Below are 70557 nucleotides of genomic sequence, written 5' to 3'. Positions count from 1 at the left end.
CTGTTGCATCAAAGTAATATCCCATATGACAAAGACACACAAGGCTGGTGTCTGCTTCCTGCCTGGAAAACCTAAAAGGTGAGGAATGGTCTGGATCACTGACTTAAAGGCAAGACTGAAGACACTGCTGCTATTATGTTGGACTTGGTGGGTTCTCCCAAAATTTGTCAGGCAAAGGATGTGGGAGGGACCTGGGATTGTGTTGACCCGGCAGCCTGGCAGGTACAGGGACATCAGCAGAAAAGGCTGAAGGTAAAATGTGGATGACCAGAAACAGAAGAATGATCTGTGAGCAATCCAAGAACAGTAGAGATGCTTCTGGTCTATCAAGGGAGCTGTTCGTGATACACTCCATATAAATTGAGAGAATTTCCAAAGGACCCACAAAAGTTGGGTTCAGAGAGCACCAACTCAAGATTATGAAGGGCGAAAGGTAAGAAGTTTTCTGGTTCTCTTTCCCTCCCCTCCCATGTCTGGAGGAGTCTGAAACCACAGTAAGCCAGCTCTAGGAGGTGGAGGGAAAACCTGGGCTAGTGGCCAAGAAGAGGGAACCATTTAGTCATAGATACCTCCTGCCCATAGCAAGCCTCACCTAGGGAAGGGAAAAGCCTTAATTTTCAATCAAGATCAGGAGTTTTACCATTACTTAAGAATGGACATTTTTCTTATTAGATAGTCTGGCCTATGAGAGACCAGAGAAGTCATGTGACTTGCCCAAATTTTCATTTAGCACCCCCCCCCCCGAACAAAATGTAAAGGAGTAGTGGAGACAAAAATAAAATCATTATCAGAACCCATAGTTCTAGCTTACTCAATATGATATTTACGTATGCAAAGTGCTTAGAACAGTATCTGGCATGTAATAAGCACTAAGTAAATAATTAGCTATTAGCTATTATTACTATCTATTATTATTACCTTGCTATTATCATCATTGCTTAGCATGAAGACTTATAAGAGCTTAATAAATGTTTTATCAAGTTAAACTGAATTCATACTACAGGCGATTGAACAATTTAGTAAATCTTTAAGATCTACAGCAAAAAGTAGTGTCCAGAATTTTGGGGGAGGATCTCTCTGGAAATCTATAGCTCATTAAAAAGGATAGAAAAGAGAATACGGTCTTTTTTTTTCTTCCTGCCTTAGAGCATAAAACCAGACAAGCTCTGAAATAGGCCTCACATCGTGCGGAGGATCGAAGAAAACCATTTCCATCATGACGAGTCTTAAATTTCAAAAGCAATTTCTTTATCCCGAAAGCTGAAATACTGCTTGAGAGAGAACTAAAGAAAACAAATTGCCCATAGAGCATGTGCCAGGGCACATTTGGCGGGCACTATACGGACAGATATTCCAGGATTTCTCCGGCCTTTGTGGAACACAGGCATAACCCCGGGTCTCTGCAGTTCATCTCCACTCTGTTTTAGAAGGCAGCTTAAATCTTGCATTTTACTGTATACATATTGAAAAGAACTTATTTTCAGGGTCGACTCCCTGCATGCTATTTCCAGAGAGTGCCTTCAAGTTAGGAAGCAAAAATCATTGAGTTGGATTCTAATTTATTCCCCCGAAAGTAAGAAAGTTGCTGCAGTGTATTTTTTGTAGCATCTAAATTCTATTAAAGGAAAGGATGTTAGATCAAACACCCATACAACCTTTTGAGTTTTTGTTCTTTTGTTTTTGAGGATTTAATTTCTTGCTTCAAAGTTACTTGCCTTCATATCAAATTCCATAAATTTTCTTGATTCACGGTTTATTTCTTTTCATCATGGTCAAAACACTGGTAAGATGATTTTACTGTCAACAATCAGCTACCCCAAAGAAGGGCTAAAGATCTGTTAAGGTCCATAGCCCTATTTTAATGCTTCAAACAATTTTTTTTAATTGAATTGTATGACAGGACTCTGAAAAGTCATGTTTAAAATGAATGTTTTTGTTCGGTAACGTTGCCAATGGATCATTCACAAAATATGAACATGTGAGTCTGCATTTTGATCAGCTTTTGGGATTATTCTGAGCTGACTAGCAAGGAATTTTAAACTATGTTTACTTGATTCTTACCAGATTCTATTCCTACTTAGGGAAAACCAAAAAACATTGACTAACTCGTGAGGCCTGTTGAAGGCAGGAAGTGTCTATGACTAGGTGGTTCCCTCTTCTTGCCTCCAGCCCAACTTTCTCCTTCACCTTCTGGAGCTGGCTTACTGTGGTTTCAGACTCCTCCAGGGATGGGACGGGATGCAAAGAGGACCAGGAAACTTTTTATCTATGGTCCCCTGTAATCGCAGTTGGTGCTCTCTGAACCCAGCTCTTATGGGCCCTTTGAAAATTCTTTGGTTCTTTGTGGTCCTTTGGAAATTAATTGCTGGGGATCTATTGCATGTGTATACTTTCATATGTATCATGTGTTATTATACAATAACTTTGTGTATTAGAGCAAGTGGGCACAGCAAACATAACTTTATTAGGTACAATGGCCTTTAAGTTGTATCCAAATGTTAACAACTACCTGTGCAAATCCTTTAGTTTTTAATTTTCTATCACTTCTGCTAGAAAGAAATATTTTGGGGCAATTTTTTAACAATTGCTCAAACCATTACATGAAACTAAAGATGAACCCTCAGTTTCTAACAAATGTAACTTTTAAAAATTATAGATATCTTGACTGATTTTTATTGCTATTTGATATTACTTATATTTCTAATAACAAAAGGAACACAAATTTATCATAGAAAATTCAAGAACTATAGAAAAGCAAAAAGGAAAAATTATAGCTCTCATAATCCACGTTTAGTGTATTTCCATATACATGCATCTTTTTTTTGCACTGATATACTATACATACTGCTTTGTTTTTTTCCACTTATGGTTTCCCATTCAAGTATAATATGCTATTATATTCTAAAATTTAGCCAGTTATATGGTGACCATTTTCTTCATTCCAAATAACACGGGGTAAATATCCTTGCACATAAATTCGTTCGAACTCTCATTGTTTCTTTAGGAATTCTAGAAATGGAAACACTGGGTCAGGGATATGAACATTTTCAAAGCTTATGATGGGAAGGGTAATTTAGCATGCTTCCTTTGGAATTTTACATTTCTAAAAATAGTGACTCCAATGAAATGACTAGAGTCCTCTGGGTGGTTTTCTTCAGCAGCAACAGTCCCAAGGTTGAACTCACCTGTACCTGCTCAGCCTACTAAGTCCCTGTGTGATGTGTTGATGCTGCCCTCTCTGCTGCAGCGGTAAGCCTGAGCACCAGCCCTTCTGTCTCGTGTGCCAGCCCCGTTGGCAGCCTCTACATCTGCTCCGTCCTCATGCCAGCCAGCACAGGAACCGGAGAGATCAAACAGGTCAGCAACCCAAGGTGACTCCATCCATTTCCACTTGCTTCTCCACTTTTCTGGGCATATGGTCTCCAACGCACTTGTGAAATGTCTCAGTCTGAACGTGAAAGACTGGGTGCCACTAAGGAGTAGCTAAATGCGTTCAAGATGAAACGAGAAAATAATATCAAGCAACACTTCTTCAGTTGCCAGATTCCATTTTCAGAGTCTCTGTTTCATACTTCCCATCAAAAACAAGTTAGGGTTTCAAAGCAAAAGAGAGGAATGACTGATAATTGTGAAAGATGATTTCGTGAAGTTAAGAACCATATTTGACTTTGGGTGATGTTAACCAAGCTGCCGTGTTATACAATTAGTAAGGAAAAATGAAGTGATTGGGGAGGCATCAGCAATAGCCTGTTTAGCCAGCGAGTTGAGGTGACAGTGATCTCCTTCATGGTATCCTTTTGAACCTGGTTAGCAGTCTTTTAAAGGAACACCCATCACTGGGTCATAAAGAACTTGCCCCTAAGAGACTATAAACCCATTTTCAACGAACCCATCATTGAAGGAACCAAGAATGTCAAGCCCAAGTAAGGTTTTATTCATCTCTTTGGTAGTAGAAAGATTAAAAGCAGAATGTTTATTGGCAAAATAATTTTTTAATCACCCACACATTTTAATTTGCTGCGTAAAATGATTCTTTCTGCTCACAAGTAATAATGTGTTTTGACTTTATTAGGAAAGCAGCTGTAGAAAATTTATTTATACATACATAACAGAATTTTTAAATTCAAAGGCAGAGACTTAACAGTAACTCCTCACTCTGATTTTGTTAAATAAATGCATCAACTTCCACTTCTGCTACGGAGGATTAAGTAGTTTGTACTAACTTTCCTTCAGAGGACAACTAAAAAGAATTTGACCAAAACAATGAGAAATAATTTTTTTCAAAATATCAGAGAGCTAACGAGTGAGAAATTGCTTGATAAAGATCCAAGAGAAGATAGAACTTAAAGAGAGGTGAGTCTGTCATGAAGGTTACTATTGCCCAAGAGGAATTTGCCAAGCAGTGCTTACGACAGCCTCACGAAGTTAGAGGATCAAAATTTAGCATCTTGAGTTATGGGGGAAGAAAGGAGACTTATTCTTCATGGCATATCCATATGTATCTTTCGATTTCTTATATTATGCTCAGGTATCACATTAAAACAAAAATATATCTAAAGACTATTAAATGCTCTGCTCTGAACCATTTAGTGAATAAGAATAATAAATCATGGGGTGATGGGTGGCTCAGTCAGTTGAGCGTCAGACTCTTGATTTCGGCTCAGGTCACAATCTCACAATTTGTGAGTTTGAGCCCCACGTTGGGCTCTACACTGACAGTGCAGAGCCTGCTTGGGATTCTCTCTCTTCCTTTCTCTCTGCCCCTTCCTCTTCACTTGCACGCATGCATGCTTTCTTTCTCTCTCTCAAAATAAACTTTAAAAAAATAATAAATCATATGTTCCTTAAAATCAGTGGGTACATATCTATACTTTTAATTTTTCCAAATATAAAAATCGGCGTTAAGACTTATAAACATAGTAATAGAATGTACATTTCTATTTCTTCACTCCATTTTCAGGGATCTAGAGATAAGGCTTGGAAAGCAATAATCTTTTTGTACCAAAGAATACAAGTCTAAAAATATTAAAAATCTGCTTTTAATGATGAGTCAAAAAAATGAGATAATTAAAGGGCTAAGATCTCTGAGCCCGAATGCAATAAAGAATACAAGGCAGTAACTGTAAGAACAAACACAGAAAAGGTTAATAAAGAATATAAATGCCAAGTGTTTTCCACATTCCCTAAAGGCAGAATTGAGGGCATGTTATTGTTTTGATGTAACCCATATCCCTTCACTATCTTGTGGTAAACACTACCCCTCTTCAGCTCTCAAACCATGAGGTTTAGGTGAGATTGACTCCAGCTCGAGGTAGCTGTCTTTCAGAATAGCCCATCCCTCTGGCCAAGGGATTGATGTAGAGATGGGAAGGTAATTAACTTGGCTGCTTAGGGGAATTTAATGCACAGGATGTCTAGAAAAGAAAAAACTGGGGGAAGCTATTTTGCAACTGAGAAAACTGAGATACAATCTTCACAAACCACTTCCCATTCTCTGCTGAGGACTACTGTTTTAATAACTGTTATTGTGTGGAGAGGCAGTATAGTACAGGAGTCAAAAGCACAAACTATAGAGCCAGACTTGGTCTTAATCTCTGCTCTGCTTCATAACTAGCTGTGTGACTGTGGGCAAGTCATTTGAGCTATTTATGACTCAGTTTCCCCATCTATAAATGGGAATAGTAGAACCCACTTAGTAAGGTTGAAGTTTAAATGAACTAATACATGAAAAGCACTTAGGATATTGCATGGCACAGGGTGAGTGCTATATAAATGTTAGCTATTATTCTTTTTGTTGTAAGGATTAAATAAACTAAGAAATAGAAAGTGTTTAGAACAGTGCCTGACATATAGTAAACTCTGTGTAGTTTACTATATGTCACTATTCACTATTGTGCTGATGTTGGCAGCACATATACTAAAATATTAGTCATTATTAAGACCATTCATTCATTCATCCATTCAACAAATATTTACTCAGTGCCTTTTCTGTGCCAGGCCAATGTCTTCATTCTGGACCAGCAGTATCCAACAGAAATGTAACATGAACTATAAATATAAGCCAAGTATATAATATAAAATTTTCTGGCAGTCACATTAAAAAAGTAAAAAGAAATTGTTAAACGTATTTTTAATAAAATATTTTATGTAGTCCAATATTCAAAATATTATAATTTCAATGTGTAATCAATATAAAAAATTGAGATACTTCACATCCTTTTGTTTTTTTATTTTAAGTCCTTGTAACCCAGTGTGTATTTTGTATGCAGAGCACGTATCAATTCAAACTAACCACATTTCAACTGCTCAACAGTCACATGTGGCTACTAGTTAACATGCAGTTCTAGACATTGAAGGTTAGGGAAACAAAGGGAATGTTTTCTTTGCCCCCCAACCACCATGCTACTAATTACACTCTTTTTTCCAATTTGCAAAGTCCTTTCACATTCATTATTTCACTTGATAGCAACATACCTGGCTTTGAAGGATAGATTAGATTTTAAGAGGTGGGAAACATTTCCATTCAGAGGAAACAGATGAGTAGAAGCAACAGGACAAAACAAGGGGTCTATCAGGGAATTATAAGTCAGGGAGATAAATGTGAGATATATCAGGGAATCCCTCAGTGCCAGACCAGGGAGGCTGGGTATTATTTGTTAGGTGGTAGGGAGGGGAGAAAGTGAAAGTAGTGAGCAGGAAAGAGGCTAGGTTGGATTAAACTGGCAGCTATGTATACCATGAAATGGAGTCACAGGCTAGACATAGTTCATTAGGAAATCACTGCATTATATCTCATTTAGAAATGATCAAGACAGAAAAAGAGAAAGGAAGAGATAACTCAGCAGAGTCCGGTCCTCAGGGGATCCCCATGTTAGTTCCCTTCCTCCTTTGGTGACTGGGTAAGTTTTCAGAAAGATATCCCCCCCAGCCAACTAACAAATATCTGTGTACCTACTATCCAGTAAGGACTAGGACAGACCTTGAAGATATAAAAGGGAACAAGGCAGGTAGGGCTCGTGACCTCTTAGAGCTTATGTTTTCTTGAGAAAGACAAAGATAAATTTTCAGGTAATAAAATAATTTTGCATTGTGTTAAGCACTATGAATAATCATGGAGAGGAGTGGCCAGGGAAAGGCACTCAGAAGTGGTGATACAAACTGAGATCTAAGGGATAAAGGCAGCTGATGTGCAAGGCGCCAGAAGACCGCTCCAGGTAGAAGGGAAAGCATGTGCAGAGCCTTGGAGGCATAAGAGAACTTGGGGTGCTCAAGAAACTAAAAGTACAATGTTGGTAGCGATAACATCGGTGGGGATTGTAGAAGATAACAGTTTGAAAGACAGAATCAAGTGAACAGGTCCTGATGGGCCTGAGGACCATGAAAAGGAACTGGATTTCATTTTAAGAGCAATAGGAAATCACTAGGAATGAGGATTTTCATTCTAAAATCATTCTTGCTGCAGTGTGGAAAAACTGCTTAAGGCTGACAAAGGTGAAAGCTGGGATTTCAGGTAAGGCGCAAGGAGAGTAGAGCGCGTGAGATGATAATAGCGGGTTAAAAAAGTCCTTGGTACAATTAATGACCCTTTCCAGTATTTTTTGCAAAAATAATCCATGATTGTGCTGCAAAAATCACAAAAGAAGTAAAGGATGTTGTCTTGTTCTGTTATGCGCTTTGGGGGGGGGGGGGATGCTCCCAAAAAATTCAACATTAAATATTTGTTCTAGATATTAGAACATACTTAAAATCTTAACCCAAACTATTAAATGCAAGATACAATTTTCTCCAAAATGTAATTTTCTGCTTCGTGTTAAATGAGATGATAACCTTTTTCCAGATGACACATGGCTTCAGCACTGCGGGCTCGGGGCGGGGGGGGGGGGGGGGGGGGGGGGGGGGGGGGGGGGGGGGGGGGGGGGCCGGGGCAGACGCGAGGGGGAGGGGGGGAGGAGGTCAGGGCAGCCATCAGGACTCCATCTAGAAAGCCAGGGAAGTACCAAAGTCCTTGAGACAGGAATGCGATTGCCACGTTCAAGGAACAGAAAGTCGCCCACTGGCTGGCGCAGAGTAAAACCACCATCAAGGCACATAGTACATGGTCCATATTTAATCAGTGACCACCTAATAACTTCTTACACATCTGTCGCGTTCACAATGCTTGCGTGCAGTCGCCATCAATAAGAAACAAGAACAGAAAGGTCTCGCGCTACACTATTTCTTTTTTCACGGTTGCCTCAAAAGAGCTAACAATTCCATTCACTTCTGGCGAACCAAAAGCAGAAACACTGGTTTTAAAAAGAATGAATACATCTAGAGGGTGCCTGTCTGTGCATTCCGAAAACACGACAATGGAGCTCCCTACGGTTTGATCACCGCCTCAGCCCGAAGGCACTTCCCTCCACACCCTCAAATACCAACACTTCTGGAATATTCTGAGGAACCCCTTCCTGCCAGCAGTTTCTTCAAGCCATCGCACATAGAGCAGCTTCGCATTCCCGAACCTGGACCCACGGGCCCATCAAGCAACTAGAATATAGCTTTTCTTCACCGTGCGGGGCAAACGGGCTCCTCGAGCTCAAACCCAAAAGGAGACAGGGAAGCGCGCGTTTACGGGTTAAAATCCCAAACATCATTTCCGCTTACCTGCCCGGCAGCCCTCGCTCTACCGGAAGTTGCCGGCGTGACGAAGCAAAAAAAAAAAAAAAAAAAAGCCGCCAGTCATGGGCGTCCCCCTTCCAGCAGCCAATGGGCTCCGTCCACCTCCCTCCTCCGTCGCCGTCGTGTGCACCCGTGGGCTGTGACGTCCAAGGGCGGGTCGCGGAGGGAGATACCGGGGCCGAGAGGGGCCAAGCCCCTCAGTCGCTACGGAGGCGGGGAACAAGGGGCAAAGATGGTTTACATCTCGAATGGTGAGTCGCAGGGTACGCGAGGGCGACCGCTGGCCTGCGAGGGCCGACCCGGGTTTCTTCCATCCTCGCCCGCCGGCCCGGCTTTCCCGGAGTCGCCCGGGCCTGCGCCGCGTCAGCCGAGCGTCCCTGAGCCCGCGGGCGGGGGCCGAGGTCTCCCGGTGGTGACAACGACGGTGCCGGCTGCCCGGCGCCCTCGCCCAACTTCTGACTGTGGGTCTCGCGAACGTGGTCTTTCCCCTCAGGCGCCCGCGTGTTTAACGAGGCATGACAACAGGGTTGACACCGTCTGCGCAGTGCCTGTGTTTGGGGCGCAGTGATAGCGCTCTTCCCGATCAACCCATTCAGCCTCTGTGGCAGCCCTATTCACGTAGTAGTTTATTGTCCCGTTTAGGGGTGAGGACTGACGCGCAGCAAGGTCCACTAGGTTGCTCAGCATCACAGACGAAGGGAGGCGACTGTCGTCAGGGTCCTTGCTGGTATCTACTAGCCGGTCTTTCTCTAAAACCTGTAAAGAGAACTGGATATATAGGATAAGGGGGCACCTGGGTGGCACAGTCGTTTAAGGTCCGATTCTTGATTTCCATCTCACTGCTCACGAACTGAGAGATCGAGCCCATCTCGAGCTCTAGGCTGACAGCGCAGAGCCAGCTTAGGATTCTCTCTCTCTGCACCTCCCCTGCTTGCTCTCTCTTTCTCAAAATAAATAAATAAACTTAAAAATTGGATAGGCTCCCCCCCCCCACCCCCACCCGCCAGGAGTAGGTAGCTAGTCACACACGCAGTTGTTTTGCCCTAATTCCAAGGGGCACAGGGAGAAGCCCCGCCCCCTGTAGGAACAAAGGTAACTGTTCCTGGAGTAGAGAATCAGAGAAGAGGCTTAATTCAGAGACTCTACAAAGAAAGTGTCTGGAAAGGAAGGACACAAGATCACTGGGTCAGACCGCTGCCAAAAGTGCCCGCCCACCTGTTTGACTCAGGTGGAATCAATGCCTTAGTGCAATCTTAACCAGTAGGATCTAGGGAGGTCCTTGTTCTATTTGAATTATCCGTCTTCAGAGATGATTAAGGTGTGATGGGGAGAAGTCTGGCTGGGTGCACTTTGCATTTCTTTGCTCTTCAAAATCTCTGCCTCCTCTTCTCCCAATTAAAAATCTTTGAGGGGCACCTGGATGGCTCAGTCTGTTGAGCATCCCACTCTTGATTTGGGTTCTGGGCATGATCTCACAGTTCCTGAGTTAAAACCCCCCCCCCCCCAGCCCCCCCCCCCCCCCCCCCCCCCAAGCACAGCACCTGCTTGGGATCCTCTCTCTCTTTCTCTCTAAAAATAAATAAGCTTTAGTGTTTATTTACTTTTGAAGGAGAGAGAGACAGAGTGAGAGCAGGAGAGGAGCAGAGAGAGAGGGAGACACAGAATCTGAAGCAGGCTCCAGGCTCCCAGCTGTCAGACAGTGCCCGATGCGGGGCTCAAACTCACAAGTCAGGAGACCATGACCTGAGCCCAAGTCGGATGCCGAACATTTAACCGACTGAGCCACCCAGGCACCCCTCTAAAATAAATAAACTTAATTTTTTTTCTTTTTTAATCTTTGAAACAAGTAGGTGTATGGACACTAAACAAAAGCATTAAAGTTTCATCTTATTTTGGGCACTTGCAGACTTTGTGTTATATCCTTTGTGGGTAAGGCTGGCAGTTTCTATTTATGCATTATTGAGTAATTCTTTGTAGTGGGTCTTTCTGTGTATGCATTGTCCTATTGGATCCACATAAATAACACAAAGTTCCCTTTAAGTTCTTTTATCTCACTTTTATAGTTGAGAAATGCCAGCTTCATCCAAGCAAGTTATTTCCTTCTGCATATGTTGGGAGGGGAGGTTTCTGCCTTCAGAAACTAGGAGAGAAAGTACCAAACGTGAGGTAGAACATTGCAAAGCGTTCCTTAGAATCGCAAAGAGAATTGGTGTGTTCTAGTTAGATCTCTTTTAGAAGGACTGAATTTATCAGCACTTGACAGTCAGCAAAACATTTTTCTTACTGTCAAATGACTTGTTTTTCAATAATCCTATATTACTAGCCTGGGAATACTTCTCAGAGAAGGAAAATGTCCCACCAGCCAACGAAGCAGAGCTAGTAAGAGGCAGCCACGCTCTGTCTTGAAGTGTATCCCTTTTTTCTCAATAGCTCCCTTGAGAGCTCAGGTCCAAGTGAATCCCTGAAGGACTGTCAAAGAAAGAGGAATTGTAGACCCTGATTGAGGGGGTGAAAATGAGTATGGGGAAGCCCTTGAGCAAATGGGAGAGGAGAGGTTGGCAAGTAGTTCTTCTCCCAAAATATTCTGACCTCTTGATTTGCAAGGCTAAAAACCTTAGAGAACTAACTTTTCATGTTGTAGCTTCCATTATTTAAAGTGGTTTGAAAAATAGGTTTGTTTGTGCTTAAGGTAAGACTGGAGTCTATAATTAGAATCAACAGCGTCCCGTTACAGAAAAATGTGGTTATTTTAATGAACAAGGCAAATTCTCTTTCATACTTAGAGCACACAAATTCTTTGATGTCTGAAAATTTTAACATAACTGATTCTAAACAATTGTAAGAGTGTGTATAATTTTTTTTTTTTTTTTATCCAGGACAGAGACTTTGCAGGTGAAAAGAAATATTTTGAACACATTTAGGAAGATGGGAGTAGTGTAAACATTTTTTATATTCACTCATTCCATTTGTTTCCTCAAAATACTTGAATAAAGAGATTCATGCACCAGTATTCATTCATGCTAGCATTGTCACAACAGCCAGTAGGTGGAAGCAACCCAAGGATGTACACACGCATGAGCGAAATGTGGTACATACATATGATGCGATATGAATCAGCCTTAAAAAAGAAGGAGATTTTGACACACTTACAACATGGATGAAACTTGAAGACCAAAGCCTACCACCAAAGTCAGAATACTGTATGATTCCTCATAATGAGGTTCCTAGAGCAGTCAAATTCATAGAGACAAAGTAGAATGGTGGTTGCCAGGGACTAAGAGAAGGGAGAAAAGGGGAGTTAGTGTTGAATGGGTACAGAGTTTCAGTTGGGGAAGGTAAAAAAAGGTCTGGAGATGGATGATGGTGAACGTTGTACAACAGTGTGAATGTACTTAATGCCATAGAGCTGTACACTTAAAAATGGTTAAAATGGAAAATTTTAAAGCCTATTTTACCGCAATTGAAAAAGAGAAAAAATACTTGAAGTGTCACTCACCAAAATTAAGAACATAGGAAGGCATTTGACATATTAAAAGTATGACCCCTAGATCATTGAGCTTTACTTCCCTGAACCCTTCCTTAGAAGGATGCACATAGAACAGACCTTTCCTTGTGCTGACCATCTGAACAGTGAACAAGTCGAAAACTGAGTCTCATGTTTCCTAAGTGATTAATTGTAATATATCTTGTGTCAGGGATTTGTAGCACTAACTGAAGTTTCTTTTTTCTTGTCTGTAGGACAAGTGTTGGACAGCCGGAGTCAGTCCCCATGGAGGTTATCTTTGATAACAGATTTCTTTTGGGGAATAGCTGAGTTCGTGGTTTTGTTGTAAGTGTAATAATTAATAATGTACTTAAAAGCCCTGATATTTCAGTTAACAGAAATACATTGGATACATTATGTGGAGTGTCTTAAACAAGCTGAGCTTTCCTGAAGCAGTTTTTAATTGTAAGTTTTTTATTATTATCATTAGCTCTTCTAAGGGAAATGAAGACTTCTTTGGTGATGAAGCTGCCCCCAAACATCTTACGAGTATGAATCTGATAGTGGAGTTAGTAAAGCTTGACTGTGTCTTAGCCTTAGTGGTAACGATTTCAGTCTGCAGCTCTGGAGCCAGGCCTCCGTATTCTAATGCCAAATGAGAGTGCCTCACTTTCTCTCTACTATTCCAGCTGTAATGGATGTATGCAGCTTTTATTCCATATTGTACAATAAACAAACAAGGGGAATTAGATCTTGATAAAAAAATATCCCAAGGAGTAAAGTTGTTTTTTCAATTGTTAAAATCAATACAGGAGACAAAAACTTAAACTTTATTGTAAGTCCAAGCAATTCTTAGTTAAATGCATTTTTCTGGTCTTTCCCATGCTGTTTTGTAAAAATTATTCATCAATTACCAACAAGTCTTACTCATGCTAAGTTTGAATATACGTTTGAATGTCACATAGCAGAGAACTGCAGGGATGCAGAGATATGAGAGATCGCCCCTTCCTTTATTGACTCTAATTCATATTACAATGGGTATTGGGTTGGATGTGATTGTGGAAGGTGGAAAAAACACAGGAAAGACGGCAAAGAAGTTTGAATAGCAGACTGCGATCTTTACACTTAATTGGATTGTAGCTGTGGTGTAGAAAAATAATCTGATGGCTGCATGTAGCATAAGTTTGAAGGGGTTAAAGAAAAAATGGAAGAGATGGTTCCATAGAAAAATACAATGGGACAGAAGGTCCTTAATTTGCCTACTGCAAAACTTCACTAAAGTCTTTTACAAGCTTCACCTACTCTCTGTTGTTTATTTAAAGTATTGGTTTAGGGGCCTCTGGGTGGCTCTGCCCCTTAAGTGGCTGTCTCTTGGTTTCGGCTCAGGTCATGACCTCATGGTTCGCGATTTCCAGCCCTGCACTGGGCTCCGTGCTAACAGCACAGAGGTTGCTTGAGATTCTCTCGCCTTCCTCTCTGCCCTTCCCCTCCTCATGGTCTCTCTAAATGAATGAATGAATGAATCAATCAATCAATCAACAAGGAAGCAAATAAATAAACCAACTTAAAAAAAAAAAAACATTGTTTTAACTTAAATTCGTCTCCCTCTACCAATAAAATTCCATCCAAATGGATTCCCAGAAGCCCTGTGTCTCTAGCATACTACCTTGGGCTCCTCCCTCAGCAAGGTACCATCAAGTAGGCTGTTGGCTGGGGAAGTGCAGGGGAAATGAATGTGCAATGCTGTGAAAACAGACTCTGGGACTTGACAGCTGACGTAGAGTGGAGGGAGGAAGTTGGGCATGGCTCTCGTTTCAGAGTCACTCCTAGACTCTGTCAAGGAGAGTTATTAGCACATATGAAGGACAGGAATGGTAGCTTTTGCCCGGAACATGGCACAAATGCAGACATGTGCTCGTGCTAGATGGTGCTGTCCAGCTGGCTTTGAAAAATGTGGGGTTGGAACTAAGTTGGTTTTAGTTATCTTCTCACAGATATAATTGAAACCATGGAAATACATTTTATGTTGAAAGCGGTATTTCTCTTGTTTTCTGCCCCTTGTTTCAGTTTCAAGACTCTGCTTCAGCAAGATGTGAAAAAGAGAAGAGGCTACGGAAACTCCTCTGATTCCAGATATGATGATGGAAGAGGGTAGAGCTTTCTAAGTTGATAATAGATATTTTTACCAGTCTGTAATTTTAATTAAATTAGATATTATGGATAGATAGATATAGTTTGGCTCATGGAAATAAAAGGTTTAAATTCTATTTCACAAGATTAATGCATTACCGTAAATTAAATCAAGTTGCTTCTGATTTCATAACCAGAGTCAATTTGATAAAGCTAAAATGTATATCAAATATCCTCTGGGCAAAGTCTAAATTAGAGGCTGAAACTGATGACCAACATTAAATCTAGAGATTTTCACTGTAGAATCTGGATTTCCACTGCTAAGAAAAACCAGAGAAGATCAAGCAGCACTTCCTTGGAGCGGAGTTTCAGTTGGGCATTTATTTATAGGAGACACTGTTCGGGCCATCACAGTCCTTGCTTGACCCACTTCCTCATGTGCATTAAGTGTCTGGTCCCTGTAGGGGTTTGAATTTTCTCAACTCCTGACCTAGTTGGTAATTCCTATTTTAAATAGAGAAGAGGGTCTGTTTGAGTGTTTGAAAGGAACCACTTGATGTATACTAAACAGTAGAAATTTTTCTTTTAGGCCACCAGGAAACCCTCCCAGAAGAATGGGTCGAATTAATCATCTGCGTGGCCCTAGTCCTCCTCCAATGGCTGGTGGATGAGGAAGGTAACGTGAAATCTGAAATTACTGTGCAGAGATTTCGTTTTGAAAATACCTTCCTAGGGAAGTTTTCTTTAGGAAAACAGAAGTTGCCCAACATTTTGTAATTATTCAGACATCTTGTATGGAAAAATATCTCAACCCTTGAAAAATTTGTTGAATTTTATTATCAAAGTGTCTTTTGAAAACAGGTTAAAAAAAAAAAAGATAGTTGGACTTTTTTGTGCAGATCCAAATTAATAACTATTAACTTATTATAATGCTTTCTTTTAGGTAAATGTCTGCTCTAAGAAGCAGACAACTGGACATGCACATTCATAGAAGAAGGAAACCATCAAGAGGTAGAGGACTGACCGTGCTGGACAAGCAAATGAATGTGTATGTCTAAACGAGAATTGCTCTGTGTCCTCACAGACGGATGAGGTCGTGCTGGGAATTCCCTCCCCAGGGATCTGGCATGACTGACATGCAGTTCTATAAATGCACATGTTTGTCTCATTCTTTTTTGTATAGTTTATGAAAGTATTAATATAGTTTTAATAAGTAAATATTTTTAGGTTACAAAACTTGACTTGTCATCTTTGTATAATTAAAAAACTCCAAATTTGAAGAAAAATAAAAGGTTGTGTATTCAGTACAACTAGTGTCACCTTTTTAACTTCTGAAATACTATTCACTGTTAATTTGTTCTCATTTATAAATCACATTGTATTTATTTCAATAGTATGCATACAATTTTATCTCAAAACATATTTGTCCTGTGAATCTTTAATACAAAATATCTGATTTGCTACCGAATATAATTAGGGTATTTATAAAGTCATAACCAACAAACCTGAGCTACATACAAAATGAAGATTGGCTAGGTGGGTTTAATATCATAGGCTTCTGTGCTGTCTTCACAAATTTGAATTCTAAACCATTGCTTAAGATACTGCCTGTTGGCTTTCACCCCCATGAATGCTAGTAACTCTCATATTCTTTCACTAGAATGGAAGCTCTATGAGGTTAGGGATTTTTGTCTTTTTTACCCCAGTGCTTTGAATAGTGATTAAATGTGATAGGCCCTGCAATATTTGTTGGAAAAACGAATAATACAGATAATTCTGCTTTGTGTTCAGCAGTCTTTGAATTTTTTTTTTTTAACGTTTATTTATTTTTGAGACAGGGAGGGACAGAGCATCAACAGGGGAGGGTCAGAGAGAGGGAGACACAGAATCTGAAGCAGACTCCAGGCTCTGAGCTGTCAGCACAGAGCCCGACGTGGGGCTAGAACTCACAGACCGCAAGATCATGACCTAAGCTGAAGTCGGCTGCTTAACCGACTGAGCTGAGCCACCCAGGTGCCCCCAGCAGTCTTTGAAACAAAATTTCAGGTAAAAGCATTTTTATATTTTATTTAGAAGCATTTATTTAACCCTGTTTGTCAGGAAATGAGGATGTAGTGGCATGAGACACTGGTCTTCAAACATAAGGAAAGGGACAGTTATGACACAATTTTAAGGAGAAGAATAATAAAGACAGTTTATTGACCACTCAAGCCTGTGAGACATTTTATCTTTTACATATTGTTAATTCTGACACACTGGGTTAGGTAGATGACATTGCATTATACAGATAACATGCAAAGGGTCAGCAAAGTTTTATGATGTCCAGATTGTATGGCTGGTGAACGGCAGGGTCATTCTGTCAAATCTCCACCTAAGGCTGTAGTGGGGAGGAGACCAGGGCAGAGTCTCAGGAAGTGACAGGCTTCTCTGTGCATGTGATTGGTGATCCCTGCCGCCCTGCCCCTGCCCAGCACTGCTCTGCAGTACTCTTCTTTAGGGTTATCCTATAGTCCTGACTTCATCAGATATCAAGCAAGCTAAGTACAGATTTAATTCCTGCTTCGAAGGAAATAAGATGACAAGGTAACTGGGGGAGTCTTCTCTGAGGTGACATTTGAGTTGAGACAGGATGAGAATGAGCCAGCTGAGGAAGAGCACCCAAGGCAAAGGGAACAACAAGAGATCAATGGTCCAATGAAGGGAAGGACTTGGCACGTGTGAGAAGCTGAAAGAAAGCAAGGGTAACCGGAAATGCCAACAGAAGGAAAGAGATGAGATGAACTTAGAGGTAGCAGAAACTGGGTTAAGAATGGCCTTCTAGGCTATGGTGAGTTTGTTTAGATTCTGTTCCATGAACAAGGGGAAACCATGAGAGTAAAGCGTGGGTTTAATTTTTGTCCAAGATAACTCACAGGTGGTATTAAGTGGAATGCTGCGTACATGGTATTGATTACTTCATAATTTAGTAGAAGTTGACATTTGGGCAAGTGCATTAAGAACACATTGCAGGAGGACAAGATGGAAGCAGGGAGTTGGGTTAAGAAGCTGTTGCAGTCCAGATGAGAGGATAGTAGTTTTGGGCTAGGTAACCGTAGGGATGGAGAAGTGGATTCATTCAAGATGTATTTTAGAGACTGCAGGATTTACTGATAGATTGGACAACTGCAGAATCAAAGTGGTATTTACTGAGATGGTGAAAATGGGAGTAGGCTGGGGGCAGAGGGGATGGCGCGGGTATCAAGAGTTCCAGTTTGGGCGCATGTAAGTTTGCTATGCCTTGTGGACATACACGTGGAGATACCAAATAGGCTGTTGGTTATCAGTCTGGATCTCAGGGTCACTTCCAGACTGGAATCATGAACCTGGGAGTTATATTCATATGCAAAGCCATGAAACCGGATAAAGTCATCCCAGGGGTGTGGAGAGAGGCGTCCTAACTCAAGAAAACCTTAACATCAGAAGCTGTTCTGAACCTAACCAGCGCAGTATGAGGAGAACTAGGAGCAGTTAGGGTCTAGGAAGCCAAGAATAGAGGCTTCCTATTGTGAGAGCAAAACGCAATGCCGGGTGTAGCGCTCGAAAGGAAAAACAAGGAGGCTTCGGACATCCCACCGCCAGGACAAATCACAGCAACACCCACCCATCCACGCCCCACTCCCGCCCCGTCCTCCTCTGGACAGCGCCGCCCCTCCGCTTTCCCGGAAGCCTCTGGGGCTGCTGTCCGTCGCCATCTTGGTTGCCGGGCACCAGGCTGGGAGGCTGCGCGTGCGCGGGGGCCCAGCCGGCTCCGGCGGGCGCGGTGCGTCCCTGAGGCTGGAGGTCGGGGTTTGTCAGCGGCCGCGATGACCCAGGCGGAGAAGGGGGACGCTGAGAACGGGAAGGAGAAGGGCGGAGAGAAGGAGAAGGAGCAGCGCGGCGTGAAACGACCCATCGTGCCCGCGCTGGTGCCGGAGTCGCTGCAGGAGGTGCGGCGCGGCGCTGGGGGCGGGTCTCGAAGAAGGCCTTCCGGTTGGGCGGGGGTGAAAAGGCAGGCGGCGAGGCAAGGCTTCCGGCCCCCACCCTCGTGGCTGGCGCGGGTGGTGGTTGTCTCTCCGGTCGGCCGAGGTATGGGCCCCGGGCCGTTGCCTGCCTTCCAAGCAGCTGTGGAGTGTCAGTGAGCGCAGGTGGAGTTTAGCGCCGGTCAAGGACACTTGGCGGTGCAGGCGTTTTCCTGTGTGAAGGCTATCTTTGGGAGTGGAGGCCGATTCCAGCATAAAGCAAGGAAAAGGCAGACGATCGTCTGAATGGTCAAGAAGAGTTTGTGTGTCAAAATCAGAACAAGATGAAGTCATACCAACCAGAAAAAAATTATTTGTCGTAGCATGGCCGGCAAAGGACCTGTGTGTGTGTATTCCTACTGATGAATGAAAAAATACCAACATTCCCGTAGGAAAATGGGTAAATTCACAGCAAAAATAAGGCATTTACGTGGTCAGAATTTCATGTTGGACATCTGTGAGGCAGCTTCCTAACTGGTGGCTGGGTTAAGGATAACACCCAACTGTTCAGGCAGCTGTAGGATGTATAGCACCGTGCTGGCTCATGGGAATCCCCCAGGGTGATAGTTACTGTTGCCCTGGCCTGTTTCTCCGCCCTTCTAGTTGAGGGGGCAGGCTGGATGGTCTGTATGGGCCTTGCACATTCCCACCATGTATGATTCTTTAGCATTCTGTGACTGGGAGGCAGGAGGGTAGAGCTCACAGTTGGGCAGCAGGTATCAGGGTATATGGTGTCAGATGGGCTAGTACAGAAGGCCATAGGGAAGTGTTGGGCACACACGGTGCCTCCTCTGGCCCTGATGGTCTGAGAAGGTTTTAAAGGAAATGACGTTTGGACTAAGACCCAAAGAGTGATTAGGAGTTAGGGGAAATCTCGGAAGGAGAACAGTGTGGAAGAGACCTGGGTCAGGAGAGGAGATCAAGTGTTGGTGATCAGGGTGTCTGGAAGTGAGGAAGAAGAGGGAGCGAGAGGTGGGACAGGAGATTGTAGCGGAGCCTATCATGAGAAGCATAAAGAAAGAGTCTGGTCTCTTCTGAAGGCAGTGCAGAACTTTGGAAGGTTAGACAGACCCTGGGCTGCAAGATTAATTCGCTTAAGCCTCACAATAGCTCTGTGAGGTAGGAACCTCATCCAGAGCAAGGAAGTGGTGCAGTATGAATTTGAAGACAAATCTGTGAATCCAGATCCTGGGCCCTTAACCACTATAACAACATTTCCTTAATCCAGTCAGTTGTAGAACACCCTTTAGTTTTTCCATGTTCTCTATGGTTTTTTCATATCCATTATTTGCTTAATAACTTCTTTTACTTGGTCTTATTTAAGTAATAATATTCAGGAAGTGATGTGTGGGATGTACTGGCTAGTTTTTTCCTGAAATGTTAAAATAAATATGTAGTTGTTAAAAAATATTTGTCCATGCTTTGGAAGACTGCCATTACTACCCCAGAGCTTTCTGATCAATATGCTGCAGCCTGTGTGCCATTAATGAGGTACAGGTATCTCCAATGGCAAGCAGTTTCATCTTTTCACTCCGGTCTGCTGGACAAATGTCTGCCATAGCACAAAAAAGCTTGGGAAGTACTGTTTAACATCACGCCAGCCATGTGTAAGTGCTGCTTTCAATATCTCCTAGGATCCTGTGCGCTGTGCACTGGGCATAGATAGTGAACAAGACAGAAGTGATCCCTTTTTACATGAAGGTTTTTGTCTGTTGGGAGGGCAGACAGTAAAAAATTACAAGAATGACAAGTGTCAAGAAAAAGGGTACCATAAGGTTATATTGTAAGGGGACAAGCAAACCTAATCTGATGATATTTAACTTCAGAACTGAAGGGGAAAGTAGGATTTACCAGGGAGAAAGGACGTGGCAGGCAAAGGGAGCTGCCTGTGTGAAGATCTGGAAGTCAGAGTGGTGAGTTAAATCAAGAGATAGCTAAAATTAAAAAAAATGTTTTTTAAATGTTTATTTACTTTTGACAGAGAGAGATGGTATGAGTGGAGGGAGGGGTAGAGAGAGAGGGAGACACAGAATCTGAAGCAGGCTCCAGGCTCTATGCTGTCAGCACAAAGCCCGACGAGGGACCTGAACTCATGAGCTGTGACATCATGACCTGAGCCGAAGTCCGATGCTTAACCAGATGAACCACCCAGGTGCCCCAAGAAATCAAGAGAGATCTAGATTAGGAAGATTAAAGAGAAAGGAAGTGGTCCTCAAGTAAGGTTAGAGAAGTAGACAGGGTCTTGATCTCAGAGGTTCCTGACTGTATCTTACGGGCAAACTATGGAAATATTTTAAATGGATACATGCAAGAAGACACATCTATAGCTCAAGGGCAGCTCCTTACTACCTAAGGAGTCGTGCAGGAATGGTGGCTCTCCCTGGAAATTCTGAATCAGAAAATGTGTAGTGGAGGCTTAGAATCTAAGCATCTTTAAGTGACTCAGCTTTAGCTAGTAGTACTTCACTAGTCATGGTATTTCCCACGTGTATTCCTTGCCTGTGACCCCTAGTAATCTGAAAGTTCTCTGGTGGTCAGGATTTTGTCTTGGTCACCATTGTACCCCCAGTACCTAGCACAGAAATGCCCAGTAATTATAGGTTAACTTGCATTAGATAATTATGGTTTTGTTCATTTAAACAAATACTGACCTGTGTACTGTGGTCAGATCCTGGGAGCACAGAAATACTAAAAGAGTTTGCATTCAGGCAGAGAGCAATAATTGGATGCCCCTCAAAGAGCTACCTTCAGTGAATTATTTTGATACCTTTGAGTCTGATAGTCATAGGAAACTTAACTTCTTAGTCTTGCCTGTTACCTACATGTTATTTAACTTGTTACCTGCATATTATTTACCAAGGTCGCACTCCTGTGTTTTGCATTTGCAGCAAATCCAGAGCAACTTCATTGTTGTCATACACCCAGGTTCAACAACCTTAAGGATTGGGCGAGCTACAGACACACTTCCTGCTAGCATTCCTCATGTAATTGCACGAAGGCACAAACAACAAGGGCAGCCACTATACAAGGACAACTGGCTCCTAAGGGAAGGACTAAATGTAAGTCAGAAATGGAGGACCTGGAGAGAAAGCCCAAGGTGGTTTCTTTGGGAGAGCTTACACATTCAAGTATACACAGTATACTTGAATAAACATCTCCATCTTCATAGCTTTAATGCGTTTTAAAATAATAACATCATTCAGGGTTACAAGTAGTATTTTTAATCTGAGCTAGTGGTGTTAGATTGTATAGAAATAATTATAACAAAAGTAAATTAAAAATTTTTTCACCCATCAATATGAATTGGGTATTGATAAAGGTGATGTCGCTCACTTAAAATAATGCCTTAAGGTCTCTATTAACTGACTGCCAAATTTTTCTCTTCCAGATACTTACAGTGTATATTGAGCTTGTATTTTCAATCTATAAGTAAATTGAATTGTTATAATCAGTTACTACAATCTTAGGTCAAATTGTAATCTGAAGGCAAAACTACATATATCCTTGTAGGTAGCATTTACTTTATCTTATCTTGCAGATAGTAATTATGAGAAAGTATTTCATGGTAGATGTTAAAATATATATTTTGCATCGTAATCCATGTTTAAGTTTTAGATCGAAGGTAGTTTTAGGAATTTGCAGTTTCTATACTTCAAATAGTAAACTTTAGGATTTTTTTTTTTTTTTAGCATGACTGGAAGACTGTGTAAGTCCCATTTCTAAGCCTAAATGTAACTTGAGAGTATAAGAGTCTAAATTCACTTATATTTTTGGATCTTACAATTCTTTTTTAGGGCATAAATGTCAGGGGTAAAAGTTGATAGAAAACAATAACTTTTTCACAGAGATGTTTACAGATCTATTCCTTATAATGTCACAGCAACTTGAATACCTGCTGATTAAACAAAATAACACATGAGTGAATGTAGCATTGTTACAAAATCGAGAATAATGAGAATTATGTACATGTACGGAAAAGTCTCTGAAATACTTTATAAATACAAAGTAGCTAGCTATCCTGATCAGTGCTATGAAAAATTTTGTCATTCAGACTTCCTTGAGGTTATAGATTTTTGCAAATAGTTGGGTTTATGGGTGAGGGTTCCTTTCTGACTTTTTAATTTATAAATAGTAAAATGATTACTTTGAGTTCTTAAGATTGATACGTATGACAAAGATTAAGGAAATACTGCTACTTGTTGATGAGGGAGCATTTCTTCTTGGTGGATTAAATTAGTAGTTTGCCAAATTGCTTTCTCTTTTCACTGAATCCTTTGTACTGCTCATCTCTCACTTTTCCCCCCAGAAACCAGAAAGTAATGAACAAAGACAAAATGGCCTTAAAATGGTGGATCAAGCAATATGGTCTAAAAAGATGTCAAACGGTACAAGACGGATTCCTGTGTCCCCTGAACAGGTTCACCCTTAACTCTTTCTTCAGATTTATTCTTTAACTGCTATTGTGTCATAATGCCAATCGTGTACTCTCTCAGTTTCATTATGCAAATTAAAGATAGGATTTCCTTAAAAGAGGAAGAAAAAACCATTCATAACCACCTACAGAATATCCAAATCAGTGTCACAAATGCTTGGGCATGCTGAATAATTGAAAAGATGGTTTTCTTATGGCAAGTTCATAAACATTTATAGTTTACCTGATGGTCTTAAGTGTATAATTCCAGGATCTGTAAGAACATGGGAAGCTATGTTCTTCCTACATTTGTCATTTTAATATGATAAAAAATACTGTTAGTGGATGTGAGTTGGTATGATACATAAATGTGTATTCAGTTTTAAGCAGAGTATAGTAGTGATTTTGGACTGGTTATGAATCACAGTCTAGGTTTTAAAACCATGGGTAAAAAATCACAATTGTAGAAAAGGCCAAGAGAATCTTCCTGTGACCAGTCAGTATTTTGCCAGATATTTAGGGCTTGTGATTACATTTTGTAATCTACTATATCTGGTATGTGAGAGAGGAGAAAAGAGGACTCATACTACATTTTCCTTCCCCCTCTCCTTTTTTCTTGCAAAAATTCAGAGAGTTTTCTGATGTTCTTTTATTTCAGGCACGCTCCTACAACAAGCAGATGCGACCTGCAATTTTAGATCACTGTTCTGGAAATAAGTGGACAAACACATCTCATCACCCTGAGTTTTTGGTGGGAGAAGAGGTAGGGAACTTTGCAGCACCATCCAGTTCTAGTTGTTTCCTAGAATTCACCATCTTCCATCTTCCTTGCAGGCCCAGATACTCACACAGGCTCCTGTGATGTTAGGTACTCCACTCTCAACATTTAGAATAGTGAGCAAATGGGGGCGCCTGGGTAGTAGCTCAGTCGGTTAAGCGTCTGACTTCAGCTCAGGTTCGTGAGTTCAAACCCTGCGTTGGCCTCTGTGCTGATAGCTCGGAGCCCAGAGCCTGCTTCGGATTCCATGTCTCCTTCTCTCTCTTTCCCTCCCCTGCTCATTCTTGTCTCTCTCTCAACAACAACAACAAAAATAAACATTAAAAAAAGTTAATTAGAATAGTGAGCAAATGTTAATCATAACTCTGGTCTTAGATTTTTTTTTTTTTATGAAATTTATTGTCAAATTGGTTTCCATACAACACCCAGTGCTCATCCCAAAAGATGCCCTCTTCAATGCCCATGATCTTAGATGTTTAAACGTGAATTCAGAAAATGCCCAAGAAAAGTTTAACAATGTATTCATCTCCCTGTCTTTTCTAGGCCTTGTATGTTAATCCATTGGACTGTTATAATATTCACTGGCCTATCAGAAGAGGTCAGTTAAATATTCACCCAGGACCTGGGGGCTCCCTTACGGCTGTTCTGGCAGATATTGAAGTAATATGGTCTCACGCAATACAAAAATACTTGGAAATTCCACTCAAAGATTTAAAGGTGAGCTAAAATTCCCAGTTACTTGGATTGCCTTTGAGAGTCTTGTCTTACTTGTGTTTAAGTACGTATACCTGAGTTGTTTGTAATCTATTGTCCTTGGAGCATTCTCAGCCTTAAGGTGTGGAGGGTATCTTCCTTCTTGGCTGACTTCAGTTCTGGTGCCTTCTCTTTTTCTTACTGTTTCTTTGGTGTCTGTCTCTATTGCTCTGCAACCAGCAAACTTGCTCATGTTTATGCCTTCTCTCTGGGCCTTTTTTGTGACATACGTTTGTCTTATTTTTAATTTCACAAAATTTGTTTTTGTTTTTGGTTTTCTTTTTTAATCGAAGTATAGTTGACATACAATGACACATTAATTTCAGGTACAGCACAGTGATTTGGCAACACTATACATAATGCTGTGCTTACCCCAAGTGTAGCTACTGTCTGTCCCCATACTGTGCTGTTACAATACCGAGGACTGTATTCCCTATGCTGGATTTTTCATCCCCATGATTTATTCATTCTATAACTGGAAACCTCTATCTCCCACTTTCTTTCACGCATTTTTCCCATCCCCCACCTTCCTTGCATCTGGCAACTACTAATTTGTTCTCTGTATTTATGGGTCTGTTTCTGCTTTTTTTGGTTTTTCATTTGTTTTGTATGTTAGATTCCACATGTAAGTGAAATCGTATTGTATTTATCTTTCTTTGACTTCCTGTACTTAGCATAATACCCTCTAGGTCCATCCATGTTATTGCAGATAGCAAGATCTCATTCTTTTATATAGCTGAGTAATATCCTATTATATGTATATACCAATCTTCTTTATCCATTTATCTATTAGTGGACACTTAGGTTGCTTCCATATCTTGGCTGTAGTAAATAATGCTTCACTGAAAGGAATGCATATATTTTTTAAAATTACTGTTTTCATTTTCTTTGGGTAATAGTAGTGGAGTTACTACTACTGTGGATTGTGCATTATTTCTATTTCTAATTTTTTTGGAATCTCCATTCTGTTTTCCGTAGCAGCTGTACCAATTTACATTCCTACCAACAGTGTTCCTTTTTCTTCACATCCTTGCCAACACCCGTTATTTCTTGTCTGTTTGATACTAGCCATTCTGACAGTTGTGAGGTGATATCTCACTGTGGTTTTGATTTGCATTTGCCTAATGATTAGTGATGTTGAGCATCCTTTCGTGTGTCTGTTGGCCATCTCTATGTCTTTGGAAAAATGTGTCTATTGAGGTCCAAGGCCCATTTTCTAATTGGATTATTTGTTCTTCTGGTGTTGGGTTGTAGAAGTTCTTTATATATTTTGGCTGTTAATCACTTACCAGATATATCATTTGCAAATACCTTCTCCAATCAGGTAAGGTTGCCTTTTCGTTTTGTTGATGGCTTTCTTCATTGTCCAAACTTATTTTACTATAGCTCCAATAGTTTAGTTTTACTTTTGCTTCCCTTGCCTCAGGAAACCAGAAAAATGTTGCTAAGGCTGATGTCAAAGAATTTGCTGCCTGTGTTTTCTTCTAGGAGTTTTATCATTTCAGGTCTCACATCTCCATTTTTAATTCATTTCTAATGTATTTTCGTGAATGGTTTAAGAAAGTGGTCCAGTTTCATTATTTTGCATGTAACTGTCCAGTTTTTCCAGCACCATTTGTTGAAGAGATATTTTCCCATTGTATATCCTTGCCTCCTGTGTCAAATTGACCATATATGTGTGGGTTTATTTCTGGGTTCTATTCTGTTCATTGATCTATATGTGTATTTTTGTGCTGGTATCATACAGTCCTGATTATTATAGCTTTGTAGTATATTTTGAAATCTGGGGTTGTGATACCATTTGACAAGTTTTTAATAATTTAAAGGGAAAAAAAAAATCCTCACACAACTTCAAAATTAGTGTTTTCATTAAACCCCAAAGATAGCAGGGGGGGTTGAGGTTTTGTTTCGTGCCCCTAATCATTGTTGCCATCCTTTAGAGAGAATCCTCTCTGAAGACAAATGTAGTGACATTTATTTTGACCGGACTTTAGCATTAACTGTTTTATCTTTTTTTTTTCCCCTTTGCTTTTCTTTTTAGTATTATAGATGTATCTTGCTGATTCCTGATATCTATAATAAACAGCATGTGAAAGAACTAGTGAATATGATCTTAATGAAGATGGGTTTTTCAGGTATGTCCTATATTCCAGAGAAATCTACCTGAAATGAGATTGGTTTTCTGTTTTTATTGACAAAGTTAATCTAATTCACTGCTTTCTTGAAATGTTTATTCTGAGAGGATCTGCTGTGCTTGGACGATTGCTCAGGGGTTTCCAGACTTTAACTGAATGTCTGTCTTACGATCTTTACTGCTGCCTAGCTGATGGCTCCTCTGCCTTTGTGTCTCAGGGATTGTGGTCCATCAGGAGTCTGTGTGTGCCACCTTTGGAAGTGGTTTAAGCAGCACTTGTATCGTAGATGTTGGAGATCAGAAGACAAGTGTGTGTTGTGTGGAGGATGGGGTCTCTCATCGGAATACTCGGTAAGGACCTTGGAAGGTGGCTTTCTCTGCTCCTTCTCCCCTCAGAGCCTGTTCAGCTATAAAGCGTCACAAGTTAGAAATGAAATTTTTTTTTTTAATTTTTTTTTTTTTTTTTTTACATTTATTCATTTTTGATAGAGACAGAGCACAAGTGGGGGAGGGACAGAGAGAGAGGGAGACACAGAATGGGAAGCAGGCTCCAGGCTCTGAGCTGTCAGCACAGAGCCAGATGCGGGGCTCGAACTCACAAACCGCGAGATCACGATCTGAGCGGAAGTCGGACACTTAACAGACTGAGCCACCCAGGGGCCCCTTAGAAATGAAATTTTTATAAGGAATTATATTCACAGTTGTGGAAATACAAATTCTAGCAAGGCTACAAAGCACTGATTTTACCTTTCCTGTTGGAATTCTCTGCTGTGAGTTCACATCAGCAGCTCCTGAAGATCCCTGCTTGGCGTAGTGTTAGCTCTGTGTCTTGCTATGGTCTGGAGTGAAAATACCAATTATGCTCATAGCAAAGTTTTATTTAGACAAGACGTGTAGGGGAAAATAGGTTTTCAGGTCTGAATTCTCTAGCTAGCATTTGAGTATTTGCTTTTGTCGTAATTGTTCAGTGAGTGATGAGTAGCTTTCTTGTCCGTTCCCTTTGTGATGTCATCACTGATATGAGAGATATCAGGCACAAGTTTGCTGCTTGTCCTTCCCTAGACAAGCCCAACACAGGCAGTGCACATACAGGTTCTCTGCAACATCTTGTGCTCCCAGGATGGCTTCTTCAGGATGCTGTAGTTCTTATCCCTCACATAGATAGTTTGAGTCACAGAGTAGAGAAACATTGGAAAGTGGGCCTAACCAGTCCATGAGGAAGGTTAATCTCTATTGCTTCCCACCCCAAGTCATGGTGCATTCGAAAACCCAGTGTGAGTTATTGTGGCTCATCTACTGTTTGTATTGGCTGATGCCGTTGGTTCTTAAAGTGTGGAGAAAATACTGGACCTAGGTCTCCTACTGCTAAAATAACATAGCAGTGTTCTTTCCGAATTGTAGAACCATTCAGTTAGTGGGTAGTACACTCTAAACTTTCTTCCCATGAGTTTGTCCTATGATGTCACTGCCTGTGAACTTGATATGCTGGTGAATACAAGACAGGCAAACAGCTAGTGTATGGTAAACATAGTGACTTAGGAATGAGCTGCATTTAGTCATGTGTATTCTGTTTCTTGGACTTTTTGCAAATAGCATGACTGCTCCTAGGTGCCCACCCCTGGTTGTGTGCTGGAGTCCATTTCTCCATCCCATTCGTCCATCCTGTCCTTTCAGTCTGTTCATGCATTAGACATCTTTTGAGACTTGTCATGTTTCTCTGCATGATGGATTTTTTGAAACGCCCTTTGCACCTTCTTGACTGACAGATTACCCACCTGCCTTTTCTTTTAACTCTAGGCTCTGTCTGGCGTATGGGGGCTCTGACGTGTCAAGGTGTTTCTACTGGCTGATGCAGCGAGCTGGGTTCCCTTACCGAGAATGCCAGCTAACAAATAAAATGGATTGTCTTCTTCTACAGCACCTTAAAGAAACTTTTTGTCATTTAGATCAGGTGGGAGCAAAATCAAAATTGCTGATTATTTTTATTTCCAGGAAAAATTGTAAGATATTTAAAAGGCAGTTAAAAATGTAACAATGTTGGGGCGCCTGGGTGGCTCAGTCAGTTGAGCATCTGACTTCAGCCTAGGTCATGATCTCACCGTTCCCGAGTTCGAGCCCTGCGTTGGGCTCTGTGCTGACATCTCAGAGCCTGGAGCCTGTTTCGGATTCTGTGTCTCCCTCTCTGTCTCTGCCACTCCCCTGCTTGTGCTCTGTCTCTCTCTCTCTCTCTCTCTCTCTCTCTCAAAAATAAACATTAAAAAAAAAAATGTAACAATGTTATGCCACGCTTTCAACCCAAGTTGACAGAGCCTTGAAGTGGAAGCTCTTAAGGAGTGAGGGTGTTTTGGTAAGGTCAGAGCCATCAGGATGTGTCTCAGGCTCTAGAAAATACAGCTGGCTTTTTTAAGAAAGAGTATGTAAGAACTTCCTTTCTTTTTAGGATCTTTGATCATTCCGATAAAGGTTGAAGATACACCTTTACATGTAATAAATATATAGGTGCAGACATTTAATAAAATGGCATCATTTGAAGCACTTAATGTTGCAAACATTGTTGTATGTGGATTCCTACCTTTTTATGCATCTGTGTCAGACTTTTTTTTCCCTAACATTTTTCAGACTATCTAATTCTGAATAATGGGATTTTGAGGAACCTAAGACTGGTAGCATTTCTCAGTTATTGAGAAAATTTGCTTATTGATTTGGGTAATTGTATTCATATGTCTCAATAATGAAAAAAAATGCAGATGGTAGAAATTTTGGAATTGTTAAAAGGGAAGCAAGGTACATTTTGACTCTTATTTTACTAAGTTCCAGGTGGAATGGTACAAAGTTGCAGGGCAGTCTTGTTATAAGTGAGATTTGGATTGTGGAGAGGCTTAACTATAATTTGAGGAGTTTACATGCACTTTTACTGGCTCACTGACAGCATCTTTTCCTGGAATCAGGACATCTCTGGGCTTCAGGATCATGAGTTTCAGATTCGACATCCGGATTCCCCTGCCCTACTTTACCAGTTTCGATTAGGAGATGAAAAACTCCAGGTAACATATGGGTGTATATTTCTGTGGGTAGAAAGAAAGCTGACCTGGTTCACTCACACTGAGAGAATATGCACTTGTGTGAAACCTCGTGAGGTTAGAATGTCAAGTGGTATAGATTAGCTGCTAAGCCAGCTTTTTTTTTTTTTTAAACATTATGTTTAGTGTTTATTTTTAAAAATAATTTTTTTTTTTTTTTAGTCTTTATTTTTGAGAGGGAGAGAGAACATGAGCAGGGGAGGAGCAGAGAGAGAAGGAGACACAGAGTTCGAAGCAGGCTCCAGGCTCTGAGCTGTCAGCACAGAGCCCGACACGGGGCTTGAACTCACAAACTGTGAGATCATGACCTGAGCCGAAGTCTGATGCCCAACTGACTGAGCCACCCAGGCGCCCCTGTTTAGTGTTTATTTTTGAGAGAGAGAGGGTGAGGGAGGGAGGGGCAGAGAGAGAGAGAGAGGGAGAGGGGCAGAGAGAGAGAGAGGGAGACAGAGAATCCAAAGCAGGCTACACGCTGTCAATGCAAAGCCTGGTGTGGGGCTTGAACCCACGAACGGTGAGATCATGACCTGGGCCAAAGTCAGACACTCAACCGATTGAGCCACCCAGGCACCCCTGCTAAACCAGCTTTTAAGCCACTGATAGAGTACAGATTAGAATAGATGATGAGGACCATCTTTTTAATTAGCTGCTATGTGATTTGTTATTTAGAGAGAGAAGGACTGTTCTTATTAGGAAATTATAAAGTAGTTTATTTGCCACTTGCATTACACGTTTTGACATTTCTCTTTGTGGTGTCACATCACTCATTCAGTTGGATGATTTCTGTTAAGTTTTCTGGCCTCTTGTGCAATAAAGAAATAATGCTACTCCCAAAAGAGAATGCTTATTGAGTCTGCCTTCTAGGATCTGATCTGCCAATTTTGTTTTGGGAAGAACAGAATTTAATAGATCAGTTTTTTTCAGAAAGCCACGTGTCCGTGATTGATCATTCTTTTCCTTACTTGCACAGGCTCCAATGGCTTTGTTTTACCCAGCAACTTTTGGAATTGTTGGACAGAAGATGACAACCTTGCAGCACAGATCCCAGGGTGACCCTGAGGATCCTCATGATGAGCATTATCTGCTGGCCACGCAGAGCAAGCAAGAACAGGTCTGCAGAAATTCTGGTGTGAGAGGAGACAGCTTGGTCCCTGCGGAAGTTTGCCCGTGATTAGTGGGTCGGTGCAGTCACTGCAGTCTGACTACATACTGAAGCTAATACTGTTTTTAGAACTGGAGACGTGATGAAGTCTAAATTTCAAGTCAGATGACAGATTTCTTCATTCAGCAGACATGAAGCCAATTTTCAGAATACCAGTCCACAAATTTAAAAGTTAATTTAATAAAGATACTTATTTTTGGTGTGAAAGCTGTCTACTTTTGAATGTTTATCCAGTAGTGAGTATTTTTAGTAAAATCTCACCTATTTTTAAAATTATAATGTAAAAGGTATGTGGCCTAGGCAAAAAGCTGAATTCTTTTGTCCAGAGCTGATGATCCAAGTAATAGGATGTCTGATACAGGGGCACAAATGAAAGCTCTTCTCTCCCAGTGAAACAACAGCTCAGGATGGAGAGAGGAGGGCTTATAAACCTTTTCTAGTCTTTGTCCCTGTCCCAATGGTGAGCATGAGGTGGTTGGATAAGGTCTGAAAATGAGGATTAGGCAGGAGGCACAGGCACAAGAATTCTACTGAAATTCTCCACTTAAAAACTCAGTTCAAGGGGGAAATGTCCGTGTACACTGTCATTTCAATTTGCAAATCCAACCAGTAATAGGTGTGAGACTTGCCCTTCTTGCCAATGGCTGCTTTGGAATTGTCAGCACACCCTCATCTTTTGTATACCACGTCTCACTCCCAGGTGATCTGGGAGTGGGTGCAGGTGCTTGGCCACGTGCTAGTGTGTATTCCCTCCGCACCACAGTGGTGGACCTTTGTTTTATAGTAGTATAAAGTAGTGTAGTAGGGAGGGGTGGGGTCTAGCTGGAGAACATCAGCGCTATTCTGTTATACCATCCATTTGATTGTCCTTTTGTTTGATTTAAAGTCTGCAAAAGCTACTGCTGACCGAAAGTCTGCATCCAAACCCATTGGATTTGAAGGTGATCTTCGTGGCCAGTCCTCTGATCTTCCAGAAAGACTCCATGCCCAGGAGGTGGATTTGGGATCCTCCCAGGGAGACTGTTTGATGGCCGGCAATGAATCTGAGGAGGCTCTCACAGCACTGATGTCCAGGAAGACTGCCATCTCGCTGTTTGAAGGGAAGGCCCTGGGCCTGGATAAAGCCATTCTTCACAGCATAGACTGCTGTTGTAAGCACGTTGTAAGATAGCAGTTAGGTGAATTGGTTCAGGCTAGGGTGTGGTTGTGCTGCGTAGCATATGCATTGAAAAACTGTTGGGCACATGCTTTGTGCCTGCGTTGTCTGGTGTTAGGAAGTGGTTCCCAGCCTTGTTGAGCATGTAGCCTAGTGGAGGAAACCAAAGAAGTTAAATTGTCACACAAGTGTGAAATTACAACTCTGACTGGTGCTGCAAAGTTGAACAAAAGGGAAAATTGAGCTGACTCTGAGAGCTTCTGATTGAGGGACTTAATAAGGGATTTTTACTGGTAGGAGGAGGTATAGATGGTGGGAGGCAGGGAATCTTTTCTTAGGGAAGAGCCATTTGAGAACAGTCTAGGAGGTCAGAAGGTCACCAGGTGGCATTCCAGGCAAAGGAAGAGGCCTGTGTGGAGGCCAGCGTGGCTGGGAGGTGAGATGCCAGGATAGGGCTGGAGAAGCAGTGAGTCATGCCACAGTAGACTTTGTAGGCCCCCGTAGAAATTTTGGTCCTAATCCTGCAAGTCGCAGGGTGGGGGGTGCGGCAGCATGTTCACTTTGGTGTTTTGCAAGGTTCTTCTGGCTGCATTGTTGAGGGTGGGTTGGGGAGAGAGCTTTGAGGAGCCTCAATTGTCCAAACGAGATGGTGGTGGCTTGGCCCAGTGGTGGATATGGAAGAAAGAGTGGAAGGAATATCATTGTCTTTTCAGCATCTGATGATACCAAAAAGAAGATGTACAGTTCCATCCTGGTGGTAGGAGGTGGTTTGATGTTTCATAAAGCTCAAGAATTTCTGCAGCACAGAATTCTCAACAAAATGCCACCTTCATTCAGGCGAATTATTGAGAATGTGGACGTGATCACAAGGCCCAAGGTCTGTTGTCCATGGTGCAGTTGGATTGTATGCGAATGAAACCAGCACTGATTCTAATTGTAATAAAATCCTGGAAGGCATGAGCTTGCATCTGGGCAGCTCTTGAGGGTATGGGCAAGTGGAAAGATTTCTTTCAGTAGGTCACAGATTTGGTGCAAGTAGCTCTGGGTGGGCACCTGGATTCCTGGGTGTTAGACCCCACTGTGCTCTCCAGACCAGCACGGCTGGCTTCCAGAAGCCATGCCTTTGGAAAAGGACTGGGTGGGCAAGGAGAAGACTGGCGGGTCTTGGCCAGAAAAACTTCAGTTTTAGCTTTCATGTTAAAGATCTGCTGCTGGTCCCCGGACCAGGGCATCATTAAGGATCCTTTTGGCCTGAACTATCTTGGAAAGAAACATAAGCCCAGGAATTTAGAAAGAGATTGTATCTGTATTTCATTATATCTCACAAACAGTTCCTGGAAATGTTCTTATTTAATTTTAATCCTGAGGGAGGGATTACGGGATACATTTACTCCCCTCTAACTTCAGAATAAGTAATTTCCTTATGTCTGTTTCTGCATATGGGGCCTATTGGTGGAATAATAGTGAGTGGTAGCATCTTCCATAATAAACACTAAAAAGTTTTCCTGTCAGTTGGAACAGAGAGATGTCTGTAGTTCATGGGTCCTGCATGAATGAGTCTTTAATGCAGGTTGAAAATCCGGCTGTTTTAAGTATTGATTCAGCAGGTTTTTTTCCTACTCCCAAATACAAGGAAATTATTAAGTATATGTCTTGTCTGCTTTTGCTGTGTCACTGCTCTAGGACATGGATCCCCGGCTGATTGCATGGAAAGGAGGGGCCGTGCTGGCTTGTTTGGACACGACACAGGAGCTGTGGATCTATCAGAGAGAATGGCAGCGCTTTGGTGTCCGCATGTTACGAGAGCGAGCTGCTTTTGTGTGGTGAAAGTGGGCAGGAAGTCAGTGTTGAAGACCAAAAATAAGCATCCTGGTATAAAGACTCTTAAAGAATATATGTATTTTAATTTATTGACTCAGATGCTTAAGTTTCATGGAAAATAAATGAATTTTAACTTTTATGTTGACAGCAGGACTTTGGTGTGAAATTATAAGCTGCTTTTGTAGTCAGGACATTTAAGGATAAATGCGAACTTAGTCTTCAGTGGCAAACTCTCCTGCCCCTTTCTCAGGGTGGCAGGAGTTCCCTGATGACGGGAAATGTTGCTGTTGTATGGCTCTCATATGTATGCCTTGATTTAAGTTGACCTCAGTGTCCTCAGACAATCACATGCAGCCATAGGAGTGGGTATATGACTCGTGTACCTGAATCCTGAGAACTGTCCAGTCATGCCATTTCCCTCATGTGTTACAGCAGGCACACATGTTGTGACTCCTCTGTGCTCTTGGAATTCCAAATAAGAAGAAAAAAAGGTTTTTTCTTTTTTTCTGTCGGATTACAAAAAAGATAGTGACCAGTAGAGGTTTGGATTTCCAGAGGCAAAGATTTAAAGCTGGGTGGGCCGGCTTTTGTTACCCAACATGCTTCCAGGTGGGCTTGGGGAAAGAAAACCGTCATTATCTGACCAAAACAACAAAAACTGAGAAGGAAAATTCATTTCCTTCCTAAAGCCAAATAGAAATAATTCAGGTATAATTTCAAGTTGTTAACTTCTGTTGTAATTACTACTAACTTAGTCATTGAGCCCCCCAGTTTTCCTATACCTGAGGAATGAAGAGAAAGGTTTTGGAGCTCTTTGTGCCCAGTACGATTATTTGACCTTAATCTGTGAGCAATCTGAAGCAAAATCTCAGTACAGACAGCTAGTAGCACCAGTGGTCCAGGCCTTGGTGAAGCCTTCCCGGCCCCAGGAAGAGAAGGCATTGTCTGGAGACGGGAGTCAGTCAGCAAGCACAGCACTAGAGGCTCAGAGACCTGGGGGCCTGGGAGAGTGCCGGATCCCTGCCACCCCCTGCTGGGTACCTGTTCCCACCATCTGCTCATCCAGAACTGGAGATGGAGGGGGACAGAGAGACAGAAGTAGGGATGGATAAGAGATGGAAGGAAGAGTGGAATATAGAAAAAGAGAATAAGGGTGGTTAGAAGTCTTAGGATGTGGAGAAATGCTGGTACCAGATCATTTGCATAAATGGAAGCATCTTACATACCTGCTCAGTAGGTCAGGAACAGGGAAGAGTCCACCAGTATAACAAAACAACTTTAACATGTTGGTACTATTGAAGATGTGTGCCTTCAATTTGAAAATTATGTGTTCTTTATTTTTTATTTTTTTTAACAAAATATACAATATTGATCTTAGTTATGTATCTGGGCTGTTTCAACACAATTTATTAGTGGCTACCTAATTCCAAAAGCAAAATGTTAGTTTTGTTCATAATCTTTTTTTTACATAATAACATTGTTCTTATAACTGGTAGATGTTGATTCAGAGGAAGTTGGTTTCTGATCCAAGTTTAGACATAAGCCATGTCCGTCTTCTTTTACCAGCACTTTATTAAGCACCATGAAAACAGATCATGACAAGTGAGCTTAACCACATTAAACATATTGTCTCAGCCATTACTAAATATCTGCTTGGGGAGCTGAACATGGTGAGTTTTCACTCTGTGCTTCCTTATTTTGGTTTTTATTTATCCATAAGACATGTATTAGAAGGGGTGGCATGGCCCTTTAAGGATAGTTTTGACACTTCACAAATATATTTTAACAGTCATCCACCTGAAACTGAGCCACGTTCTAGAGCAGATACAGGATTGCATGTGTGAAAGACCAGCAATCTTAGAAAAATAGGCATAATATAAATATAAATAATATATATAGCCCCTTGGTAACCTCTGCTTTAAAAAGATGCTTTTAGAGAAAGAAGTTGGAAGACTTAAAATACCATACATTTCTATGTCATGGAGCTCTATGGTAATTTAAACCATTATAACTGATTTATAAAAGACTACTTCAAGAGGGCTAACTTTCTAAAGGGCAGGAACAATTTATGTTTTGAACATGAAAAGTTAACATAATAACCAAGAAACTGAACTCTTGACGTGACCTCTAATAGGTAACTTTGGGCAAAAGTTGATAGGAGGTCTGCAAGTAATGTATATTGGTGTCCATGTTAAAAGTCACCTGTACAAGAATCAGACAGGTCATGAATTAGTTCAGAGAGGTCCTATACAAGTGCCAGATAGTATGAGCAGTTACCTGTATGCTGTGTTATCTGGCCAGCAGAGATGAGTTCAGCTCGTTATTCCCTATTCTGTCTTTTTTTAATAGTTTTTGTACGTAATAGAGGGTTTTTCACCTATGAAGTTACTTGAGTGAATTAGCGAAGGCTTCTTAAATTTGATACTCATTAAGTTTAGAAGGTTACAGAAGTAAAGTTTTACCTACGGTGCAGTGCATGGACTGTTCAAGACTGGATGTTTGGCTGGAAGATGCTTTATCACTGCATTATCAAAATGGTTATAATTTTGCATTATTACTCTCCTTGATTTTGATTTAGCTTTATAATTATAAATTTAGTTTCTGTCCTTTAGTTAATGCTACAGTAGTATTTATAACAGTTTTATTGGCATGAAAGTTTTGATTAAGCTAAGGCATATGTATTTAGTTATGAATCCTCCCTATATTCCTATTGCTAAATAAAGCAGGTGTATGTAAAATCCTCCCTGCACGTAGTCCATACAGAAACTTTAGAATCCTGAGATGCTTTCCCCCTATAATGTGGAGGAGTAGGAAGGCTTCAGGGCTCCTCACTTCTCCTGGGTGGCCTACATGGAACAGGCTGTCAGCCTCTTTCCCGCTGACATGTGCTGCTCGACACGGAGAAGTTCTGTACAGAAAGCAGGAGCGTCCTTCATGAGGCGGTACTTGGGGCAGACACTGAGCGCACTGTACTCGTCTTTGGTATCTGCCTCTCTAAAATAGACCACCATGTATTTGCGAAGGGGAGTCTGGTTTCTCAGATCGCTGCAGAAGAGGTTAAAGGCAAGGGGGAACAGGTCTTGGGAGTTCTCATGGGGGCTGCCCTCACTCTTGTCACAGGTACTATCACACATGGTGTTGACGTCATTGGAAAGTAGGAAAACGATTTTATCCACTGCTTTCTTCTGAGTGGTAAGCCACTGCACTGGACCCATCTCCGCTATTTTCTTTTTCTGCCACTCTTCAAGAATAACCTCGCTTCTGCAGTGGTTTTGAAGAAATTCAGTGAAGTGACACACTGTGTGATGGAAGCATATTTCAGATGGGTAAACCACAAGAACCTTAATGGGGGCCAGGAGGGTGGCAGTAGGGAAGGAGGCCTTCTTGATCCTTTCTGTGGGGGGAAGAGAGCATTTGTTAGCTAGGAATGGCACACAGCAGGCCGTCATCTAATCTGAACCACCACTAGTAAATGAATCCCAGCGAGGGAATATTGGCTGAGCACCAGGGACGTTGTTTCTGCCAGCAAGGAAAATACCCCCGATGTTCCTTTTGAACATACCAGCTGAAACACACTGATGCTCAACACAACCTTAAAGATGCTCTAAATGATGTATTTTCAAGTCCCCATCACTAAGTCAGTCTTCTTAACCCATATCTTTTCAAATGAAGTCACAGAAACTGTTTAGGTTGGAGGTACTTTGTTTTAGGTGGGTGGTTCTAACCAGTATTACATAGTGTCCTATATAAACAGAGGTACCTGACCTGTGCCCTTCACATCACATTTTGAATTAAGTCAACTCAGTAATTGATCCATCTGATGCCTGCAAGTGGTAGTCTTTGTGTGGTTGTGTTAGATTAACTGGTACCCCATTTCAGCTGGAACTTGACTGGAATTCTGTACGTGCTACAGAATAGAAACTACATATGAAAGTACTATAACTAATACAGGCCAGATCATATCCCCTGAATAGAAGTATTCCCAAGGTCAGGGTTCCACATGGCTTTCTTACTTAGGTTATGAGATTAATCTTGTTCTGTCCACAACATCACAAAGGACTCATACGGTAAAAGGAGAAGCAATGGGCTTCCTTCTCGCTGTGTATCTGTATAAATACTCTGACTTCTGTATTTAAGTTCTTGATGTTTAAAGAGTTGGCAAGGACCCTGAGGTACACGAATTCAAGTGAGTATTGTTCTTATGCTATGGGACAACTTTTTAAAAAGTAGGAACAAGCTTGGAGTACCTGTTACAGGCAAAAATGCAATTCGCTATTCGCTGCCTTGTGCCCATTGTAGTGCTTGTAGGTGCCCCAATGGTAAAAATGAAACCGGTGGTAGTCACCGGATCGAGAGGTCCCCATCCCTGCTTTGCCTTGGTGGTTGTGACTAAGTCATCATTATCAGTATTTTTGGAGAATTCTAGGGCATTACATCAGTGCTCTTGCCTTGATGCCAAAATGTAACTGCTTCTGGAGGAATCTTTTAAAAAATTCAGTGTTATTTCCTCATTCAGGTTTCTTTAAAGAACTAATCATAACACTTACTGTGCCTCCATATTACATAGATCCCAGCCGCCAGCAATGCTGTGGCCCCCAGCAGGGCTGGGAGGAAGAAAGGCCACCAGCCACCCATCATGCTTCTGCCTGGAGAAAACAAAGTTGATTTACTTTCAGCAAAACAAAGCCAAATTTATCTCCTATTTGTAAACAAGATTTTTACTCTATACTCTGTAGAAGTTTAGCTTTTTTTTTTTTTTTTAACATTTATTTATTTTTGAGACAGACAGAGCATGAATGGGGGGAGGGTCAGAGAGAGAGGGAGACACAGAATCGGAAGCAGACTCCAGGCTCCGAGCTGTCAGCACAGAGCCCAACGCGGGGCTCGAACTCGTGAACCACGAGATCGTGACCTGAGCCGAAGTTGGACACTTAACCGACTGAGCCACCCAGGCACCCCAAAGTTTAGATTCCTATTAACACCAAGGGTCAGTAGATCTCTAGGGGGTCTGCAGATTGGTGCATTTTTCCATAGAGTGTCCAGGCCATTTGTTAGATTCTCAAAAGGGATATGGGACCCAGGAGGTTAAGAAAGTTCTGCCAAAATCATTTTGGCTTCTTACTGCACTTACATACAGGCATTTTCACCCTGGTAACCAGAGTTTGCATTCAGGTTTTTTGTTCTTTGATGAATTGATGTTATTCTCAGTGTGATTACTTAATACATGGGACACACAGATGCCATTTTTCAAGGCTGTTTTGTTAGACTGACAAACACGGTGGGTAATGCCACCTCCCACAGGAATATCTGTCAGGTAAGCTCAGGAATCCATAGGCACTGTGCCCACATAGAAGTCAGGACTGTTAGGCACCTAGGTTGTCAGTTTGTTGGGCTGAGTTTCTGAGAGCAACACTTTGCAACTTTTGACTCCAGCCCGGGCTAGTTCTGGGAACATTTGTCTGTCTGTAATAAGAGAACTACCATCTCTAAATCCAGAAGGACATTTTCCCCAAATATGCTGCTCTCAGGCATCAGTGAGGTGTGTCTTTGGGGGTCAATATTGCTAATTTGTGGCTGAGTGACCATATCAAATTACAGTAACAGGCCAGGCCACTGAGGCTGGTAAGAAAATCACAGTGCGGTGAAATGCACATTCCCTCATGGACTCAGTCCTTTAGCGCCACTGACTTTTCAGCAGGTCCTTGTAGCACAATGAACATCCATTCTGCACTGTTTATTTTTCCCCCTTCTTGTGTGCATCCTGTTTCATAAAGGATCTCGTGGTGGATTTGCAAATGAAGCCTCCATTCCCGATCAGCTGTCAGGGCCTCTGGCACGGCGGCATGGACATCTTCCTCTGCACCCCAGCCCCCCACCGTGTACACAGCAGGGGCTCCTGCACCCTCCTGCAGGTGCATGCCCACCCTGGCCCGTATTGAATGGGGTAGTGCTGCTGGGCCTCTCAGGCCCTGAACCTCTCTGATCACCCTGAACCTCTCTGATCACCCTGCACAAATAGCTGGGCACTTACGACCATCCAGTGGGAAGGAGATGCCAGTCTGTGGGCAAAGCACAACTGTTCCTTTGCGTCGGATGCAGTCATTGCCACAAGTATGGAAATATGGAGTCAGCTGAGGGAAAAACAAGAGGCTTGGGAAGCTCGCATCATGCTTCAGAGCAGAAGCTCAGCATAATGCCTACTCCCACCAAAATGTCTCCCCCCTTTCTCTCCTGGTTTGAACCGCACCCCCACCCCAGCATTGTAATAGGGTGAAAAACAAAACAAAACATTTTTTGCCTTGGTCACACTTCCATAACAAAGCCCTAAAATCCAAACCAGCAACCTGAGACCAAACACCTGACTCCTAAATTGTGAATGTAAACTTTGTACATGTTGCTAACATGTTGGCTTCCTTATCTAAAAGGGTTAGGTCACAGCCTAATACATATACAAATATTTCCTCTAAAAAAAAAAAAAAAAAAAAAAAAAAACAACCCAGAGCAGTAGAGCTCCTATTGACAGATATATCCTCCGGGACTAGGAAAGTCTGGTTCCCTGGAAAAGGGGTGCAGTCACAATATGCAGACAGGTATCTGCTCCCTCTGGCATGCCTGAGTGCTACCTTTATGTTCCAGGGAATGAAAAACAAAAGCTCCTTATGCCTTGGGTGTGGCTGTGTCCCTCTATGACCCTACATGTCCCCACATCATAAACTCGGAGCTGAAAGAGACCGGAGAGCATCTGCCTGGGCCAGCTTCCTGTTTTCCAGCTGACTAGACTCACGCCGAGAGGACAGGAGCTGCCCTTCAAAGTTTATACGCTGCTCGAAACCCAAACCTTCTGATTTTAAATGCTTTGTTGCTTCATTTTGCAGTTAAAACCGAAATTTGGGAAAATTAAATGGTACTCCTGTCTCGGAAGTTCTCTGAGGCTCTATGACTAAAACGGAAAGTCAATAGCCACTAATAAAAGCAAAATGGATCATGGCCCGAAGGTTTGCTTCCACCTTTGCCTCCATAACGAATGAGGCAAGGGTTCCCCACTTGTTGCTTAGTGCAGGCAGCCGGCAGAAGCGAACCGGGGGCAGGAGCTCCTCAGCGCCCGTGACCGGTGGCCTGTGCAGCAGCAGCCAGTCCCCCAGCGCCCCTGCCCTCGCGGACGGCTCGGTGAGCCTTACCTGGACCATAGCACCTTCACTCTCCCCAGTCACTGGGATCACCACAGAAGTTCGCGTTGGGGGTTTGTTCTGGGGCAGAGTGAATGAGACGGAATGGAGAATCATGAGCCAGAGGAGGGAGAACCAAGATTGCCAGTGAAAAGACTGCTCTTCCCAAACTGACTCAACTCCTCAGACTCTGCGTGAATAAGGATTCATTTCCTACTTTGGATATGTCCACCTCTGGTTGGTTTTAGATTCCCAGGGACAGTTGGAGGGATGTTCCCAGGGACTTGTGTTCATTTGTTAAATGAGTCAAAACAGCCCCGTACACCTGGATCAGGGACCCACCCGCCTGTGCCGTTAAAATGGAGAGCCTGTCCAGAGAATCCTAGGGGACCTGCATTTTCCTTGTCAGCAAGGTGAGCAAGGCTGGGGTGGTGTTAGGAAACGAAGGGAAGAGGTACCTCCAGCACGTTAGAAAACCCGATTACGATGCGATTTTGGATGAGAGCCATGTATTTGTTTCCAAGGGGGCTGGTTGTAAAATTCACTTCCACCACCGTCTTGTTCTTCTTACAGGCAGTGACGTTGGGATCCCACAGACTTCCTGAGTCCAGAGAGAATCACATGGACGGTGTTGCAAACTGCCCCCCATTTAAGTCTCCCAAAGGGCTTGGCCAAAACAAATCTAAGTTCTCTGGCATGCGTGCATCCAAGGGCTCTCTGCACAGTGTACCTTTTACTAGTCCTTGCTCCCAGCATCGCAAAGTACCTGCTACCCAAGAAAGTTTAGGGGCCCCATATCACCACTTTGCTGAGATAGCTTCCCTGGGCTGGGGGCGGGGGGTGGTGTGGGAGGCACAGATGGGGTTCTACTACCCCCTTCAATTCTCAACATCCATTTTGAGTTAAGGGTTGAGGTCAGCATTTTTTCCTTTCCAGGATGGGGAGGAGGAGCCCCAGGCCAGAAGATATGTTTAAGGTTATAGAGCGAGTGGATACCCCCTGACAGGCCTACTCAGTGAGACAAAGTCAGTTGTTTGATTTTTGGGACTTGCAAATCAGTACCAGGTTAATTTCCAGGAACAGGAGACATGGGAGTGTGTGGTGTTTTCCCCATGGGGGAGAGCATGCAGGCCCTAGCTCAGAACCGTCTTTGGCGGGGGGTGGGGGGGGGGGGTCTAGGACTGATGGAAGGCCCTCAGAGCTCCCCACACCCACTGTGCCCTCCACAGTCCAGATCTCTTTTGGCAGGAGGCAAGAAAGGAAGCATAAAGCTCCAAGTCTGCCTTCCACGAAGGAGTCTGTGTGCAGTTCAGTCTGATGGGGTGCACAGGGATGCCCGCTGGGTTGGGGGTGCCTAAAAGATGGGGATTAGTTCCCTCGTGCCACTAGCCTCATTAGCATAAGACTGTATTACCCAGAAATTTACAAGCACCCTTGTAAAATCCTTGGAAATCGGACACTTAGGACTGATTATCCTCAAGATACTTATTTCAAAACTCCAAGGGTAGAGGCAGGTTCTAATAGTTTAGCCTGTGAGAGGTGAACTCCAGTGAAGACACAAGTTGAGAATATGCTTTGAGGTCATTACTTTAGCTCACACTCCCACCTCGAATGTTTGCTAATCCAAATGGAAGGTTCATTGGGCCCCCAGGGCCAGAGGTCAGTGGAAGGACTTACAGATTCCCCTCCAGTCAGGAAGGGCCTCCAATCAGCACCACTGTAAGTGCAGTTTGTACAGCGGGTGTTTTTCTGTGACTGTTGGCTCACTACCTAAACCTACTCAGAATGGGTCCTTCTCTGGACAGGCTGCTTGACTGAGTCAGTACAGTGCTGGCCAGGAGTGCTGGCCAAGGATCAGCCCTCTCCGTGCAACTTGGACACAGAACTCCCCTGCTCTGGGCCTCAGTTTCTTCATGGAAGATGGATTGGGTTGTGCTGGCTCCAGGTTCCTCTAATGACAAAAGCAAACATGTATTTACTTACCTGCCTTGATGCACTTTTTTTGGTATTTCATTATGTGGTCTAGGCAGCCTGGAGATTTGAATGGAAGTTTTTACGTTAGAAAAAGGGATCTCTGCTTCACTCCCTCGCCAGTAAGCACACATGCACACATGCTTACCACAGTTGTAACAAACTGCTAGAATACTCAAGATTTGAGGTAAGATAGCAAATTTAAATGGGACGCTAACATTTGGCATTTGGTGGTTAAACAGAAGACTACCCACGACATGATAACCAGAGTCTAATTTAAATACAACCTTTATCAGAATAGTATCTATGATCCCCGGGAGAAGACTTGAACCTTTGAAAATGTTTGATAATATATGTAAATACTGCCTCTTCCAGGAAGTGGAACTCAATCCACCCCACACCCCTATCCCAGAATAGGGGGACATTTAGTCATTTGCTTTTTTTTTTTTTTTTTTAACGTTTATTTATTTTTGAGACAGAGAGAGACAGAGCATGAACAGGGGAGGGGCAGAGAGAGAGGGAGACACAGAATCTGAAACAGGCTCCAGGCTCTGAGCTGTCAGCACAGAGCCCGACGCGGGGCTCGAACTCGCGGACCGCGAGATCGTGACCTGAGCCGAAGTCGGCTGCTTAACCGACTGAGCCACCCAGGCGCCCCAGTCATTTGCTTTTTTAAAAAAGTCATAGTAGAGAAATGGAAAATCAGTAGATTTACAAGGGAGATGCCTGGCAGGTACCACTTAACCAAGTGACGATGGTGAACATGACCAGTGACGTGGTGTGTATGTCACCCGCCCCTGATAGGAAGCGAGGACAAGGACACTCGACCTCTGCACTGTCTCTCCAAAAACTCACACCCCCAATCTAATCAGGAGACAAATATCAGACAAACCCAGACTAGGGGACATTCTGCAGGATGCCTGGCCGGCACCCTAGATTGTCAAGGTCCTGAAGAACAAAGGAAGACTCAAACCTGTTACCAGAGGAGACCGAGGGACACGAGGACTAAACGGGACTGGCACAGAAAGAGGGCATTCATGGAAAAGCAGGTGACATCCAAATAAAGTCTGGAGTTTAGTTAATAGGGATGTACCCATGTTGGTTTCTTAGCTTTGATAAATGTACCACGGTGACATCAAAGGTGAATGAATAATCGGGGAAACTGCGTGAGAGCTATATGGGGATCCTTTGGACATCCACACAGTTCTTTGTATTATCTTTGCAACTTTTCTGTAAAGCTAAAATTACTCCAAAATAAGACATTTATGTTTTTTAAAATGGGTTTTGGTCGCATCAAGAAAGCTGGAAACTACTATGTAGTAAGTTGTGGGGCAAAAAGAACACCCTGGACCACACTCTCAAAGAACAGCAAGGAATCAGAAATTACCCCATTTGGCTTGGACACCTTGCCAGAGGCAGAGGACAGGAGTGGAGTACAGAACAGGTGACCCATCCCAGGTGAGGGTGGCATGGGAACCGCTGTAGCTGGGCACCATGCTGGCCCCTCTACACATGACACACGATCCTGTCTCATCCTCGCGGCAGCCCCGTGTGTGACCCTGAAGGTGTGATACTGGAGGGCTGGTTGTGTGCTGTAGCATAGGGGAAATAACCCAGCGCTCAACCCAGTGCCACCTGCATTTCACTAACAGCCCCGGGGGCCGACTGGGGTCCATGTGTCCTCAGAGACCCAGCTACTCCTCAAACACCACAGCCAGTGAGGAAGCCAGCCGACACTGGAGCCCACATTGTACCCACAACATTCTGCATTAGTGGCAGATGGTTAAAGTCACTGATCAAGAAGGCCCAGGGTTGGGACGTCAGCTTCATTCTTCCTGTGTGTGTAACCCAGGGCAAGTCACTTAAGCTCTCAATGTCTTCACCTATCCAACAACCTCAGGGCTGTTGGAAGCTTTGGTGACAGGATGTACGTCAGGTGCTCAGCTGGTGCCTGACACACAGGAACAGGCTTTTCCCTACTTTTTATCTGACTTCCTCCTCTCCCCCACTCTGTGAGTGAGGCATAGTCACTACTGTGTCTCACGAGGAAACCAGACTCGGCGAAGCCAAATGCCTTGTCGAGGCACCCCAGCCTCTCTGTGCCAAACCACACACCAGACAGCAAGCATCCCCGCAAGACAGAGGATGACAGAGGAGTGAGGGAGTTACCTGGTGAGGTGAAATTCACAGACATGGAGGGGCTGTCTTCATTCATATTTGCATTGGGGATATTGTGGGCCCCAATGAAGTAGACTGTGTTCAGCTCCACAGGAAAACCTACGTAGGAAAACGTCCACTGCAAGGCAAAGCAAAGAACCCCTGAATTCCCAAAGCACTGCAACACAGAGATGTAGTGCCTTTGTGTGCTGCCCTTTCCATTTATAATTGCATTCCTTTACCTACTGCTGAAACTTCTGTCTCCAGCTGATGTCTACTAAGGGAACAGAGCTCACACCATTTGCCAGTGTAAGTCACAGAATCAGAGAAGTGTAAATTTTAGAGCCAGGATATAATTTAAGTTCAGCTCCCCTCGCTTTGCGGATGGGGAAACTGAGGCCCAGAGATGCTGACTTGCCCACGGCACACAGCCCAGATGTGGCCAAAAATAGGATTTGAACCCAGGCATCCTACTCCAGGCTCCAAGCTGTGGCTGCTCAGCAGCCTGTGTGTACTGCACGTCACGTCTGCCCCCCAAGCAAAGGGGCGAGCTTTAACGACAATTAGCCGAAGTGCCTCAGCGCGCTCACTCTGCCGCCAAAGGGTCTGGTCTGAGTCTGGAAGGCTTCTGTGTAATTGCACCTCACGCAGCTGTAGGACTGGAGGTTACTCTTGCCTGTCACGCAGATCTTGGTGGCCTTCAACAAGCGGATGCTGGCTGTAGAGACAGGCAAGAAGGCAGCTGTTTATTTAGCACCTACCATGCGGCCAGCTTGATGCTGGAGGGTTTACATGTCTTATCCCAGTTCATATTCACAACAGTCCTGTAAGGTAGGCACCTTTGCTGTCCTCTGTTTACAGATAGGGTGAGTGAGGCTTGGGGGATTTCAGGGAGCACTGCCTAAGCTTACAAAGCTCATCAGTGGCAGATATGGATTTAACTCCAAAACCCAAGCTCTTTCCTCCTCACCGGTAACCCTCAATTTCACAGGATCCTGCAAAGGGGACTCTGGCTCTGCACTACCGTGGGTGTCTTTTAAGAGGAACAGGCCCCTCAGAGTGTCATCACCAAACCATGCTGTTCTGACTGCCCCTCCCTCCCCCTATTCCCTGCCTGGAAGGCTGACCACTCCTTCAAGGCCAAGCTCTCCTGTAATAACAGCTAACAAATGCAAATGCTCACTCTGTACTCGGTGTGGGGCCACTGCCTCACTGCACCACCTAGTTACAGTGCTCCCTGAGGACTCTCGCCAACTCCCCACTGCCTCCACCCTATTCAGATGGAGCACAGCTCCTTCTGGGACCCCCTGACACTGAGCCTGTGTCCCTCTGCTTGCCTCCCCCCGTCCTCTGAGAGCCCTACTGGGTGGGAACTGTGGCCGCCTCACCTCTCTGTGCCTGGCACTCCTGAATTCCTGACTTGATGGAATTGAACTGAATTGAGCGGGTAGAAAGCAGAGACATGGACTTTAGGCCCCCAGGATTGGTTCATTGGAAGAACTTGCAAGCTGCCTTGGGGGAAATGCCAGGACTTTCATGGTGCCATTTGGGAAACAGAAATGTACCTGAGCCAGCACTTTTCCTAAACTTGGTGGTCGTTGGGGGCTGGGGCGGGAGGGGGGGGGGGAGGGAAATCATCTCTGCACTTACTCTGTTTTCTTCCACAAGATATAACAAACCAAAGAGTACACAGATCGTAAGTAGACCACATGATGGGTTGTCACACTCATGTGGCCAGTACCCAGGCTGAGAAACACACCAGGAATGCCCTTCGTGCTGTCAGTTGCTCCCTACCCAAGAAGAACCACTACTGTGGCTTCCAACCACTTAGTCTTGCATTCAGATGTGGATGTGGACTCTGGAATCTGGTGTCTTATGTTTGTGAGATTCATTCATCCATACTGTGTTTAGTGACAGATCATCATACTCATTGCTGCATCGGGTTGGTTCTGATTCCGATTCTACTGTCAGGCGTTTGATGCATTCCATTTTTTGGCCGTTATGAATAATGCTACCAAGAATAATCTAGTACAGCAGCACCCCACCCCCTTACTCATAGGGGATATGTTCCAAGACCCCCAGTGGATGCCTAAAACTGTGGAGAGTACTGAACCCTATCTACATTTTTTTTTCCTATACACACATACCTATGATAAAGTTTAATTTATAAATCAGGCACAGCAAGAGATTAACAATAGTTGAAAATAAAATAGAACAATTATAACAACAGACTGTAATAAAAGTTATGTGAATGTGATCTCTATCTGAAAATATTGTGCTGTGCTCATCCATCTTCTATGTGATGAGGTGAAGTGAGGTGAATGTGGTTGGTGCTGACATAGCATTAAGCTACTATGGACCTTCTGAAGATACATCAGAAGGAGGACCGTCTGCTTCCAGCCTCTGGTTGACCGTGAGTAACTGAAACCATGGAAAGTAAAACCGCAGATAAGGGGGGACCACAGTATGTGGCTTTTGGTGCCCTTATGTATTTACAGTATTCTGTTTGGTTCCTGCCAGCGGTGGAATTAATGGGTCACACAATCTGCACTTTTCTGCTTTAGTAGATACTTTATTGCTTGATGCAGACTTACCATCTGCCCGGAGTACCCAGCTCACATTCATCAAAATTGAATAGTCCTCCATTCCAACTCTGCTTCTAACAGGTTCCACTCGGAGGTCCCTCAAGTCTCCTGGGGTCAGAGTGTGTTGGATCATCCACTCTGGAGACGGTCCTGGGAAGAGGCAAAACTGCCTAAGACGCTTTCCTCCCTGGCCCTACCCAACGCCATCTCCTCTGAGTGGCCCACCCCGATCCATCCTTCGCTCCCTATTCATCTCTTCTTCCTGCTAAGGCAGCACACGTCTCTTAGTGCTGGCTGATTTATGGCCAAGGAGATTGGTAACCTTCCGGCCCCACTCCACAGGGCACTTGGGACCACCCCATGCGCCTGTGCACTTAAGGATGTATTTAGCAAATCTGACATGCTTGTCCCTCATGTATCAGCCTGGACTCCAGCCAGCTGGCCCACACAACTCCCACTTCCTAATCCTGGTGGCCCCAACCCTCCTCCAGCTCACCTTTTTCCATCCACAATTCTTGGGCGGGAGCCCACCCATTCTTCAAAGGCTACCATCTCAAACACTCCTCCTTCTCTAAGACAGCTGCTTCCTGTTCTCCACTGTAAGTGACCTCCTTATCACAGCACTTGATCTCCCAGAGCGGCAGGCTTCACTTTCCACCATGAACGGGGGTTCCGGCCCTGCCTGTGCCCCTCTTACTGGCCAGGAAGCCAGCCCACCTGAAACACTGGGAGCTCTGCCTTGCTGGGTAGAGGCTTCATCCACGTTGGCTAACAAAGCAATGTTTCACCTTCTCCCTGGTCTCCAATGACCCACTGCCTGGATTTGGGCCCTCTAAAAGTCCACTGTTCTGTCAGTATAAAGCCCCAAATACCCATTCCCTAGCACACCTACCAGGTTCAGAGCCACACTGAATGGTCTGCAAGAGAGAAAGAAACAAAGTATTGTGTTGAATGTCAGCAAACCATAAGCCTTCATTTGCCAAATTAGACAAAACACCATATTTTTCTTAAAATGTATATACAAGTGGCAAACTTTCAGAGAAAAGTTGGGCTGGTTCCACTTCAATTTAGGGGAGACTAAGCTGGCCCATCGTAGGCTACGATATACCTTAGATTAGCTATCAATATACTTAGATCCTCAAGCCTGCTCATCACCACACTTAAAAACTAGAGTTGGGTCTCCACTCCTCTCTGCGTCTCACCCCCTTTCCCTGCTATAAGCAGGGGTGATCTGGACCATCATGAAGACCCCTTCCCACTCTAATGTTCAAGTGTAGATTTTGAGGACCATCCAGAGAACCTATTGATTCTCTCCAGGTTAAGGACTAGCTGTGCCAAGAAGATAAATGGAAGAAAGTTATGAATGCAATCCAAGGTGCTGTCCCAGTGTCTTTAAAATATTCCTCCTCTGATACAAAAGGACTCACCTGAGCTAGCTATTCAGAAAATCAAAAAGCAGTTGTGATTTCATCATGTTATCTTTTGAAAAGAGTTTTTAAAAACTCTTGATCATTAGTGCCCAAAAAGGCCAGTACTAAATCCTTTAGGGTTAATGGCTCATGTCATTTTAAGAAACAAATAATCAGTACTTTTGTTTTGGAAGAAAATACTGGATCTAAAATATTTAACTTTCAGGCAGCAGCAAGTTCCAGTGATAAGACCCTATACAATAAAAGTCGACCAGCTCTGGAGTCTGATCCCTCTCAGCCTGTACATTTCCAAACATCTTGTAAGACAGAAGGTAAGACTTTTGATGGTTTGAGTAATATGGGTTTGGGTGAAATTGTTAGTCCCTCATCTTTGTCTTTTTAAAGCTGAACTGCAAGTAATATCAGACATTTTTTTAAACAAAAAGGACACCATAGTGGGAGCTGAGTTCTTGTCAAAGGGCTGGTGAGACAAATTTTAGGAAGAAGCAAAGCAACAAGGAGAGTAGCTGGAGGCACCAGGGCACATGATCGGGGTTCATCTTTCCATAATCATGAACAGGTAACCACCATGTTTTATGCTCTATGCTAAGAGAGCAGGGATATAGTTTCAAATGCTGTTTCACAAGATTTTTCTTCACTAGTGACCCAAAAGATTCCCTCAATCCTTCGAGGCACTGGGGAGAAAAGGAAACCAACCAGAGTTCAACAGATTACTAGCTCCGGGTCATGGTACCCTAGCACAGCATCAATCAACATGGCAAAAAAGGGCAAGCAGTAATGGAGAAGCAGCGTTTTTGTTTTGTTTTGTTTTTTAACGTTTATTTATTTATTTTTGAGAGAGAGAGAGAGAGAATATTCTCTATAAGTATGGGAGGGGCAGAGAGAGAGAGAAAGAGAGAGAGACAGACAGACAGACTGACAGAATCTGAAGCAGGCTCCAGGCTCTGAGCTAGCATCACAGAGCAGGACGCAGAGCTCGAACCCACGAATCCCGAGACCATGACCTGAGCCGAAGCCGGATGCTTCACCGACTGAGCCACCCAGGCGCCCCGAGAAGCAGTTTTTGTACCCAACAGTGGGCAGACCTCGATTGCAAGCGTAACAATTAACAATATTGAGTGCCTACCATGTGCCAGGCTCTTTGCTGCTGCCTTGCAAGCCCTGTCGCTGTTCCTCACTAGACCCAAGTGAGTCTTCCTTCTACAGATGAAGACACCGAGCCTCAGTGAGCATAAATGACCGAATCCAGAACACCGGCTGGCATTTGAGCCCGGGTCCCTCTGATTCCGACGCCCCTGACTCGAGCCTGAAGCCCAGGACGGCGTGTCGGGCTGACCCAGAGGGCGCATGTGTGCCCCTTCCAGGCAGCCCTCGGATAACAAGCAAGAGATGGGGCGTCGGACGCCGTCAGGGTCGGGGCTCCAGGGAGGGAACGCGGGAAAGGGGCGCGGGCGGAGGCTTACCGGCTCCGTGGAAACCAATCCCCAGCACAGCGCGGCCAGACTCAGCAGCGCTAGCGACATCGCGGAACCCCCGTCAGCCCCCGGCCCGCCGCACTCTTATCTCGGCGCCCGGGGCCATCCCTCGGGGCCCCGCCTCCCGCAGCGCCGCCCCGGCCCCGCTGCCCGCGCCGAGGGCGGACCCCTCTCTGGGTGGCAACGTAGGAGCGCCGGGGCCCGCCTGCCGGGGCTCACGGGGGTGGGCCGCGTCCCAGAGCCTCGGGGCGCCTGGTGGGCAGAGCACCGGCGGTACCGGCGCGCTTCGGGCCCCGTGCACACGTGGGAGCAGTGAGCCAAGTGCAGGATTGCACACGCGCGCTCGGGCCAGCCCGCAGACCCGGTCCGAACCGCCCGCCCGTCGTTCCCCTCCAGGCCGCGGAGAGCGCGCGGTGCGCCGGAGCCGCCAGTTACAGGGTAGCGGGGCGAGGGCCCTGACGCCGCTGCCGCCGCTCCGCCGCAGCCGCCCCCCCCCCCCCCCCGCTCCGTCCCGGGCCCCAGCTGCCGAGGGTGAGTAGCATGGGGCGCGTCCCGATCCACACGGCCCTGGCCGCAGACCGGAGCCCCGGGCGGCCTCGGGCCGGGAGTGGGTGAGTCGGGAGGACCCGGGCTGGACGCCAAGGCAGGAGCCCCACCTTCCGCACCGGCGCCCCTTCCCCTCCCCGAGACAAAAGGGTGGGACGCGGGCAGCCGAACCTCGCTGACTTCTTCGCGGCAGCTAGTACTTCTGAGAAACTAAGTTGTGTGTTGTTAGAGTAATGGAAACCTGGTGTGTTTACTGCCAAACAAAACGAGGTCTGAAGTAACACTTGGGTCTCCGAAGGCGGAAGTGTTGGACGCTGTTAGGATTTCGCTGTGCGCAAGAATCACGCGCCGCCTTAAATGCAAATCCCCGGCCGGCCCTCAGACACTTGTTCTGACCCCTGGGCACCCACTGGGCTCTGCTTTTACAAGCCCTCTTTTGGTAATTCTGCCGCCTGCGGCTGGCTGGAACCATCCTTTGAGACACAGTGATTTGGGAACAGGTTAACAAAAATTAGTTGGGCTAACAGTGGATCTCAGAGCTTAGATCTGGGCTGCTGCAGTCCCCTGTTTGCAAATGACCAAATTAGGTTGACCAACTCCAGGCCACTGAAACTTTCAGGCCATGTTAGTGGCCGTCCTACAGATGAAGAGATGAAGGCCTAGAGACGGCCCTGAAACTTATGGAGGGAATTGTCAGCTGGTGAGAGGTTGACTTTATCAAGCAGCTGGTTTTGCTGAGGTCCTACTATGTGCCAGGCCTGGCTCACTTGCCGGGTCCAGATTTCGGGCTACATGGACTGGAGCTCAGTCTCAAGGTCAGCTAGAGCTCTGGCATGCGTACATGTGGGGCTCCAGGTGACGTTTCTAGAGGATTGGTCTGGTTCCTGACCCTGGAGAATTGACTGACGGGAGATTGTTGCCTCATCACTGCCTGGGGCTGGGTCACTCTGGGCCCCTTACTCAACCTCTCTGAGTTGCTTTGAGCTATGTGGTCCTTGAGACCTTTTACAGCTCTGATAGTTGTCTGTATTCTCAGCAAACACCTGCAGGGTGCCAGTCCTGGGGTGCAAAGGTGAATGACACACAGGTACTGGCTCATGGGCGCTCTGTGAGGATGAATGTGGTGAGTGCATGTTCAAGGGCATGTGTGCCTGCCCTGCTGTGAAATTGCGGTTGGAGACAGGACCCTTGGCCTGGTGGAGATCGTGAACTTTGTCCCCGGGTGCCAAAGAACAACAGCCGAGGTTTAGGCAGTGGTCAGTTTAAGCTTTAGAAAGGCCACTTGGGTGACTGTGCAGGGCAATGGGGGGCCAGCCCCTCTGAGACCAGCAAGAAGGTGGCTGCTAACCAATATGCATTCCCCTCAATGAACAGGTGAGTCCCCGTTGTGGGCCAGGCTCCGAGCTATGCTGGCTTTACAGCTGTGTGTTGGGACCATGAGTGCGAGAGGTTTGGGGAGGAGCAGGGATGCGGAGCTGAGGCCTGGAGATAGGATTTGTGAGTAGGACATTTATAGGGGGTGAAAAAAACCCGGGATGAGGGAGCAGCCCAGGGGGATCAAATGGGGCAGAGAGGTCAGGGTACGTCACTCGCAGTCAGGGGTGGCTTTGACAAGAGGGGATGAAATGGACATGGGAGGAAATGCATTCAGAGATGGGAGTGGGGTGGGGGTGGTTTTAAGAAAAGGAGGGTCGAAGGTTCTTTCTCCAGGGGCAAGAGCTGATGAGTGAAGGGGGAGGTGAGTGTGGTGTGGACGTCACTGAGCATGTGGTAGCAGGGGTGGAAGGAGGGACCCTGAGCAGCGTGGGGTGAGGGCACAGCGCTGACAGCGCCCTGGCCCTCTGGGGCTCTGGGATGGTGATGATGCCCATGACCAGCTCTGTAGACAGGACTGCGGGATGGGCGTGGAGGGGAAGGACTTGTAGCCACCGCTGGTGTTCTCTGTAGGCAAGCAAGCTGTGCCTGCTTGGGGGGTGGATGGGGGGCGGGGGTCCATGCTGGCTCGGAAGGTCATTCCAAAAAGTGTTCTTCATGAGAGGTCCTTGTTGATAAGCATACAGCCTTCGAGGGGCCCGTTGGAAGGGACACCATTGGTTTGAATACCTAAGCCCAATAACATTGTGGCTTTATAAACTGGAGGCAGGGCCACTAAGTATCCAGCTGTCTTAGCTTCCTCTCTCTCTGTGACCTGTGGCATGTCACTGCCCTTCTCAAGGCCTCAGTTTCCTTTTTTGTAAAATGGGGCAGATGAGACTGTGAAGTGGCTAAGTGAGGTGACTTGAGCCTGTGAGGGAAGCAGCCTTTGGAGATACTTGGACATTCCCCCTTCAGTCCTGAATTCTGCCAGGTCTGGGTTTCTCAAAGGGCCACCACGCAGTGCACCTTCGCGGCCACAGTGCACCTTCGCGGCCACAGTGGCCTTGGCATCCTGGTATTTAGGAGGCACTGTTAAATGCTTGAATGAATCAATTATGCGCACCTTTCCCCCATGGTGGTGCTTACACCTGCCTACCCGGGAGAGCTGCTTTGGGCTTCTTCCTCTTTCTCCTCTTCCTCCTCTGGTGGAGTGAAGGTCGGGGCCTCTGCTGGAGCCCAGAAGTCCACCCTGTCTAGTCCCTGTGACACCTGACCCCAGACTCCCTGGAACAGGCTCTGTGCCACCACTGGCAGTTGAGACACCAGGATTTGCCTGGATGTGCTACTCACCAGCTGCTGGACTTGGGCGAAGCTCTCATTGTGTTGGAGTCTCAGTTTCCCTATCTGTAACATGGGGCCAGCATCAGCTCTGCTGGTCTGGCAGGGCTATTGGGAGACTACAGAGAGAGAAAGAGAGTTGAAGGATTTCAAGGTGTCGTGTCAGTTTAGGGGCAGGAAAGTCAGGATGACAAAAAAATTAATGCCTCTCTGACCCAAATAAGGAAATTCCTTTGGATCCAAGTGCCTTGACACTCTCAGGTTCTGTATCCTTTATCAGGCCTTTGTTTCTCTGCCTGGTCCATCCCGGGGAGAACAAGGCCATCGAGGTTGTTGACATTTCCCCTGGGCCCTGCCTCCGCCCAGGTGGAATTTTCCACTTTGCTCCTTTTGCAAATATTAATCAAGGTCCCGGCCAGTAACAGTGGACTCATTGTCTCATGAAGAGCAAGCCGGTTCTGGCTGCTTCCCAGGGCCTCAGCGGCCCACCCGAGCTGGGCCTTGGGTCTAGTGGGAGCACCTGTGTCCTCGGTACTCCTCCCACCCGTGTTCTCCTCCGGCTCGTTGGGCTTCGCAGGGTCAAGTGTAATGCCTGCTTTGAGCCAGGGACGTGAAGCCTCACTGAGGCCCTGCGCCCACTGTTCCCAGCAGGGCCACAGGACTGCTGTTGTCTGCTCTGCTGCCGTGGCGTGGAGGGGCCAGCCCAGGAAAGAACGCAGATGGGGCCAGGCGGTGAACTCCACGTTAATATGACTTCTGCCTGTTCTGGGACAAAACCCTGTGAAGTCGCAGCCCACGTGCACTTGCATTAGTGTTTGCGTGTGTTGCCATGCTGGGACCTGAAAGCAAGTCTGAACACAAAGGGGGCAGGGACCGCTGTTCTCCCAGAGCCCCAGCTGTACATGGGGTGATGAAGTGGGCCCTAAAGGACTGGAGGGAGGGTTCCTGGAGGTGTCAGGCACACACAGGAGGGTTGGTGATCTATTTTTTTGATCAATGATACTTTAGTTAATCTATTATCAGTAATACTGTGTTTGGCCGTGGTTGCACTTGATGGAGGTGGAAACCGGGTAAGTGAGGCTATGCAGGGAGTAGGGCAGGGACAGGGCCCAGGCCACACTGGGAGTGTGACAAAATCTCCACGTGGTTTGGCTTAACACTTTTCATTCTTTGAAGGGTGTTTTTGGCTCTGAGTTCCTTTTGTTCTCCTATCAAACCTACAGAAGAGGTGGCTCTGTTCCCATTTTATGGATGAGGAAACTGAGGCCAAGAGGTGCTAAATAAACCATGAGTGGTGATGGCATTGGGGCTGCAACCCAAGGATCTTGACCACCAGCTCCCTTTACTTTTTATTTTATTTTCTTAAAAAAAATCTTTTTTAACTTCTATCCAGTTTTGAGAGACAGAGGGACAGAGTGCCAGCAGGGGAGGGGCAGAGAGAGAGGGGGACACAGGTTCTAGGCTCCGAGCTGTCAGCACAGAGCTGGACACGGGGCTCAAACTCACGAAGGGTGGGATCATGACCTGAGCTGACTGAGTCACGCCCCCCTTCACTTTTTAAAGCCATTATCGTAAGGACGACACCCAGCAGACATAGTAACTGTGTGACATTGCTGTAGAAGTTTCTCAGCTCTTTCTTCTCTTTCACAGACAATCCACAACAGTGTGTATGCTGGCACTGGTGGCCCTGAATCCTGCCATATCTGGGTGTGAGGCGGGTTTTTTTTTTTTTTAATGTTTTATTTATTTTTGAGAGAGGGAGAGAGCATTCGTGCAAGTGAGCAGGGGGAGGGGCGGAGAGACAGGGAGACACAGGATCCAAATGGGTTCTGGCTGTCATCGCAGAGCCCGCCCACCCGAGGCTTGAACTCACAGTGAGATCATGACTTGTGCTGAAGTCCCAGGTGCCTGAGGTGGATGTTTTTTAATTGAGACTTGAAAACTGTGCACAGAGCACAGAATGTGTACGCATTTGCAGTGGAATGGTTGGGGACCCTCCAGCCTAGACCTGGCCCCCTACCTGGGGGCGGTTCTCCGGCTTACCCTCCTTTCTTTCCCTCACTCCTTTGGTGGGGATATTTGAGATTTAAAACAGACAACAACAACAACACCCTTTTCTTTATGGAAAATTTGCAGCAAAATTAGCCAGGAGTCTTTGCTGAGCCCCACGTGTCCATCACAAAGCAGCTGTGATCCTATTTTGTCCACCCCCTCATGACACCCTGGGTTGTTTTAAAGCAAATCCCAAATCCTATTTCTTCCATTTCTTACTATGTATTTCTGAGAGAGTCATTTTAAACAACATAACCACAGGGCCATTGTCACATCTGACAAGCAGTGACGCCCTTCTTAACCTCCTCAAAAATCCAGCCAGTGTTCACATTTCCAGGGTCTAAGGAAGATCCACACGTTATTCCATAGATTTCCTTCCATCACTTTCTGTCTTATTTTTCACTTGAATCTCTTGTCAAAGAAATCTATGGAGCTTCCCTTAATCTGGGTTCTGTTGATGGGCCCTCTGGGTGTCCTTTCCTATGCTCCTGTGACTTTCCTCCGAATTGGTGGATCTGAGCAGATTCGGGTTTGAATTTTTTGGCAAGGGTATTTTGTGGGTGCGGTGTCTCTCCTGATTGGTTGAGGGCCCCCCAAATCTGGGGTGATGATCAGAAGCCGGTGGCTTGGCCTTCACCTGAGGCAGAACAAAGGAGATAGAAGTTTATTGAATACACCACAAGGGAGCAGCAGGGCAGGACAGCAGAGGAGAGACTGTCTGCCAGGAGGCGGTGGGTGGGGGCTCTTTTTAAAGGGGGAAGAGAGGAGGTATGGCGACATATGGAATTCTCCCTTTTTTTTGGTAACTTCCTGATTGTAAATAGCCCATTGGTTAATTAGGGCCTATAGATATCTCGAGGTGGGTCACCTTATGAGTCTGTCAGTATTCAGCCAGGGGGTTACTGTGACCCTTTCCACATTCCACGCCTCAATTGCCTCAAAGCGGCCTCTACGGTAAGCAGTGTTGTGTTCTTCCCTTCAGACCCCTCTCTGGACCCAAAGGAGTTGTTCGTCGTCTTGTTTCCTTTGTGTGGAGTTACTTTGGTGAGGCCCAAGCTGACCTTCAGCCGCCGTGTGGGGAGCAGATTGTAAGGTGGTGTGGAGTGGGGGTCCTGGTAGCACAGACGCCACTAGGAACCATTAGGAGGGTCCCAGGGGGAGATGATGGAGCCTGATCCAGGCGGGTGTCTGTGGGGTGGACAGATTCAGCAATACTGGCTCCAGCTCTTGTAAGAGAAGTCACTGTCCCTCTGTGCCTGTTTCCACATCTGTCTCCTCTCCTGAAGTGAACGTATTTTTATTTATTAAAAAAAAAATCGTTTTTGAGTTTGTTTATTTTTGAGAGAGAGAAAGAGAGAGCACGAGCCGGGGAGGGGCAGAGAGAGAAAAGGAGACACAGAATCCGAAGCAGGCTCCAGGCTCCGAGCTGCCAGTACAGAGCCGGGTGTGGGGCTCGCACCCACGAACTGTGAGATTATGACCTGAGCCAAAGTTGGACGTTCAACTGACTGAGCCACCCAGGCGCCCCATGAAGTGAATTATATTTTTTTTTTCTAAATTTATTTTTGAGAGAGAGAGACAGAGAGTGAGCAGGGGAGGAGCAGAGAGAGAGGGAGACACAGAATCCGAAGCACAGAGTTGTCAGCACAGAGCCCGATGCAGGGCTTGAACTCATGAACTGTGAGATCATGACCTGAGCAGAATTCAGACGCCCAACCGACTGAGCCACCCAGGTGCCCCGTGAATATATTTTTATATACTAGTCACACAGCAAGTGTTTACTAAGGAACAGCAGGAAACCCTGGGCCTAGGTCGTGTAGCAGGTCCTGGCAGAGCTGGGGATAAAAGCCCAGCCTTTGGTGTGGCCTCAGGCACGGAGGCTCCCATTGGGAGGCTTTCCTGGCAGCTTGAGGCACATCCCAACCTCTGCCCTGCCCTATGTCCTGCCACAGCTGCTGTACCAGGGGGTCCCCGGGGCAGGTGGGTTCTGTCCAGGCAGCCTGGGGTCCTGTCTAAAGCAGCAAATGATGAGCCATTTGAAGAAGTGAGAAGAGAATTTCTGATTTATTTGTTGATTGTGCACCAATATGTGGCAGATGACATTTCTAGGAAGAAGAACTTGACTTTTGGAGGAAGTGTCTTCTTGTTATAATTTTTACAAAATTAAGCTACAGCATACCTAGAGTAAAGTGTACCAGTGGTGAATTTTGATCTGTATATCCCCCGGGGGAGCACCACCATGTCAGGACACAGAACATTCCATGAGCCCCTCTGTCCACTCTGGTACAGATGCATGAGTTCAGTGGCCGTGTTTCATACTGCCCAGGCTCAGGGCATTATAAGCTGCAGGTAGGCCCATCCTCCTTAGGTGTCTGGCCAGCCAGCATTCCAGAATGCCAGCCCCAGGCCAGTGTTGCAGGGGGTGAGGCCGCAGAGCCCTTGTCTCAGGGGATGGGCCTTGGACAGCTCATCTCACTCTTAGTTTGTTGAGATCCCAGTAAGTGTGGTACAAGAAGTCCCACGTGGATGTGGCCAGTGGCCCAGGAAGGTTTCCCAGAGGAATTAATGGCTGAGTGGGGCCTGAGGGAAGGCAAAGAGTGGCCCAGGTGAAAGGATGTGGGGCCACATATTTGGAAAGAGGCGTAGCACATGCACAGGCCCTGGGTGTGAGGAAGGGAGGGTGGTCATGCACCTGGAACCCAGACAGCAAGGCTCATGGTGGGGTGGAAGGTGATAGAGTAGGCAGGGGGCAGACTAGGCAGAGCTGTTGGGACAAGAGGAGCCAGGAGGCCCAGAGGAAGCTAATTCCACCATCTTGGGGAGCATGGATGGCCTGGGTTAGAGGTGGCAGTGAGGGTCCCATGGGAGGAGGCAGCACCCCAGGGTTATTTACTAGACCTTCACCTCTCAGCCAGGTCTCGTCTCTGACCAAGATTCCTACCCTAGACCATGACCCTGCACTTACCTCAGCCTGCCACAGGGCTGGGCAGTTAGATGGTTGTGCCATTGGGAAGGCTTTGCCAAGCTGCAGGAAAGCTGATCCTTCACCACTTCTTGGCCACCAGAGCCCTGGTGTGGACACATGGTGCCTTGCACCCTTTCCATGTGCTGACCATGACTTTTTGTCTCCTGTGATGTGGTTTTGTTGCTCAGGCCTGTGGTGGGATGGGTCCTGGCCTCCAGCTTGAAACAGGCCAGGGACTCCATCCCTCAGGCTTCTGTCCATTTCTGTAACATGAGATTGATGATGATGATGATGATGATGATGATGGAGGAGAAGACCCCCTCCCCATGCTCCATCCCCATCCATGTCTCTGGGGGATTCAATGTGCATGGTGACCCATGTGAAGCACCCCTATTATTAGTAGTATAATTATAACTCTGGTTCCATGGCTTAATGGAGCTTCGTGGTCAGACAAAGGCAGATTCAGAGCACTATTCATTTTACCCACACAAAGCCCAGCCTAGAAGGTTGAGAACCTCATTGGATAGCGATACTTAATAGGGTGAGGTGGCCCCTACATTTGTTGCCCCTCATTGAATGTCATCTCTGTGCCTGACCCATCCGCTGTGTCCATCGCTGGCATTGGGGGTGGGGGCCTGAATTGACCAAAGCCTTGCTTCCCAGACAGAGTGCCACCGGGACCAGGTGCCCAGCTCCAAGCTGCCCGGCTGGATGGAAGGGGTGGCTTGGTGCGACTGTCCCAGGAAGACGAGTGTGGCATGAGGGTCTTCTCCCCTGGACCGGGAGCCAAGAAGGGTGGAAGTCTGCTTGCCCCTTCCTCTGCTGCTCAGAGCCACAGGAGTGGCCAGACAGGGCCCTAGACAGAGCCGAGGTCGGTCCCACGAAACAGAGCAGGTCAGGGGTAGAGGCATCCAGACTCAGAAGGAAGCCTTGGATGCTACCCCACCCATGATAGGACTCCCCACCCACCCCCCAAACACACACACACCCTCAAACGATCACATGCTATTCTGGCTTTCTCTGGCTCCTTACCTCCACCCCCACTCCAGCCCTCACTTCCCAGACCATCCATGCCAGGGAGCTCCTGTTGGTCTGTCCACCCACCCAGTCTGGAAGCCTGAGAGGACACTGCACTAGGGGTTAGGGGGTCCCCAGCCTCAAGGAGTTCCCTTTGGGTAGTGGGCCCTCCCTCTTCAACCCCACTCCCTCCACCCCCTTACTCCCTTGCACATGGTCAGCATGTTGTAGGGCCAGTCACCTTCCAACACTGTGAGCCAGGAGCCTGATTGACTCCTCTGCTTCCCCCAGCCCAAGGCCTGCCTCCTGAGGGGAGGGGGGAGCCAGCCCCTGTTGGATGCATCTCAGGAGCAGGGAAATGTTGCTCTGAGGTAGGAGCCTGCCTGGGGCAACGGGCACTAAGCCTGCCTGGAGAGAAGAGGAAAGCCCAGCCCCACCCCTGGCCATGGTCTGGGGTGGAGAGCTGAACCACATGCATCCTGAGAAGGGGAAGTGAGAGGGGCAAGTGCCCTGTGCTCTCCTGTCTCCATTATTCAGCAGATCCTGGGTTGCAGTGGGGGAGGGAGGCAGAGGCGCCTGAGGGACTTGCCCAACTTCAGCAGAGGTGGGGACCAGACAGATAAGCCCCAGTTTAGTCTACCCTGCCCAGAGGCTGGAGAGATGTGTGCCTAGTTGAAGGCCAGGCCCAGAACTTAGAGAGCAATTAAAGGTCCCTCCATGGTGGAGCATGTGGAGGGGGGTATTGGAGCCAGAGCTGTGGTAGGAGGTGAAGTTTGGAGTGACTGGGGTCAAGGAGAGTAAGTGACCGGGCATCCCCCCAAGAATAAGGGACCTGTCTTCACTTCTCCACAATAAGCTTGGTGCCTCCTGGTAAAGCTGCCACGTTGCTTCCTAATCCCGTCGACTTTGACTATTATTTCAGACGTTCAGTGGAGCTACACCAACATACTGTGTCTGTCACCGAGGTTAAAGATCAAAACATGGCGGGTGCAAGTGGAAACACCTGGGTACACCCCACTCAGAGACAGTATCCTGGATTTCTTTATACTTTCCTCAGTCCTAGGTTTGAGTCACTCAGCCTCCAGAATTGTATTGCATGTGATAGGGGAGAGTTTTTTGCAGTTTTTTTTTATTATGGCAAAATATACATAACATAAAAATCACCACTTTAACCATTTTTAAGTGTACAATTCAGTGGCATTAAGTACGTTCACAATGTTGTACAACTATCACTGCTATCCATTTCCAAAACATTCCTCACCCCACACAGAAGTTCTGTACCCGCTAAAGAGTACAGGCATGCCTTGATTTATTGCACTTTGCTTTAAGGTGCTGTGTAGATCTGGGTTTTTCACAAATGCAAGTTTGTGACAACCCTGCATCAAGCAAGTCTGTTGGCACCATTTTTTCAACAGAATTTTCCCACCTCATGTCTGTGTCACATTTTGGTAATTCTTGCAGTATTTCAAACTTTATTATCATGCTATGGTGATGTGTGATCAGTGATCTTTGATGTTGCTGTTGTAATTGTTCTGGAGTGCCACGAACCATCCCTGCAGAAGATGGTGAACTTGATTTGTAAATCTTATGTGTCCTGTCTGCTCCACTGATCTGCCCTTCCCTGTCTCTCTCCCTCTCCTTGCTTCTTCCTATTCCCTGAGACGAAACAATATTGAACCAAGGCCAATTAACAAGCCTACAGTGGCCTCCAAGTGTTCAAATGAAAGGAAGAGTCTCATCTCTCAATTTAAATCAGAAGCTAGAAATGATTAAGCTTAGTGAAGGAGGCATGTTGAAAGCTGAGACAGGCCCAAAGGTAGGCCTCTTGAGTTAAACAGTTAGCCAAGCTGTAAATGCAAAGAAAGTCCTTGAAGGAAATTAAAAGTGCTACCTTTAGGGGCACCTGGGTGACTCGGTTCGTTGAGCATCTGACTCTTGATTTTGACTCAGGTCATGATCCCAGGGTCGTGACATCGAGCCCTTCTTTGGGCTCCACACTCACAGCACAGAGACTGCTTGGGATTCTCTCTCTTTCTCTCTCTTCCTCCCTCTGCCCCTCTCCCCTTCTCATGTGTGCCCTCTCTCTCTCAAATAAAATTAAAAGACTTTTTTTTTTTTAAAGTGGTACTTCAGTGAACACACCAAAGATAAGAAAGCAGAACAGCCTTATTGCTGATATGGAGAAAGTTTGAGTGGTCTGGATAGAAGACCGAACCATGGGGCGCCTGGGTGGCTCAGTAGGTTAAGTGTCCGACTTCGGCTCAGGTCATGATCTCGCGGTTTGTGAGTTTGAGCCCCGCATTGGGCTCTGTGCTGACAGCTCAGAGCCCGGAGCCTGCTTTGAATTCTGTGTCTCCTTTCTCTCTGCCCTCCCCCACTTGTGCTCTCTCTCTCTTTTTCTCTCTCAAAAAAAAATAAAAAAAAAAAAAAAAAAATTTTTTTTTTTTTTTTTTTTAAAGAAGATCGAACCAGCCACAACATTCCCTTAAGCTGAAGCCTAATCTGAGTAAGGCTGTAACTCTCTTCAATTCTGTGAAGGCTGAGAGAGGTGAGGAAGCTGCAGAACAGTTGGAAGCTAGCAGAGATTTGGTCACGAGGTTTAAGGAAGGAAGCCGTCTCCCTAACATAAAAATACAAGGTGAAGCAGCAAGTGCTGATGTAGAAGCTGCAGCAAATTCTTTGGAAGGTCTAGCTAAGCTAATTGATGAAGGTGGCTATGCTAACCAGATTTTCAGTGTAGATATAATAGTCTTACACTGAAAGAAGACGCCGTCTGGGACTTTCATAGCTGGAGAGGAGAAGTCAATGCCTGGCTTCTAAGCTTCAAAGGACAAGTTGCCTCTTTTTAGGGTGAATGTAGCTGGTGACTTTAAGGCGAAGCTAATGTTCATTTACCATTCCAAAAGTACTAGGGCCCTGAAGAATTACGCTAAATCTAGGCCATCTGAGCAGCTCCCATGGTTAAGCGTCCAACTCTTAGTTTTGGCTCAGGTCATGAGCTCACAATTTTGTGTGTTCAAGCCCCACATTGGGCTCTGCACTGGCAGGCAGCCTAGAGCCTACTTGGGATTCTCTCTCTCCTCTCTCTGTGCCCCTCCCCTACTCGCACTGTCTCTCTCAAAGTAAATAAAAAAGAAAAAAAAGAATTATTCTAAACCTATTCTGTCTGTACTCTATAAATGAACAACAAAGCCTGGATGACAGCACATCAGTTTATAACATGGTTTACTAAATATTTTAAGCCCACTATTGAGACCTATTGCTCAGGAAAAAAGATTCAAAATATTACTGCTCATTGACAAAGCACCTGGTCACCTGAGAGTTCTAATGGAGATGTACAACAAGATCAGTGTTATTTTCCTGTCTGCTAACATAACATCCATTCTTCAATCCATGGGTCAAGGAGTAATTTCAAATGTCAAGTTTTATTATTTAAGAAACACATTTCATAAGGCTATAGCTGCTATAGACAGTGATTCCTCTGATGGATCTGGGCAAAGTCAGTTGAAAACCTTCTGGAAAGGATTCACTATCTAGATGCCATTATGAACATTCATGACTTAATGGAAGGGTCAAAATATCAACATGAACAGGAATTTGGAAGAAGTTGATTCCAGCCCTCATGAAGGTCTTTGAGAGGTTTAAGACTTCAGTGGAGGAAGTTACTGCAGATGTAGTGGAAACAGCAAGAGAACTAGAATCAGAAGTGGAGCCTGAAGATAGGACCGGATTGCTGCTATCCCATGAAAACACTTGAATGGATGAGGGATTGCTTCTCAGGGATAAACCAAGAGCGTAGTTTCTTGGGTTGGAATCATTCCAGGTGAAGATGCTGTGAAGATTTTTGAAATGAAAACACATTATAATAGCACATGAATTTAGGTGATAAAAGTAGCAGCAGGATTTGAGAAGATTGACTCCAATTTTGAAAGAAGTTCTGTGCATCGCATCCTACAGAGAAATCATTTGTGAAAGCAAAAATCACTCAATGCAGCAAACTTCACCATTGTCTTAAAGAAATTGCCACAGCAGCCCCAGCCATCTGCAGCCACTGCCCTGATCAGTCAGCTGCTGTCAACATAGCAGGATCCTCCATCAGCAAAAAGATTGGCTTGCTGAAAGCTCAGATGATGGTTAGCATTTTTTATTCTATTTTTTAAAAATATTTATTTATTTTGAGAGAGCACAAGCAGGAGACGGGCAGAGAGAGAGGGAGAGAAGAATCCCAAACAGGCTTCATGCTGTCAGCACAGAGCCTGATATGGGGCTCAATCCCACGAACCGAACTGTGAAATCATGACCTGAGCTGAAATCAAGGGTTGGACGCATCATCGACTGAGCCGCCCATGCGCCCCATGGTTAGCATTTTTCAGTAGTAAGATATTCTTAAATTAAGGTATATACATTTTTTTGGCATAATACTATTGCATACTTAATAGACTGCACTATAGTGTAAACATAACTTTTATATGCACTGGGAACCTAAAAACTTCATTTGACTCACTTTATTGTGATACTTGCTTTATGATCTGGATGATCTTCCAATGATCTGGAACCACACCTGCAGTGTCCTGGAGGTGTGCCTGTAACTCCGCATTTCCTCTCTCCCTAGCCCCTGGTCACCTCTAATCTACTTTCTGTCTCTATGAATTGATCTCATATAAGTGGAACCATACAACAGTTGTCCTTTTGTGGCAGACTTATTTCACTTCACATAATTTTTAAGATTCATCCTTGTTGTAGCATGTATTAGAATGTTCCTTTTTGTGGCTGAATAATATTCCATTGTATGTATATACCACATCTTGCTCATTCAGTCATCTATCGATAGACATTTATGTTGTTTTTACCTTTTTGCTATTTTGAATAATTCTGCTAAAAGCATTGGGGTACAAATATCTGAGACCTTGCTTTCAGTTGTTTTGGGTATATACCTAGGAGTGGAATTGCCAGATCATAAGGTAATTCTATGTTTAACTTTTTGAGGAACCACCAAGCTATCTTTTTGTGTGCTTTTTTGTTTTGTTTTGTTTTGTTTTGCAGTAACCGTGCCATTTTACATTGCAGCTGATGGTGCACGAGGGCTCCAATTTCTCCACATCCTTGTCAACACTTGTTGCTTTCCTTTTTTTTTTTTAATTTTATTTTAGACATCCTAATGTGTGTGAGGTGGTATCCTATTGTGGCTTTAAGTTGTTTTAGTGATGTTGAGCATCTTTTCATATGGTTATTGGCCATTTGTATATTTTTGGAGAAATTTCTATTTCAGTCGTTTGCTCAATCTTTTTTTATAGGGTTGTTTGTTTTTTCCTATAATTGAATAGTAGGAGTTTTTAAAAAAATATATTCTAGATGTTAATCCCTTTTCAGATATATCATTGGCAAATATTTTCTCCCATTCTGTGGGTTATCATTCTACTCTCTTGATGGAGTCCTTTGGTGCACAGAGTTTTTAATGTTGATGAAGTCCAATTTATCTATTGTGTTGTTGCCTGTGCTTTTGGTGTTTATACAAGAAATCATTACCAAATCCAGTGTCATGAAGATGTTCCCCTATGCTTTAAGGGTTTTGTAATTTTAGTTCTTATATTTAGGTTTTTTATCTATTTTAATTTTAATACGTGGCATAAGGTAAGGGTCCAACTTAATGCAAGACCAACCTTTCTGCATGGAATAGTCTTGGCACACTGTCAAAAATCAGTTAACCACATTTTTTTTTAATCTATGAAGGAAGATATTATTATCTGGATATTAAATAGAACACATTACATTTCTGAAGATAAATGACAAAACTACATATATTACTTTCAATAATCTCTAGGTTCATATTTTATGTAGAATTGTAATATTTTAAAATAGTAATTTTCTATTATTTCCTTTTATTGTTTCTTATGACACAACCAGAATGACATAAATCAATGAAAAAAACAGAAAATGATTAAACTATAGACATTTTAAAAATTCTAAGTTAGCTCTAAAAACCATGTTACTTATTTAAGTGATATGTTTGAATATTAGACAAAAATTGTCTGATTTATTTTAAATTTGGTATCTAATTTCATTTGAGTAAAATAGTGCAAGAGAAACTGTGAGTTAGCTGTAATTATCTAATTTATTTTATTAACTAGGTATGAATGTGGAAAATTTATTTATTTTTTAAATTTTATTTTTATTTTTTTAAATTTACATCCAAATTAGTTAGCATATAGTGCAACAGTGATTTCAGGACTAGATTCCTTGGTGCCCCTTCCCCATTTAGCCCATCCCCCCTCCCACAACCCCTCCAGTAACCCTCAGTTTGTTCTCCATTTTTATGAGTCTCTTCTGTTTTGTCCCCCTCCCTGTTTTTATATTATTTTTGTTTCCCTTCCCTTATGTTCATCTGTTTTGACTCTTAAAGTCCTCATATGAGTGAAATCATATGATTTTTGTCTTTCTCTGACTAACTTCACTTAGCATAATGCTGTCCAGTTCCATCCACATAGTTGCAAATGGCAAGATTTAATTTTTTTTTGATTGCTGAGTAATACTCCATTGTATATATATACCACATCTTCCTTATCCATTCACCCATCGATGGACATTTGGGCTCTTTCCATACTTTGGCTATTGTTGATAGTACTGCTATAAAGATGGGGGTGCATATGTCCCTTCGAAACAGCACACCTGTATCCCTTGGATAAATGCCTACTAGTGCAATTGCTTGGTCGTAGGGTAGTTCTATTTTTAGTTTTTTGAGGAACCTCCATACTGTTTTCCAGAGTGGCTGCACCAGCTTGCATTCCCAACCATTTTTTTTTTTAATGTTTGTTTACTTTTGAGAGAGAGTGTGAGCGGACGAGGGACAGAGAGAGGGAGACATAGAATCTGAAGCAGGCTCTAGGCTCTGAGCTGTCATCACAGAACCCAACATGGGGCTCACACTCACGAATCATGAGATCATGACCTGAGCCAAAGTCAGACGCTTAACAGACCCAGACACCCCCAGTTAACCACTTATGCAAGGGTTTATTTCTAGGCTCTCTATTCTGTTGGTGTACATGTCTATTCTTATGCCACCACCACACTGTTTTGATTACTGTAGCTTTGTAGTAAGTATTGAAATCAGGAAGTGTGATTCCTCCAACTTTCTTCTTTTCTAAGACTATTTTGGATATTTGGGGTCTCTTGAGATGCCATGAATTTTAGGTTAAGTTTCTCTGTTTTTGCAAAAAAAAACCACTGTTGGGCTTTTGATAGAGATTACATTGAATCTATATATTACATTGACTCTATTACATTGCTTTGAGTAGTATTATCACTAACAATATTAAGTCCATGAACGTGGGGTTTTTTCCTTTTCTTTATGTCTTCTTTAATTTTGTTCAGCCATGTTTTGTAGTGTGTTTAAACTCTGTGGATAAATTTATTTCTAAGTGTTTTATTCTTTTTGATGCTATTATAAATGGAATGGTTTCTATCATGAAAATGTTTAATTTTCTAAAATGTTTTTTTCTGCATCAGTTGAGATTATTATATAGTTTTTATTCATTCTGTTAGTGTGGTGTATTATATTGATTGATTTTTGTATGTTGAACCATCCTTGAATTCCTGGAACAAATTCCACTTGGTGCATAATCTTCTTTAATATAATGAATTGAGTTTGCTTATATTTTGTTGATAATTTTTGCATTGATATTCATAAGATATATTGGTTGGTAGTTTTCTTGTTAGTGTCTGTCTGACTTTGGTTTCTAGGTAATGCCAGCCTCATACAATGAATTAGGAAATTTTCTCTCCCCTTCATTTTTTGGAATAATTTGAGAAGTATTGATGTTAACTTTTTTAAACATTTGGTAGAATTCATGAGTGAACCCATCTTGTCCAGGGCTTTTCTTTGTTTGGAGGGTTTTGATTATTGATTCTATCTCCTTACTAGTTACAGGTTTATTCATATTTTCTATTTCTTCATAATTCAGTTTTGATGGATGGTCTATTTCTGGGAATTTTTTGGGAATTTCATCTAGGATATCTAATTTGTTGATATACAGTTATTCATAGGGCTTATAATCCTTTTTATTTCTGTAAAATCAGTAGTGATGTCCCCACTTTCATTTCTGATTTTACTAATTTGAGTCTTCTCTCTTAGCCATTCTACTCAAAGTTTCATCAATTTTTTTTTTTTTGAAGAATAACTTTTGGCTTGATTTTCTCTATTTTTCTGTTCTTTATTTCATTAATCTCTGTTCTAATCTATTATTTCCTTCCTTCTGCTAGCTTTGGGCTTAGTTTGCTCTTCTTTTGTAGTATCTTAAGATTTAAAGTTAGGTTATTTATTTTTTTTTTTGAAATGTTTCTTCTTTTTAAATGTATGCATTTGCAACTAAAAATTTCCCACTTAGCACTGCTTTTGCTCCATCTCCTAAGTTTTATTATGTTGTTTTCATTTTCATTTGTCTCTAATTTTCCTTGTGATTTCTTCTTTGACAAGTTGGCTGTTTAAGAGTGTGTTGTTTAATTTCCACATTTTTGTGAATTTTCTAGTTTTCCTTTTGATATTGATCTCTACTTTCATTTCATTATGATTAGAAAAGATACTTTGATTTCAATCTTTTAAAATTTATTAAGATTTATAGGCTAACATATGTCTGTCCTGGAAGAATGTTCCATGTACACTTGAGAAAAATCTATATGCTGCTGTTGGATGGAGTATTCTGTATATGTCTACTGGGTCCAGTTGGTTTGTAGTGTTAAATTATCTATTGCCTATTGATCTATAATGGTTATTCTATCCATTATTGAAATTTGAGTATAGAAGTCTCCACTAATTACTGTTGAATTATATGATAATCCCTTCAAATCTGTTAATGCTTGCTTCATATATTTTGGGGCTCTGATGTTAGGTACATACATGGATTACATGTTTTGAAACTATTTACATAAAGGTCTTATTTAGGTCATACCATCCATAAGTTTGCTTTTATATTTGAATATATTTCTAGGATTCATTTGTGTTGATGTGAAGTTCTGTGTTCCTTCATTTTCACTATTGTGAAGAGTTTCTTTGTACGACTCTACTACAACTTTCTATGTTCTTTGTATTTCCATATACATTTTGAAGTCAGCATGTCAATTTCTATAAAAAAACATCCTGCTGAGATCTGATTGCCATTGCATTATATCTATAAATCAATTTAGAGGGTATTGACATCATAACAGTGTTATGTCTTCCTGTTCATGGTATCTCTATTTATTTAGGTTTTCTTTAATTTCTATCAGCGGGTTTTTGTAGTTTTCATTGTATAAGTCTTGCACATATTTTGTTAAATGTACTCCTAAGCATTTCACATTTCCTGATGCTCTTGTAAATGATACTGTTTTGTTTTGTGGTTGCCCCACAGAAGATGGGATCAGCCCTACCACCACCCAAAATTTGTTAGAATGTTGAGACTGATGACACCACACATATACCAAGAGGCTACGACAGGGCTTGTTTTTCACAGAATGGGGTTTTCTGGGGAGAGCAGTGCAGGCACACGAGTTGTTCTGGGGTAGCTTGAGTGAAGGGAAGGGTGAGTGGCTCCGGTTTTTATTATGGTTGGGGAACAGGAGCAAGGTGAAGATACCTGTGTATAGGTTGGATTTTTATGATTTGAACTCCCCTGTCCCCCTGCCCCAACTGACAGTGAGGGCAGAAATGCCAGGGCTATCTTATTGACTTGCCCAGATACACGGCAAGAAGGAGGGAATGGAGCTTAAACCTGCCAGCAGTCAAACATCAAAAATAAATTCATTTTTTTTACTTACATTTACATTTAAATTTCCAATTGTTTATACTATATAAAAATACAATTGACTTTTGTATGTTGACCTTGTATCCTATATCCTTGTTAAATTCACTTATTAATTCTCAGTACCCTTCATAAATTCCTTGGGAATTTCTATGTAGATGATCATGTTATCTGCAAATAAAGACATTTATAATTCTTTCTCTCTAATCTGTGTGCCTTCCACTTTTAAAAAACACTTCTAAAAAACTGTTTTTAAATATTCTATTTTTTTGAGAGACAGAGACAGAGTATAAGCAGGGGAGGGTCAGAGAGAGGAGACACAGAATCCAAAGCAGGCTCCAGGCTTTGAGCTGTCAGCACAGAGCCTGATGCGGGGCCTGAAACCACGACCATGAGATCATGACCTGAGCCGAAGTCAAACGCTTAACCCTGACTGAGCCACCCAGGTACCCCTGTCTTCCACTTTTATATTAATGAATTAATTAGCCTTAAAATTCTGGTTAGAACCTTTGCACAGTATTGAATAAATGTGGTGAGAGTGAATATCCTTGCCTTGTTCCTGACCTCAGGGGAAAAGTTTTTAGCCTTTCACTATTGAATATATAGTTAGGTGTAGGTATTTCATAGATGCTCTTTACTGGGAAGTTCTCTTTAATTCCTTGGGTACACAGATTTTATGGATGGAATGTGGAATATTGCTAAATGCTTTCTGCATTAAGACAATCATATGGTTTTTCTTTTTTAGTTTCTTAATATGATGAAACACGTTGATTTTTCTGCTGTTGAACCAACTTTGCATTCCTGGGATAAACTGTAATTGGTTATAATGTATGTTGCTGGATTTGATTTGCTAAAAATTTGTTAAAGATTTTTGCATCTTTGTTCATGAAGGATATTGGTGTGTAGTCTTCTTGTGATGTCTTCAGTAACAGGATTCTGCTGGCTTTATAAAATGAATCGGAGAGTGTTCTCTACTCTTCTGTTTTCTGTAGAATCAGTATTATTATATCTTTGATGTTTGTTAGATTTTACCAATGAAGTCTACAGTTTTCTTTGTGGGAAAAATTTAAATAATGAATTCGATCTCTTTAATAGGTATGTAGAGCTATTTAGGTTATATAGTTC

General features: G+C 44.0%; 3 protein-coding genes across 5 annotated transcripts; 2 read left to right on the top strand and 1 right to left on the bottom strand.

The window, feature by feature from the left end:
- Positions 1–8773: 8773 nt before the first annotated feature.
- Positions 8774–14952, top strand: SELENOK (selenoprotein K). The gene is made up of 4 exons (XM_049640722.1): positions 8774–8909; positions 12397–12487; positions 14210–14293; positions 14862–14952. Exons 1-4 carry the CDS (start codon positions 8891–8893, stop codon positions 14950–14952), a joined length of 285 nt encoding a protein of 94 aa, XP_049496679.1. The 5' UTR covers positions 8774–8890.
- A 3065-nt stretch (positions 14953–18017) lies between these two features.
- ACTR8 (actin related protein 8) lies at positions 18018–33751 on the top strand. 2 transcript variants are annotated; one of them, XM_049640717.1, is made up of 13 exons: positions 18018–18237; positions 21198–21368; positions 22616–22726; positions 23379–23483; positions 24042–24215; positions 26293–26386; positions 26604–26736; positions 28183–28336; positions 29334–29429; positions 30436–30576; positions 31514–31778; positions 32497–32660; positions 33467–33751. In XM_049640717.1, exons 1-13 carry the CDS (start codon positions 18115–18117, stop codon positions 33608–33610), a joined length of 1875 nt encoding a protein of 624 aa, XP_049496674.1. In that variant the 5' UTR covers positions 18018–18114; the 3' UTR covers positions 33611–33751. The 2 variants fall into 2 exon arrangements, with proteins under 2 accessions (XP_049496674.1, XP_049496675.1); XM_049640718.1 differs by lacking the exon at positions 32497–32660 and having other exon boundaries at positions 33467–33556.
- Positions 33752–34928: 1177 nt separating this feature from the next.
- IL17RB (interleukin 17 receptor B) lies at positions 34929–50736 on the bottom strand. Of its 2 annotated transcripts, none has more exons than XM_049640719.1 (11): positions 50040–50736; positions 48376–48400; positions 47493–47633; positions 45489–45616; positions 44911–45037; positions 42754–42801; positions 41229–41371; positions 40783–40851; positions 39636–39735; positions 38152–38250; positions 34929–36998 (listed from the first exon to the last, which is right to left on the bottom strand). In XM_049640719.1, exons 1-11 carry the CDS (start codon positions 50040–50042, stop codon positions 36451–36453), a joined length of 1431 nt encoding a protein of 476 aa, XP_049496676.1. In that variant the 5' UTR covers positions 50043–50736; the 3' UTR covers positions 34929–36450. The 2 variants fall into 2 exon arrangements, with proteins under 2 accessions (XP_049496676.1, XP_049496677.1); XM_049640720.1 differs by having other exon boundaries at positions 50377–50736.
- Between the last annotated feature and the right edge of the window lie 19821 nt (positions 50737–70557).

The sequence above is a fragment of the Panthera uncia genome, chromosome A2, assembly GCF_023721935.1.
Source record: "Panthera uncia isolate 11264 chromosome A2, Puncia_PCG_1.0, whole genome shotgun sequence".
Taxonomy (NCBI): Eukaryota; Metazoa; Chordata; class Mammalia; order Carnivora; family Felidae; genus Panthera; species Panthera uncia.
This window is presented reverse-complemented; position numbering and strand designations above follow the sequence as displayed.

Bases quoted from the DNA above. Each gene is read 5' to 3' on its own strand.
- IL17RB (XM_049640720.1), bottom strand. From the start codon at position 50,436: ATGTCGCTAGCGCTGCTGAGTCTGGCCGCGCTGTGCTGGGGATTGGTT. The intron at 48,401-50,376 runs GTAAGCCTCCGC...TCTCTCTTGCAG, and splicing joins GATTGGTTTCCACGGAGCCG to ACCATTCAGTGTGGCTCTGA. The intron at 45,038-45,488 runs GTGAGCGCGCTG...TTTGCCTTGCAG, and splicing joins CCAGACCCTTTGGCGGCAGA to TGGACGTTTTCCTACGTAGG.
- ACTR8 (XM_049640717.1), top strand. From the start codon at position 18,115: ATGACCCAGGCGGAGAAGGGGGACGCTGAGAACGGGAAGGAGAAGGGC. The intron at 24,216-26,292 runs GTGAGCTAAAAT...TTTTCTTTTTAG, and splicing joins TTCCACTCAAAGATTTAAAG to TATTATAGATGTATCTTGCT. The intron at 26,387-26,603 runs GTATGTCCTATA...TTTGTGTCTCAG, and splicing joins AATGAAGATGGGTTTTTCAG to GGATTGTGGTCCATCAGGAG.